General features: G+C 37.1%; 4 protein-coding genes across 4 annotated transcripts; 1 reads left to right on the plus strand and 3 right to left on the minus strand.

Moving 5' to 3' along the window:
- Window positions 1-14,548: 14,548 nt before the first annotated feature.
- Window positions 14,549-17,037, minus strand: LOC140882016 (protein EDS1L-like). Its single transcript, XM_073287729.1, has 3 exons — window positions 16,588-17,037; window positions 15,506-16,267; window positions 14,549-15,335 (listed from the first exon to the last, which is right to left on the minus strand). Exons 1-3 carry the CDS (start codon window positions 16,915-16,917, stop codon window positions 14,631-14,633), a joined length of 1,797 nt encoding a protein of 598 aa, XP_073143830.1. The 5' UTR covers window positions 16,918-17,037; the 3' UTR covers window positions 14,549-14,630.
- Window positions 17,038-23,977: 6,940 nt separating this feature from the next.
- Window positions 23,978-26,869, minus strand: LOC140883140 (formin-like protein 8). Its single transcript, XM_073289490.1, has 2 exons — window positions 25,527-26,869; window positions 23,978-25,431 (listed from the first exon to the last, which is right to left on the minus strand). Exons 1-2 carry the CDS (start codon window positions 26,456-26,458, stop codon window positions 24,138-24,140), a joined length of 2,226 nt encoding a protein of 741 aa, XP_073145591.1. The 5' UTR covers window positions 26,459-26,869; the 3' UTR covers window positions 23,978-24,137.
- A 6,365-nt stretch (window positions 26,870-33,234) lies between these two features.
- LOC140877856 (uncharacterized) lies at window positions 33,235-36,840 on the plus strand. Its single transcript, XM_073281448.1, has 2 exons — window positions 33,235-33,270; window positions 33,451-36,840. The coding sequence occupies exons 1-2, from the start codon at window positions 33,235-33,237 to the stop codon at window positions 36,838-36,840; spliced, it is 3,426 nt and encodes a 1,141-aa protein (XP_073137549.1).
- An 18,329-nt stretch (window positions 36,841-55,169) lies between these two features.
- LOC140881615 (two-component response regulator ARR5-like) lies at window positions 55,170-57,011 on the minus strand. Its single transcript, XM_073287069.1, has 5 exons — window positions 56,834-57,011; window positions 56,617-56,693; window positions 56,200-56,277; window positions 56,040-56,110; window positions 55,170-55,694 (listed from the first exon to the last, which is right to left on the minus strand). The coding sequence occupies exons 1-5, from the start codon at window positions 56,961-56,963 to the stop codon at window positions 55,436-55,438; spliced, it is 615 nt and encodes a 204-aa protein (XP_073143170.1). The 5' UTR covers window positions 56,964-57,011; the 3' UTR covers window positions 55,170-55,435.
- Window positions 57,012-72,089: the final 15,078 nt, after the last annotated feature.

Here is a 72,089-nt window from a genome sequence, read left to right on the forward strand (position 1 = left end):
AAGTGATGGGTTTTACGTCAACCCGATAATTTGGGTTAGGTCCGTGGGGTTGGTTCGCCCCGCCACACAATTGATTGAGTGAAATTTTTTCAACTCAACTAAAAGCGGGCCTAGACGGGCCTGGAATTTTTTTTTTTAGTTTTATTGGATATATATATGTATTTTTTAATGAAAGTTGTGATTTTTATTGTATTAATTATTTTATATAAAATTTACAATGTGAAATTAATAATTAAAATTTTTATTAATATGTTTCTATTAATATTTATGAAATTAAATGAAATTTATAATTAATTATAATGATTTTTATTTATTTTTATTTGTAATGAATCAACCCGTGGCCGGCCCGTCTAACCCGCAACCCACCAAACGATTGAGTAATTGAGTTGAGGATTTTCAGCTCGCCGAGAAGGTGGGCCGGCCCACCTCAACCCGTCAAATAGTGGGTTTTGGTGAGTCGGTCGCCCGTCATGGGTTGACCCGTCTAACAGCCCTAGTTCTACGCGATTTGTTTCTTTGATTCATGTACAATTCGTTTAATCCATGACAAATTGGCCCAAGCCCAAGCACCCACCAATATCCTAGCCCACACACCACTGTTCATTTCTAAATCAGCCTCCGCACTTGCCACCGTCAAAGTCCCTGGATTTCGACTGTGAAGTCAAATTTTGAGTTTCAGTTTCAGTCTAAGTCTATTCCCTAGCCTCAGAAACGTGTAAAACTCGAATCTCGATTATATAGTCAATTATTAATTTATTTGTTGTATTAGAGTAATTTGCATAACTGTATTGTACAAATTTTTTCCGGGCTTTTTAATCACTTTTGTTTGTTGTAAATTCTTACAAGTGTCCTGGGGTCATTGTAAAATTTGTAAATGATTTTATGCCATCAAAATATTTTACATGAATCAAAATAAAACACATATTAGATCTGTTCAAATTTTAGTTAAGTTAAAACGCAAACTTAATTAACCAAAGTAATTATTTCAATAAATAAATAAATAAAACAACTTGAAATTAGTCATAAATCAATCCATTATGCATAGATTACCATCAATCTATCATCATCATTGCACAATATATATATATATATATATGTGTGTGTGTGTGTGTGTGTCTGTATATATTGCCTTGTTCGTTAAATTATATCGTTTAATTCCCCATCATGCATATTAAATCGTAACTTTTAAAAAAAACGTGGGATTTTAACTTTTAACCGTTTGTAGGGCACTTCGCTTTTACATCGAATAGAAAAATTTTCGTGACAAATTCATGAACATCAACAGTACTGGAGGTAAATAATTTATTTCTGCCATCAAATGTTTTTTTTTTTGAGTTGTGGGAGGGGATTGTTTTCTGCCGTCAAATTTAAACTTCAATTGAAGCTTATGTGTGTCTGTGTTTATATATATATATATATATAGTTTCTTTCAAGTGCCCACCTATCATACCCACTATCATGCCCACCAATGATGTGGCACTATTCTATTGGATGTGATAAATATATAGGTCCAATAGAATAGTGGCACATCATTGGTGGGCATGGTGGTGGGCATGATAGGTGGGCACTTGAAAGAAACTCTATCTCTCTATATATATATATATATATATATATATATATATTTGTGAGCGACCACTAAAACCCGAGTTTTTTTTTTCACCATTAAAACCCGCTATCGGATTTTAGTGGTCGCTCACAGATTCTCCGCACCCTAGGGTGCAGAGGATCAAAATTATATATATTACTATTATTATGCAAGAAACTCTTAGTTGGTCTCTTGGTATGCCAAGATATTAAAAAATATTTTTTTTAAAAAAAAACACACACACACACACTAAAACTGTTTCTCTCCACTATCTCTATTTCTTTTCTTTTTTATTTAATTATTTCTATTTAATATATAATACAATCATTTTATTTCCATAACGCACTTCTATTATCCAAATCATTTTACTTAGTTTCCATAATCATGTTGGTTATACTAAGAAATTATTATTTTTTATTTCTTTTCTATCGTTAATTTGTTTCAGATATCAAAATTATTGATTTATGATGACATAATCATAAATACAATCAATATTCTATTATTATTATTTCATGATGGAAAATCTATTCAATTTCCTTCCATCATTGTCACTTCTGAAAAACTATTATTCGAAAGTTTAGAATAGAATCCATTAAAATTTAAGTGGATATTTGGAAACTAGGTTACAAATTAGAATTATAATTGTATTCAGAATTTACAAAATAGGTAAATCATGGTCTTATTTAGTCTAAGTTAAGAAAATATTCTTCTGATAGAAGAAATACCTATAAGGACGAATGGTAGTTCAATTGTTGGGCTTTATCCCAACCACCCTTTTATTTTCCCAGCCCACTACCCAAACTTTATTATCCCCCTTCCCTAATCTGAACGTAAGACTTCCCCTCCGCAGAAGAACAGAACCAGAGTGCGCCTCCCTCATCTCCTTTGTGCGTGAGAGTGAGGCCGAGAGCAAGGGCAAGAGAGTGAGGCGGCCGGCTTAGTGTTGTTGCCCTCTCTCGCCCTCGTTTCTGTGTAATGCTTCTTTGTGAGGCGGTTGCCGGGAGTTTGAGCAGGGGTTGGGTTGAGGCTAGGCGTGAGTTGGGTTGGGAAGAGCCTTTGTGGCCTTTGCCGCGAGACAGGTTGGTTGTCGGAGCAGTCTTCGGAGCCACTGGACGCCGCCGTGAGTGCTGCCACCGCTGCCGTTGGTGATGTCGAAGCCGTCGCTGGAAGCAAGGTGCTGTCCACCATGCTGTCATCACTGGTTTGTTGGAATCGAAACTCTTGCGATGAGTTTCGCTCTGGTAGGCTGGAACCCCTTTATGTTGCCTCACGTTTTATTGCCTTGATTGTTGGTTTTGGTTTCCCTGTTTCGTTGTGAATTTTTGCAGGTGAACAACCGGATAAGCCTTCATTCATCAGTCTGATCTGCCTTCGTACATCGATCTGCATCGATCTGCCTGCAAGCGTATAGCTTCTCGGACACTTCATCTGACTTCTACCCAAGTCACAGTACTCGAGCAATCTATCTGCATGAACTCATCCGAAGACTTATCTGGCCATCAATTCGATCTGATCACAGTACTCGATCTGCACCGTGAACTCATCTGAACTCCGAGCTCATCTGATCTGTACAATTCGATTCGATCTCTTCTCTATTCCCATTCAATCTGATAGAAGCATACTTCAACACTTTTCAATATTTTCAGAAACAAGACTCGAACCAAGTAAATGCTCCACCTCGCTTGGAGCCCAGATAAGTTTTGAAAAAATACCAATCATAACTATTTTTCACACAGAAAAATAGACAAAACATGCTAGCAAATTTCACACAAAAAAATGCACATAATCACAAAGACACAGATCTCACAAAGAGATACAAGCACAAAGCTAACACATTTTCACACAGAAAACATGCACATGATCACAAAGACGCACATGGTCACAAAAACACGGGCGAATCACAAAAAAATGCGAAAAACATGGAAACACGACAGTAACCAAACATGAAAACACAACAGTAACCAATCACACAAAAATCTAGGCTTCTATCAGCAACACATGCATACAAAACCTAGGCTTCTACCAGCAACAAATGCACATACATAAATCCTAGACTTCTACCAGCAACACATGCACACTCCTAGGATTCTACCAACACATAATCTAAACACATAAATCCGCGGCCAGCGGTTACGCTACTAAAGCGATAAAAAGCGGTTCCAGCCAATTTACCCGAGCGAAACTCATCGCAAGAGTTTCGATTCCAACAAACCAGTAATGGCAACACGAAGGCACGGTGGACAGAACACAGCGACGACGTCGAGCAACGGGCAGCGGGCAGCGGGCAGCTATGGCATCCATGCAGCTGCGGTAGCTCTCGGAAGCGGCATCCAGTGGCTGACAGGCGGCGTTCCAGCCGGCGACGGCGATGTACCCAGCTTTGATACCACTGTTGGGAAATAATCGATCGATCCACCTCCGTTGCCCAAGAGGAAAGTCAGTTTAATTCTCTATAAATACAGATGGAAGATGGCCGCAACGAACATAACAGAAAATCAAATTCTTCAGAATATATTGAGAGAAGAAAAGAGAGATTTCGGAGGAGAGAAACAAGCGAAGATTGTGACGGGAAGAATTCAAGTATCAAAAGCTTGAATTGAGTCTGTATCTAGCTTGAGAGTTTTTCCGTTGTCCATCTCTATAATAAGCTCTGTTCTTGAGCTTGGATTGTTTTGTTGGTGATCAATAAAAGCGTGTGTGTTACTCTCCTGTGGACGTAGGCAAATATTTGCCGAACCACGTAAATACTTGCGTTGTTTAATCGCTTTAGCGTGAGTTGGTTGATTGATTTGTGTGCGTTGGGTTCATCTGCTTTCTGGGATTATTGTTCTTATCTGTGTGTTTAGTTTGCCTGGTGAATTCTCGATCTTCAAATTCAGATTGTTTCCTAACAAAAAGTTTTTTAAACTTTGATATTTTTGACAGATGTGTTCTGTTTTCGGTGTCGTGTCGTAGCTTACTTTGTGTTTGCTAAATGTTTGTATCTTGGACTAACTTTGTGTTTTGTTGTGGGGCGATGATGATGGCTATAGGTGACTTTCCTAACTAGTGAACCGATGTTGGGCCAAAAGGTGGAGATTGTTGGGCTTTGGCCCAACCACCCTTTTATTTTCCCAGCCCACTACCCAAATCCCACTACCCAAACTTTATTATCCCCCTTCCCTAATCAAAACGTGAGCCTTCCCCTCCACAGAAGAACAGAACCAGAGTGCGCCTCCCTCGTCTCCTTTGTGCGTGAGAGTGAGGCCGAGAGCAAGGGCGAGAGAGTGAGGCGGCCGGCTTAGTGTTGTTGCCCTCTCTCGCCCTCGTTTCTTTGTAATGCTTCTTTGTGAGGCGGCTGGCGGGAGTTTGAGCAGGGGTTGGGTTGAGGCTAGGCATGAGTTGGGTTGGGAAGAGCCTTTGTGGCATTCGCCATGGATTGCCGGTGGTTTGAAGAGTCGTAGCGTCTGAGCCCCGGAATCCCTCCTTGTGTTAACTCACGTTATTACTGCCTCTTGTTTTGTTCTTGTTTGTTTTCTTTGTTTTTTTTTTCCAGCACAGGTACGATGAATAAACTCGGCGGCGGATCGGTAGACGATTTCCCAACATCAATTAAGCAAAGATCTTGATCAAGATTATGATCCAACAGATGTTAAGTGCCAACCTCGCATCAACTTCAAATCAATATCTCATATCACAAATTTGGAAGAGTGTCCAACAACAGATGGTTTCTATGGTGACTCTTAGTTTTATATCAACCACAATTCAATGGGAATACTGGGATACATTTAAACCGTCGAGAGTATACTACTATCGTGAGTCTTAGATTTTGACGCAATTGGAGTAAAATGAAGAAATACTTCACTAATATTGTTCCTAGATGCCAAATGTGCGGACAAACCAAACTAGAATTCAAAGACTCGGAGAACTTCTTCAACATCTAGAACTCACGAGATGGAAATGATAACATATTTCTGTGAACTTGTAGTACTTTTGCCAAAATAAAGACTAAATCATGAGTGATCGTTGATAGACTCATAAAATTCGTGCATCATCACATGAATTTATTCTAGACAAGTTGGTTATCCTATACATAAACAATATGGTGCGATTACGAGGAATAATGACAAGCATATTATTATAGAGATCTAAGTCAAATTCTTGAAATTGGACCACTTGTGATTAAAGAAAACTTGAACGAAGTTGAAGTATAAAGAAATTCCAATTCGAATTGTGGACACAAAGGAACAAGACCATTCCCTACGTCAAAGTGCAGTGGTTTAATCATTCTGAAAGGGAAGCCACATGGGAACTCGAAGAGAATATGCGGAAACAATATCCTTACCTTTTGAAGAGCAACTCAACTCAAGTTTCGAGGACGAAACTCCCAATAAGGAGGGTGGGATGTGAGAACCAAACCTTCAAGCATGCAATGAAACCATAACCGAAAGAATGAAGGCAAACTTTTCAAATTTCAAACTGATGTGAAGCCAAGAGTTGTAACAGCAAAAATCAATGGAAATAATTGTTGTTAATTCGAATTATTGTCAATGAATGGGGGTTGTTTCAGCTCCCATTTGGTAGCCTATAAAATGAGGATTAAGCTAAGGGAAATCACACAATTCTGGGCACCAAAAACCGAGTGACCAAGCTGTTGTTTTCAATTTTTTTTAGCTCCTGTTTGCTGCCATTTTTTTTGGTTGAGTAGGGGCTGCGCTTGAAACCATCCTATATTCCAGATATCATGACTATTGCCTAGATTATTCCTTACCCAATCTCTAAGCCTAGCAACAATAGTTCGAAGCATCAAGTTCTGTTCAAGAAAACTCGGAACTCGGCATCGTATCGAACAAAGTTTATGTCTACAGTTCGAACAGATTTTTGTACATTTTTGAAGCCTCTGAATCTGCCCAAATTCGAGCATCAATAGCAGCAGTTGAGGCCCTGATTCTGCTCATCGTTGAGTGCAAGAATCTGCGCAGAAAAATCAGACAAGTACGACATCGGTTCGAAGGAGCATTCGGTACAATTTTTCGAAGGAACTTTCTGTTCAATCTTCGAAGAAGTCACTACCCAAGTGTCGAAGCAAGCATCTATAGCAACCATTGGAGTTTTAGCAGCTAATTTTGTCCGAAATCGAGCAAGAAGTGGCTGCCTTGTTCTACCTAACTGAACAGTCTAGCTTTTCCTAAGGACGATCGAATTTTGGTCTTAGTCAAATTCTAGCGCTCAAATCCGAGGATTCCCAACAACCTCTGCTCCTATACGATTTGCTTATAAATCAAATACGATAAGTGGACTTTTATACTTCTATTGCGTAATAAAAGTTTCTACACTTATATTCATTTTTGTGTGAGTTTAAGCTTTATAAAATAAATTACTTATGCTTTTAAAAATTCGATCGGCATGATATATATATTCGTTTCACTTTGATATGTTAATTGTTGGCTATTCGTGATATTATTTGAAGCATGTTAGAGTTATTTGAAAATATTTTAGATGCACTATTAAGAGTCGATTTAGAAATGATTAAGGAATTTCCGATAATTTGATTTTATATGGCCCTGATGCGTTAGGTTATAATAACCGTTCCTTTGGCCTCACCCCTTAGAGGAGTAACATATAGGAAACTGATCAGTAAACCACGAAAAATGAGATAATTAACAGTGCAAAGTTTGATTCGTATTTGTGTCAGATTCAACATGCTTAATTTGTTTCGAGATTATAATATGTAAATGTGTATATTTTGGTGTTTATTATGTCCGATGGGCCCCTACTTGCTGAGTGTTTCTCAAAACATTCACCCTTTTTACTCTACCTCCCCAGATAAGAATGAAGATGAGTTAGATGACGAAGAACAGAATATGTTCTGGGGCTGGTGAGGACGGATCAGTTCAAGTTGAAGAAATATTTTTACTTTAAATTTCAGTTTCGCTTTCGCATTGTCGCACTTATGTTTTTCTCTGTAAAAACAGTTATGGTTTATAAAATAAACTGGTTTATGGCAAGATTTGTACTACGAGACTTGTTGTTTCATTGTTAAACTATTAACAATGCCGATGTCAACTAGGCCCGGTTTCGGGGCGTGACAATCGAGATCTATGAACATTCTATTCTATGGTTTGTGTTCATATATCATACACTTTTGATGATACAACTAAGTGATTTCTCTTCGATAAGTTCACATGTCTTCGAGTAAATTTCTAACTTCTGCTTTTTGTTCTTGGAGTTGGTACTATGTTATGTTCACTTGACTTGGACTTAATTTTTTTACTTAGAACGTATGATAATTTCACCTGATTACCATGTAATATTAAATGTTCAACACAATATAGACAAAATTAGACATATGTCTTTGTTTTTTAATATCTATATTTTAGATGACACAAATTATACATGGTAGGGAATGTATTGCATAGGCATGACGTGCACAAGATGTATGATAATTTTTTTGATTAAATTCGGACTGTGTTAGACCACTAACGGAACCATTAATCGGATGAATGTGATTACTTCTAGTGTTCTGAACATGATGGTGTGCTATTCAAGAACACGGTTTTGGGATGTGTACATCTAGGGTGATAACTGACAACTTGAATCATGTTTGGACTAACTTCTTGAATCTTCTTTGTTATTTTCATCATGGTGGCTCTCCCTAAGCTATGACGGACGAAAGTTTCTGATCTGTGTCATATATGTCATGCCACAAGCATGAGTTGAATCCCTGAATTAATGTAGCAATGGCTTCACATTCATAAGAATGGATTTGGGTAGCAGCTGATTCATATTCATTTCGCTTTGCCAAAACGTTTAATACAAATTTCTAGAGGAATCCATTATGGGCGGTTACAACATGTCGTATCATTGCTATAATTTGAAGCTCATAGCGAGCTTCTCTTTTATCAGTTCTATTTTTGACAGATGTTGGGATGTTTTTATTACTAGAATTATAGCAAATTGGTTTTATTTAGAAGATGCCTTCAAAGTCCTAAGTTTCGAGGAGTCTTGCTCATAGACTACTTAAATGAGCATAGAAGCAGGAGATTTCACCCTGAGATGAAGGTTTAACTATGTTGGATGTTTGTCAACCTTGTAAAGATGTTTCAGATATTAACCCTGTTGAGACTCTGGTTGTTCTTGCTGCTGCTGAGTTTTATGCATGGGACGCAAGAATCAATCAGATCGACTTACTAAAGACTGTCTGGTTGACGGGTAAATATTTCCTTTCGATATGTAATGACTGCATTTACAGCAATTGGCCTTATGCAGTGAACACAATAGGATCTGTTGTTTTATAGTAACTTGATAAGTGCATTTTGTGTGCATTATTTCGTGATAGGTTTATGTTTATTTTGTGTGCTTTCATATTGTTTTATGTATTTTAGTGCATGCTTGTGTATTTCACTCCTCGGGTTAATTTTGTAGGAAAATGAATTGTTGAAGAGTGAATTACGGAGCAGCTTTGTTCAAAAAATCAAATTTAATTTTAGAGAGATCAAATCCGATCTCGACCGTTCAGAATGAAGTTCAAGATGTTTTAAAGCTGCTGTCCATATTTTCGCTCGATCCGATGGCTAGATCTCGAGATATGAATTTTTCAAAATAATCGTTCGCAACAGAAATTTTGTACTGCGCGCGCGCGAGAATCAAGCTCTCCCGCGCGCGAATAAGAGTTTCAGAACTCTGTTTTTTTGTTCTGCGCGCGCGCGGAATAATTTGTTCCAAAAAGTCCTTGTTTTGAAAGAAAATTAATTGGTAGGCGTTTCGGACCATATATATAGAAGATATAACATATTTTTGAGGGTTCAGAAGTTCCAGAACGTGCACAACACAGAGGCGGCTGTTGTAGGCTTGGGAGAGAAGATTTCTTTTCTTTTTTTTGTTCTTTTTTTCTTAATTTTTGTTTAATTTTTGTTTTCAATTATTGAGTAGTTTGTTTTCAACCAAGACGGCGTGATTGGACCGAACAAATTTATGTACAAAACTTGAATGTTTGTTTGGGATTTTTCAGACTTGATTTTATTTTATTTGATTGTCAGATTTATATTTTTCTTGTGAATAGCCTGATCAACTGTTTGCTTGCATGTTAATTGATTCCAAGTCGATAGAGGAGGAATTGATTTTGATCACTATGATAATTAACATATTGTAAAACCAACTAGAAATAAAATTTGGTTTCAGTGTGCGGTTTGGGTGTAAACTAAATTTTCATAAATATTTAATGTATTCAAATTTGATTAGAATTACGAAAGATTAATCCGTCAATATTTGAATAGGTTTGATTGTTCTAGAAATAGACCTTTTAACAAGATATGAGAATTTTCGTAATTTAAGATTAAATCTGAGTCCTGAATCGGCTACATGTTACATGATTTGTTCGGTATCTACGTGTGTCTTGGTTGTCTCATTTTAATTAAATTTTATTTTCAGCTATTTTAATTCTTATTTATTAAGCAATTTATATTTTAAATTCTTATTTTATTTAAATCAAATATCTCTTTATGATTTTTTCTAGATTACGTAAAATAATTAATTCTTGAGAATTGACTGCAGTCCCTGTGGGATCGATACTTGGACTCTCTGTCCACTTTACTATTAATTGACCTGGTACGCTTGTCAGTAGATTTATATCACACCGATTTAGCCGGTCAAGTTTTTGGCGTCGTTGCCGAGGACTGTTTAGTTAATATTAGGATAGATTATTTGCTTGAGACTAGACATTTTTTTCTTGCATTTTTTTATTTTTAACTATTAATTAAATTTTTTTTCTTACTTGTGAGGTACTTGGAGATGGATCATCGACATGTGTTCACAAGGTTTGGCCAACAATACTCTGAGCCATTCTATGCTATTTGGGGGAGATTCAATGAATTGGTGAACAATTTTCGATGTCATCAGTTTTCGAGCTACACCCTAACTCAGATTTTTTATGGTGGTTTGGATGAGATAACAAGACGTTGGGTAGACGGTGGAGCTTTTGCAACTGGCAGTCACTTGTTCAATAGAGATGAAAATAGTGCAATGCACATGTTAAATGATATGACAGATTTCGACTACCATTGGCATTGTGATCCTTCACTGCAGGGTTGGAGTCACCAATATCCTCCAGATATCAACTCTAAAAATTTTGCGAACCAACCACCTGAGCATCAAGAAGAGTGTATAGGGCGTTCTGAGGATCATGTGGCTCAGTTGGAGAACATTGTGTGACAACAGACAGAGATAAATCAATTCTTCGGAAGCCGCATCAAACCTTTGAGTATTTTGGATGAACAGATTGCGCTTCTTAGAGAACCTATTTCTGAAATATTCCAAGAGAATGAAGAAATTGAGCCATATCAAGAAGAACTATCAATTAAGGAATCATCTTGTTAATGATGAGCCAACAGTGAAATTGGAGGAGGAAGGCACATACAAGGCTACATATTTTACCTCGTCAATGGTCGTTCCATGTACACCGTTAGAAGATACTTTCTTGCCATTGATGTCACCTCCAACATATTCCATTCTCTATGAGCTTCAGCCTAGATTCGGAGTCTCCTTACAAAAGAAAAAATTCATGCCGAGTGTTGTTGGACAGACGAGCTTCCCATGCATATATCACGCCAAGCTTGAGAGCGTACACAATCAAGACCCATACATAGAGTCGTATGATTCTTACTATGGGCGGTAGCCGCTCTTTGATGGTTGCTACTGCATAGTCGAGCATTAGACTATAAATTTAGCGCTGACTGAGAGGCAACCCAGTGTTCTTTCCCTTGTTTTTTATTTTTGGTTTTTTTTTATTTATTTAATTTTTACTTCTTTTCCATTCCAGTTTGCCGAGCCTTTTGATATACACAGTCTGCTATTGATGTCCCAGCTGATACTGTCAAGAAGGAAGAGGATGAATCGAAAACCAGGGGAGTGTTATTTTTATTTTCATTGTGTGTTTATTTCGCATTATGTTCATTGTTGTGAAGCATTGAGGGCAATGCTTTGGATAAGTAGGGGGTAGATTAGTTTTGTTTGTTTTGTTGTTTGCATTCATTTGGTCTAGTTTATTGCATATAGTTCGTATTCATGCATATCATTATGTTTTGTGTTTGTGTTATGTGAATAAGTAGAATGATGAATGTTGGCCGATGATGATAGAGTTGTGAAAAAAAAAATTATTTTTGAAAAATAATGTTGCTTTTGATTGAACATGACAAACTGTTGGTTGAATCGTGAATCTTTTTAAGCACGCATGTTAGACTGGTGTAGTGTAATGATCTAATTGATGAAGTTCGTGTTTTCTTGATCATTGCACGGCAATAGGTCTTTGTTGTTCATGATAGTGCTTTGGATTCTTGATAGTTGTTAGACATTTCATGTATGATCTTGGGCGTACCTATAAAATTTTTGAAAAAACTTTTGTTGAAAATTAAGTTAACTCCATCCGGGTTACGAGCAGAGATTGAAATACTAATTTCTTGTTCTTGACTAAGTATGAGGATTCCATGGGGTTAATAATTTTGAAATTTTAAAATAACTATTCCATCCGGGCTTGAAAAATTATTGAAATCCTAATCATTCTTCCATAGCTAAGTTTGCGGGCTAAATGGGATTGTAGCTCCATCCGGGCTATAGACGGAGGGATTGAAATTCGAATCCTATCTTAGTTATAGCTAAGTTTGCGGGTAATTATTGGGGCTTAAGAAAAACCGAGTGCAAAATCCGGCGGTGCGTAATTAATCTCAAGAAAGTGCATGTTTTTGTTTGGGATTGTTGGGATGAAGGAGTGCTAGATTGTGATACTTGCATTGAATTGTCATAGGTCGCTAAGCATTCTTAGGACAGATTCTTTTGAAGTTACATGAAACTGGAATGACATGACACACACTCACGTTTACGTTAAACTGGCAGTGTATTGTGAACAATCAGAAGTTTTTGGTTTTTAGTTCTTGAAGTTGAAACTTATCGGAGGCTATGTTGTTCATGATTCATTCTTACTTATGTCATTGTTTGCATTTTTTTTTTTGCATATCTTGCTCGAGGGCGAGCAATGTTTAAATATGGGGGTATTGATAAGTGCATTTTGTGTGCATTATTTTGTGATAGATTTATGTCTATTTTGTGTGTTTTCATATTGTTTTATGTGTTTTTATGTGTTTTAGTGCATGCTTGTGTATTTCACTCCTCGGGTTAATTTTGTAGGAAAATGAATTGTTGAAGAGTGAATTACGGAGCAACTTTGTTCAAAAAATCAAATTTAATTTTAGAGACATCAAATCCGATCTCCACCGTTCAGAATAAAATTCAAGATGTTTTGAAGCTGCTGTCCAAATTTTTCAAAATCGTCGCTCGCAGCAGAAATTTTGTACTGCGCGCGCGCGAATAAGAGTTTCAGAACTCTGTTTTTTTGTTCTGCGCGCTCGCGCGGAATAGATTTGTTCCGAAAAGTCCTTGTTTTGGAAGAAAATTAATTGGTAGGCGTTTCGGACCATATATATAGAAGATATAATATATTTTTGAGGGTTCGGAAGTTCTAGAACGTGCACAACACAGAGGCGGTTGTTGTAGGCTTCGGAGAGAAGATTTCTTTTCTTTCTTTTGTTCTTTTTTCTTAATTTTTGTTTAATTATTGTTTCCAATTATTGAGTAGTTTGTTTTCAACCAAGACGGCGTGATTGGACCGAACAAATTTATGTACAAAACTTGTTTGGGATTTTTCAGACTTGATTTTATTTTATTGATTGTCAGATTTATATTTGTCTTGTGAATAGCCTGATCAACTGTTTGCTTGCATGTTAATTGATTCCAAGTCGAGAAAGGAGGAATTGATTTTGATCACTCTAATAATTAACATATTGTAAAACCAACTAGAAATAGAATTTTATTTCAGTGTGCGGTTTGAGTGTAAACTGAATTTTCATAAATATTTAATGCATTCAAATTTGATTAGAATTACGAAAGATTAATCCGTCAATATTTGAATAGGTTTGATTGTTCTAGAAATAGACCTTTGAACAAGATAGGAGAATTCCCGTAATTTAAGATTAAATCTGAGTCCTGAATTGGCTACATGTTACATGATTTGTTCGGTACCTACGTGTGTCTTGGTTATCTCATTTTAATTAAATTTTCTTTTCAGCTATTTTAATTCTTATTTATTAAGCAATTTATATTTTAAATTTTTATTTTATTTAAATCAAATTTCTCTTTATGATTTTGTCTAGATTACGTAAAATAATTAATTCTTGAGAATTGACTGCAGTTCCTGTGGATCGATAATTGGAATCTCTGTCTACTTTACTATTACTTGACCTGGTACGCTTGCCAGTATATTTATATCACACCGATTTAGCCGGTCATAACTCAACTTAGCTATTTATACAATCCTATCTGTTGTTAAAGCTTCTGCTTATTGCTGAGTTATCATTTACATCATGGTTCTGGATTAAAAAAATAATAATAAATCAGAATATAGTGTTCCTGCATAAAATGATGTGTTCTCTGATTTAGGGAGTGTTTGCAATCACTAAAAAAAAGTGATTGTTAGTTTTTGGCTTAAAAAAATCATTTTTGTGTGTTTCTTAAACCTAGATTATGTGTTATCTTATGCTTAACTTAATTGAAATCCAAAAGCTAGTCATGTGGTGATTATGATTCTCCAAAAGTGATTCTAATAAGAAGATCATTGTTAAAAATTTAAAAGCACTCTAATCACTTATTTATCAAACACTACCCAACTTTGATTTTTAGATTTTCACATTTATTTTCAAACACTACCAATTTTTTATTTTTCTTAACTTTTTTATAATCTATAAATTAATCACTTCTACAAAAGCACAATCTATTGCAAACACTCCCTTAGATGTGTGGACTGACTTTTTGTACATTGGTGCGGTGCCTTGTATTGAATATTTTTTTAGAATTCCAACCTCAATCGCTTATCAAGAGTATTAAGTGAAGCATTGCCTGATGTCAAGGAATAGAGAGGATTTGCCCCATTACATCTGGTGAAACTGGTGCTCAAAACTGACTTTTCATTGCGTCGAGGTACTAAAGAAAATCATGTAGTACAAATATACGTTCCGAATCATCAATTAAACAATATGTATCCTGCAATGCATGATCTTGATCTGTGCTCTAAAGGGAGTGTTTTCCACCACTTTGTGAAAGTTGATCCATCCAAGAAAATATCTTTTCCGAGCAATTTATTTCGAACCCAAGTCGCTACATTTTCCTCTAACTTCAAAACTTTATCCTTCACATCAGCAAAAGGCTTGACTCTCAGCTCCTCAACCTCCGCCCAAAAAGTTGTCTCTGAGCTCGATTCAGTGGTCATCCTCTCTGCATGTGTTCGCCATTTCTGCGTGAATCTGTACCGTTTCGGCCTAGCCTTTACCATATAAGGACCTGTATCTTCATTCTTTGAGTGCCTGTAGTAATTTGCAACGTCTAGGGGCTCCACCAGTCTTCTGAACACAGTTCCTAGTTCTATCCACTCTTTACGACCCTCGAATCCATCAGGGAGTTCATACCTCTTAATCATTTCCATTATCTCATCCCATATTCCAGCTAGCTCTAGCCTCTTGATGTTGGCGTTGAAATCATTTGTGTCTCTCTGAATTTTGAAGGCATCATAATAACCAACCTTGCGAATTTCACAGTTGGTTTGGTATTCTTGTACTCTTTTTAGTGCTTCCCTGATGATGTCTTTGTGGGAATCTATCTTTTCCTGGTTTTCCAGTTTCTGCTTCTCCAACTCACCGGCTGCCCGAAGACACAGTCGAGCTCTAGTGTTCTGACAGCAAGTCATAGCACCAATCAGTAGCTGGATTACTTAAGTGACAGAAGAACCTAATCAGGCTAAACATATAACTGAAAATGATTAGACTAATTGATATGTGTGCTCCTAGATTGAAATGAACTCACTCTTAATGTGTCTGTGTGTTTGCAGTAATGAGCACGTACCAGACCGAGATCATTTAGGGCGGCTGCATCACTAGACAAAGGGAGATCTCTCAAGTTTTCTAAATAGGTAACATCTTGCATGTTCAAGCTCTCTTGCAATTCACTATCGTATCTCAGATGATCTTGAAGCATTCGGTGGACAAAATCTGAATTTATTGATTCAGAATTCAACTGCAGGCAGAAGAAGAACAGTTGCAGGACAGCATCTGGATTGTCAAGAACCACTAGCTTTCCATTCCCAGCGCAGAATACATAGATTCCGAACGGGCTATAAGGGCTCAGTTCTATGATACTGGATATGGTTTCTAGTAACAAATTTGTGCATCCCTTGAGATTACTGGCAGCGTGACTTGCAACAGATAAGGCATTTCTAATGACAGAAAACAAGAAACTTGATGCACCATCGGATTTTCCGATTGATTCGTGCTGAAAACATTGGGATTTTGGGTTCATGAAGTCTAGTATGTGTTTGAGGCCTTGTTCAATGGATGAAAGAGGGGAAAGGATTATTCGAGGGACAATGTCATATTTCATCACAAAATGTATGAAATATCGAGCCCAATTCTCTCTTCTGAGAGCATGTGAAAAGATATGGTTACTGACAAGAGGGGATCCAAACGTTACACAGAAAGGAGAGATTCTGTAATGATTTGGTCTAATATATTTCTCAAAGAACCAAATGGCAGCAAAGATGGCCACTGCACCTCCGGAGGAGTGCCCCGTAAAGATTACTCGTTTTCTCTCTGATATCGATTTATCCACCTGAGATTTCGATCAAGATCAATCATTTCCATTTCCAACTTGCTAAGGCAAGAAGATATAACTTTCTTACAGAAAAAAACTTGTAATGCAAAGTATCTGAATATATACCACACTTTTGAGGTATGCATAGCATTAAAGTAATGTATTTCATATTCAATTTATATGTAAAGCGTTAAACTGGTGTATTTCTTATGAAATTGATTCGATTGTTTCTATGGTTGAAACATGAATATCCAAGAATTAAAAACTTGATTTCCCATAATTATTGTAGTGGAATCATGAAAATCGAAAAACTGAATAGGAATCAATATTGAAAACACCTCAACTTCCAGTGATGAATTGGTCAAGAGTTGTTGAAATCTCCTGCTGAATGCTTCATTCACCAAGGCAACTTCATCGTTGCCAACACTCTTCATAGATGGAAATTTCGAAACATCGATCTTTATCTCACCAAACTGCTTTCTGCTGTACCAGTGATCCACACACCATGATCCCGGAAAGGCGAAAAAAGCGTCGGTCGAGCCACGAGCTTTTTCATGAAGGTATGGCTTCCCAGGGAACGCATCATGAGCTTTCATGGCCAAGTTAGCGGCTTTCTGAATAAGCTCTTCGCTTAGTCCTATGTTGTCTCCAAGCTTCCCCCCAACCATCTTTTTTGCCGTGGTTCTGTTCTTAAATCTGCTACTGGTTATTTATTTATTGCTTGCTTTGTGGTGTAATTCTTGTTTTCAGGGGGGAGAATGAATTGATCAAGATTTGGCTGAATCTGGTTTATACATGATTAGAGTCGTGTGGAATAATGTGAGGTGCTTATGCTTCATTGACTTGGGAGTCTTACTTGACTTGGCTGGGAGACTTGGAAAGAATTAGGAAATTTGTGGAATTTTCAAAGTATTATTGACCCAACCAATTATTTTGCTTTGTAAACTTTTTGGTATGTTTCTAATAACTTTTTAAAAACATACAGTCTACTAATTTATTTTTGTTGTGAAAAAGTAAAAATTTACGGTAAAAAGTAAAAACTCAAAAACTCAAAATTTATCAAATTCTACACTTTATAAAATTTTTCTCTCTTCACAATTGTGTTTTTCTACACAAATGGAGAGACCTATTTATAGATCTCAATTGGAGATTAGTCAAAAATTAATACATCATTAATTACATCATCACACACTAATTTTCAATATTTTACAACTCAATTTTCAACTTTCAACCTTCAACATTCAACAATAAATAATAATATATATTTATATATATTTTCAACACTCCCCCTTGTGATGATGATCATGATAGAATGACTATCTCCATTACGTGTTGTATACTGCCTCGTTAAAAACCTTACTAGGAAAAACCCATTGGGACAAAAACCATAGTAAGGAAAAAAGAGTGCAGCCACGTAAACTCCCCCTGATGTCAACATGAATGATTCTTCACATATTTCGTAGATTGCGCATCCCAATATTATAAATGTGTTTTCTGAATATCGCCGTGGGAAGTGCCTTTGTGAAGAGATCGGATGAGTTCTCACTTGATTGAATGTAACAGATATCAATATCTTTATTATTCTCCAGCTCTTGAGTGTATGCAAAGAATTTAGGAGGAATATGTTTAGTTCTGTCACTTTTGATGTATCCTTCTTTCATTTGGGCAACACATGCGGCATTATCTTCATACAGTGTGATTGGATTCTTGTCCACTGATAATCCGCAAGAAGTTTGGATATGCCGAGTCATTGATTTAAGCCAGACACATTCACGGCTTGCTTCATGTAGTGCAATAATCTCGGCATGATTTGATGAAGTTGTAACAAGTGTTTGTTTCTGTGATCGCCAAGAGATTGCAGTGCCTCCACGAGTAAATACATATCCGGTTTGGGAACGTGCCTTATGTGGATCAGATAAGTATCCAGCATCAGCATAACCAATTATTCTCTGATTTGTATCTTTTGGATACAAAAGTCCCAAATCCGTCGTTCCTCGTAAATAACGGACTATTGTTTAATTCCGTTCCAGTGCCTCTTTGTTGGACATGAACTGAATCTTGCCAATAAATTTACTGCAAAAGATATGTCTGGTCTAGTGCAATTTGCAAGATACATAAGGGCACCAATGGCACTTAGATATGGTACTTCAGGACCAAGAACAACTTCATCATCTTCACATGGACGAAATGGATCCTTTTCTATATTCAATGATCTGACAACCATTGGAGTACTTAAAGGATTTGATTGATCCATATTGAAACGTTTAAGGACCTTCTCTGTATAATTAGACTGGTGAACAAAAATTCCACATTCTTTTTGTTCAATTTGTAAACCAAGACAATACTTGGTTTTTCCAAGGTCTTTCATTTCAAATTCTTCCTTCAAGTATAACATCACTTCTTGAATTTCTTTATTCGTTCCAATGATGTTTAAATCATCAACATATACAGCAATAATCACGCATCCCGATGTTGTTTTCTTGATGAAAACACAAGGGCATATTGGATCATTTACATATCCCTTATTCATCAAGTGTTCACTTAGCCGATTATACCACATTCGGCCGGATTGCTTTAATCCATACAATGATCTTTGTAATTTCACAGAATAAAATTCTCTGGGTTCTGAACTTTGTGCTTCTAGCATCTTAAATCCTTCAGGGATTTTCATGTATATATCACTATCAAGTGATCCGTATAAATAAGCTGTAACAACATCCATTAGACGCATGTCCAAGTTTTCAGACACTGCTAAACTGATCAAATACCGAAACGTAATTGCATCCATAACAGGAGAATATGTTTCTTCATAATCAATTCCAGGTCTTTGAGAAAAACCTTGTGCAACAAGTCGAGCTTTATATCTCACTATTTCATTTTTCTCATTTCTCTTTCGAATAAAAACCCATTTGTACCCAACAGGTTTAACACCTTTAGGTGTAAGGACTATAGGTCCAAAAACACTACGTTTATTTAGCGAATTTAATTCAACCTGGATGGCATCTTTCCATTTTGACCAATCCTTTCGAGTTTTGCATTCACCAAAAGATTTTGGTTCATTATCTTCATTTACGATGTCACATGCCACATTGTACGAAAATATCTCATCAATATCTTGTACATTCTTTCGGTTCCATATTTTTCCAGTATTAATATAATTGATAGAGATTTCATGATTCTCGTCAGTTTGTGGTTCTGACAAAATATTTTCATCATCGTGTGTTTCTTCTGGAACACCATTTTCTATTTTCTGATCATCATTTTTCTCTATGTATTTTCTTTTCCGAGGATTTTTATCCTTTGAACCGATTGGCCTTCCACGCTTCAGGCGTTTTATGACATCATGAATGTCTTCATTTTGTTTCTTTGGAATTTCAACTCGAGCAGGGGCATTTACAGCAGGTATATATGATTTTGTTACCCCTTTTGTGTCTGCAAATGCATCTGGCATTTGATTTGCTATTCTTTGCAAATGCACAATTTGCTGTACATCTTTATCACATTGTTTAGTTCTAGGATCCAAATGTAATAATGATGGTACATACCATGTGATTTCTTTTTCGATGTGTTTCTTTTCTCCCCCTAACATTGGGAAGTTATTTTCATCAAAATGACAATCAGCAAACCGTGCTGTAAACACATCGCCTGTCTGAGCCTCAAGATATCTAATGATTGATGGACTATCATAGCCGATATAAATACCATTCTTTCTTTGAGGTCCCATTTTTGTTCTTTGAGGTGGTGCAATAGGCACATACACCATACATCCAAAAATTCTCAAATGAGAAATATCTGGTTCTTTGCCAAATACAAGCTGCAATGGGGAGTGTTTATGATATGCACTTGGCCTGATGCGAATCAATGCAGCAGCATGTAAAATTGCATGTCCCCATATAGAAATAGGGAGTTTCGTTCTCATAATCATTGGTCTAGCAATCAACTGCAGACGTTTAATCAATGATTCAGCTAATCCATTTTGTGTATGAACATGAGCTACAGGATGTTCAACAGTAATTCCCATCGACATACAATAGTCGTTAAAAGTCTGGGAAGTAAATTCTCCAGCATTATCAAGTCTTATTTTCTTGATCGTATATTCGGGAAATTGATTCCGCAATTTTATTATTTGAGTCATCAATTTTGCAAATGCCACATTCCGAGTGGACAATAAACATACATGTGACCATCTGCTAGAGGCATCGATCAATACCATAAAGTATCGAAATGGTCCACATGGTGGATGAATTGGCCCACAAATATCACCTTGAATACGTTCAAGAAATATGGGTGATTCCTTTTGGATTTTAGCTGGTGATGGTCTTATAATAAGTTTCCCCAGAGAACATGCTTTACACTGAAACTTATTATTCTGAAAGATCTTCTGGTCTTTCAGTGGATGACCACTTGTATTTTCTATAATCCTTCGCATCATTATTGAACCAGGATGTCCCAATCGATCATGCCAATTTGTTAGTATTGAAGAATTTCCAATAACCATATTTGATTCGATTGGACTTATATGTGTATAATGCAATCCAGTAGGGAGCATTGATAATTTCTCAACTACATATTTCTTTCCTGATTTATATGTAGTAAGACACATATATTTCTCATTTCCTTCGGTTATTGTTTCCGTATCATAACCATGAGAATATATATCATTAAAACTCAACAAATTTCTTTGTGATCGTGGTGAATATAAAGCACTATTTATCAAAAATTTTGTACCATTAGGTAACAAAAATTGTGCTTTGCCACATCCTTCAATCAAGTCTACAGGACCTGATATTGTATTCACCATTGTTTTTGTTGGTTTTAATTCCAAGAAATATTTTTCATTTCTGAGGATAGTGTGCGTTGTACCACTATCTGGTATGCAAACTTCCAGTGCATTATTTTCATCTTTGATCATAGCATTTTCCATAATGATCTTCAAAAACAATATGCAATAAAATGAATTAAGAAAGATACATGCAAATTATAATATGTTACAATTTAATTTCAGAATAAAACAATACATGCAAAATATAATATGTTTTACAATATAAAAATTACATTGTTACATTCTTTTCCCACCAGTACATTTAATCAATATCTTCGAAATCATTCAAAAAGTAGGCAGCATCTAAATTCATTGAACCACTTGCATGGTCAATGTTTTCAGTAAAATTGGTCTCTTTTTCTTTCCCCTTTATTGAATCTTTATAGAGCTTACACAGATGCTCAGGGGCTCGACAAGTTCTTGACCAATGTCCTGGAGTGCCACATCTATAACAAACACTCTCAGTTCTTTTTGGATGATTTTCATTTTCACCCGTATTATCATGCTGCCTCTTTTGTGGGTGGTTCGTGACGTTCCTTTGAGATGAGTTATTGAAATAACTATCTCTTTTATTTTCAAATCCACGGCCTCGACCACGACCGCGATCATTTCTACGCCCACGTCCACGCCCACGTCCTCGTCCACGACCTCGACCAAAATCTTGTCTATATCTTTGATTTTGGTTTTCATTTTTACTTACGACATTTGCTTCAGGAAATGCCGTTGAACCAGTAGGTCTGGACTGATGATTTCTCATGAGCAATTCATTATTCTTTTCCGCCACGAGTAAACATGCGATGAGTTCTGAGTATCTTGAAAATCCACGCACTCTATATTGCTGTTGTAGAGTTATATTTGATGCGTGGAATGTGGAAAATGTCTTTTCAAGCATTTCCATCTCAGTAATATTATGCCCACAAAATTTCAGCTGTGAGACAATTCGATACATCGCAGAATTATAATCACTCACCTTTTTAAAATCTTGGAATCTTAAAGTATTCCATTCATCTCGTGCGGTCGGAAGTATAACTTCCCGTATATGCTCAAAACGTTCTTTTAACCCTTTCCACAAAATCATTGGGTCTTTTTCGGTCAAATATTCACATTTCAACCCCTCATCAAGATGTCTGCGTAAAAATATCATCGCTTTTGCTTTATCTTGTGAGGATGATATGTTATTTTCTTTGATAGTTTCGTTAAGACCCAATGACTCGAGATGCATTTCTACATCGAGGGTCCATGGCATATAATTCTTTCCGGTTTATATCAAGTGCAATGAATTCGAGTTTCGCCAAGTTCGACATGGTGGTACTAGAAAATAACAATGCATTTTATTAGTTAATTTCCATAAATATGACAATACAAAATAATGGAAGAACGTAAATTACAAGTGCGTATACAAATAGAGAAAAAATATGTGTTGTAAAATCGCTGGTGAGTAAAAGACTCGTGAGCATGATGATCATAGTCGTTATGAAAAATATCCTTATAAATGTCATCATCTCCATCTTCGAAAAAACCGAGGATAAAATATTTTGAGAGAAAGAATGAATTTGGTGTGATTGAAAATGAGTTTGAGTGAACATATTTATAGGGCAAAAACTAGCCGTTTTGTTCCCGTTTGTGACCGTTGGGGGTAAAGAAAAAATTGAGTATGTGTTGAATAAAAATTCGTGATAATCATGTAATGCATATAATGATAATCATAATTAAATAATTATGTATATCATATCACATTATTATAAGGTCAGTGTCGTAGACAGCCTTTTATATAATGTTGTGAAATTATACCAATATAGTTAGTATAAAGTCAGGTATAGTATATCATATCACATTATTATAAGATCGGTGTCGTAGACAACCTTTTATATAATAACATGAGATTATACAAATATGGTTAGTATATAAATACACAATAATATATATCATATCACGTTATTATAAGGTCAGTGTCATAGACAACCTTTTATATAATAACATGAAATTATATATTAATATAGTTAATATATATACATAATAAATATATATCACGTTATTGTTTAAAAACCTTAGAGGCTTTTATACTTGTCGTATCCCTTACCGGGAGTGTGGGATGTCGTCTTAACATCCTCCCAAGATTTATAACAAGTTTTGAAAAAAAAACTTATTTTTTTTTTTCATAACATGATATTATATATTAATATATACACAATAAAAATATATAAATAGTAAAATAAAAATTCTTACTTGTTGAATATTTTTGACTTCTTCTTGTATTTTGGAGCGTCGGAAAATATAGAGAACCTTCGAGCGATCGTGCTGATAACGTGTTGTGAAAAAGTAAAAATTTACGGTAAAAAGTAAAAACTCAAAAACTCAAAATTTATCAAATTCTACACTTTATAAAATTTTTCTCTCTTCACAATTGTGTTTTTCTACACAAATGGAGAGACCTATTTATAGATCTCAATTGGAGATTAGTCAAAAATTAATACATCATTAATTACATCATCACACACTAATTTTCAATATTTTACAACTCAATTTTCAACTTTCAACCTTCAACATTCAACAATAAATAATAATATATATTTATATATATTTTCAACAATTTTTTACTTATCATGAATTGTCTTTTTTTAATTATTGAAATATATATTATGTTATAATTTTTAGAACACCTTGGCTCCAAAACAAAGCAAGTAACGCAGCTGACTGCTGACATTGGAGCATAGAATCTGTAAAAGCTTATCTAAGAATGCCATCCAACCAAACCATGATTTTGTGACCAAATCGCTTTTCTTTTTTTGTATTTTTTTTTATCGAGAGTGTTCATGTGACAAAACAAGGATGAAAACGCACATTACTGCATGTACGTGTATCAACGGCCAGCCAATGGCAACAGTGAAGATGTGTTGAGTAAAGAATCAAAGGGCTGAAAGTATCTATATGCCACATTCCCTGTAATTACACTAAAGAATCAAAATGAAGTACAAAATCTTCAGAAATTCATCGATCTATTAACATGGTGTCGGGACTATTCTGAATATATCTAACTGGTCTTCTGAAATGATCCCTCAACCAGCATCAGAAATCGTCCTCTGAATCGCTTGAACTGGTTTCATGCCTTTGTGACATCAAATATGCTTGCAAGCTTTGAAATCTCATAGGAGACCTTGGTGTAGGTGATGATGGAGGCGATGAACGCGCGGTGATCACCTTCTTTGTTTGCAGTTTCTTCGTGATTTCAGCACAAACTTGATCGACCATAACCAAGAAATCCTTCACAATGACAAATAGTTGAAGGGGATTTGTTCCTTTGTCTTTAGAAGCTCCGGCTTGAAAATAAACAGTTGTTTTCAAGACGACCTCCATTATTCTTGTTTCTTCCTCCCTCACCACTTTAAGTTCCTCCTCACAATCCTCTAAAAACCCTTTCATTTCGTTTAAGAATCCTCCTGATTCATCCCTGCAGTGTGCCAGAAGTTGTTTGTTTTCTTCAACTTTGGCTGTAAGAATTGAACGCATGTTGATGAAGCTTTCGTAGTCTATTGCGGCTGCTTTCTTGACATTAACAAACGCAGCACTCAAGTTTCCTACTATTGATAATCCTGCCAATAGATTCTCCCCATCTCTGTCTTCTCTTGAATTCTTGGAATCTGATTCATGATCGAAGCTGTCTCCTTTACTTTTCCTACTGATCAGATGTCGTTTACCTTCAGAACGCATGACTTGTTCAACTACAAAGTGCAACAGAGTAGTCTTTCCATCTGAGCTTTTCACATCGGATAATCTTCGAAGGGCACTTAGATTGAATCCCTGAGCATTTCCTCTAGCAGTTCCTGCATTCATTCGGTTGCCAGCCTTGAGAATGGCTTCAAGGAGTTTGAAGAAAATCCCACCAGTTCTCAACTCCTTACATCCTAACTCAAGAGTCTGCAGAGACTCCTTGAGATGCAATATGTCAGAGTCATAGGATGACCTGAAAAGCATCGCATTGAAACGAAGAAATGCAGATGGAACAGGCTTCAATATGTGATATAGGAAGGACTCGGCATCAGCTAGTTTTGTGGGGTTTCCATCAAATTGAATGATTTTGGTTATTTCATCTCTTGTGGGGCAAATCTTGGTTAGTTTTTCAAGGGTATCAGGGTTCAGTCCTCGGCCATCCAAGAGAGAATCTAGGATTTCTTGTCGAGATATTGCTAGAGACTTGAGAACAATTGCTGTATTCTGGGATTTTCTTGGATCCAGGAGGAATATTTGAGAGGATACAACGGTGTTAGAACGGGCTTGACTCGTAGGTCTGTTACTTCTATCATCTGATTTCTGGCTGGTGGTTGTGTAACCAAAGAGTGATTCTATGAGGTCATCATCAAACCTGATAAAATTTAACAGAATCATTGAAATTTCAATAAATATTCCTCATGATGTAACAAATAATAAAGCAGAAGAATGAATCAAGAAACACTTAACCTGAAAGATCCATCATTGATTTCATTCCAGACCATTGAATGATCCACATTAGCAGTAACCTTGTCCCAGTGTAATGGTTTCAGTTTCATTTGAACCCCTCCATTTTCTTGCTCTATGGATGAAGTTTCAACTCTCACATGACTGCTCCCCATTTCTTTTGTAGGCACTGGTGGTTTATGTTGTCCAATTTGGCCCTTTCTGTTTGCTGGTGGAGGTGGCGCCACAGGTTTCAACTTTGGTGGACCTGGTGGTACTGGTGGTGGCTTAAGGTATCTCTTCTTAGGTAAAAGTGGCGGAGCTGGTGGCGCCAGCTGTGGTGGTGGTGGTGGAGGTGGTGGCGGAGGCGGAAGTGGGGCATGTGACTCTGTTGGTGGTGGAGGGATTGGCCCCATTCTTGCTGGTGGAGGAGGCAGCGGCGACTGTGTTATGCTTTCATATTTTGAAACAGGGCCTGGTGCATCCAAATCAGATGTTACAGGTAAACCATTCGAACTCACTCGAATAGTACTAGTCACTGTAAAATTATATCCACTTCTTGTTTCTTGAAGCAACGGGACTTCTTGAATTGGCTCACATGTATTATTAGCCTTATCCCCTCTACTCTCCATTCTTTCAAGTTCCTCGTCTAAAGGATTACACCAAACCTTCGAAAAACAACCCGAAAAATGCCCCTCTTCGAATCTCCGTAAATACAGCACATCCAATCCCTCTTCATCAACAATAACTCCTTTCAATGCTCTACCATGCTGCCTAAATTCTATGCACGGCACAGCAGTCGTGGCCTCTCTTCGAAAACTAGAACACCCCATTTTATTTTTCTCGGTTCGTCGAGTTTTCATGAATCTATACACGAAATAGGCTAGTATACCAGCTAGGATTAGACTAATTGTCGCTGTGATCACTACAGCTTGAACGACTGTCTTTGTAGCCATATCTATCTAAAAGACTAAACTTCAGCTCTTTACAATAAATTTCTTGATATGGTTGAAAAATCGAGTGGGGGATTGGAGAAGACGACAGAGACTCATTGACCAAAAGCATTCGATGAACACTTACATTACATGGTCTGAGAATTCCCAAGAAAGTCGAGATTTAAGGTTCAGAACTGAAAGATTCTTGGCTTTTCATGCCAGATGCATCAAGAAAAACGAAACTTCGATACCATTAGACCTCGGTATTGAATGATATCTAGCTTCTCCTGCAGAACTTCAATAAGAAAACCAAACAATGGAAGTGACTGATGATCAAGACTGGATGATTCTTATGTTTTTTTTCTTGCGGGATTCAATGATGGAAATCAAGTGGGAAATAGGCAAAGACAACAAGCTTTCAACTTTAAGCAATCGAAAATAAATATAATATGTGAGATTTTATTGTTGTTTGTTGTTTGATATAATCAAAGTTATAAAGAATTGTTGACAGTTTCAAAGCAGCAGCTGACGGTAGATGGTTAGAGTCAATTTCATAAGCTGGAAATGACCTCTATGTCCCCGTCACATAATTTTCATGTGTTGAGTGTAAATTGAATTTTTATTGTTGGAATATGGCTCGAATTAAATATATTCAAGTTCAAGTTCGATTCAAAGTTCGAAATTTTGAAAATTTTGGCTAAGTTCGAGTTTGGCTCAAAATGTTCGTAATTATTCGCGAGTTATTCAAAATATCACTCGAACGTTATTAAAGACCGACAGTGAAAATACAAAAATTCGAAATATATATATAATATAATATGTATTAAAGCATAATATATATTTAATTTATTTATAATAAAGTATCTATACTATTATATAAAAGATGAGACTATTAGAATAACCACCTTGAGAACACCAAAATCTCATAATTTCATGATTATTCTTTTCTATTAACTACCCACAATTTCATTCATTTTATTCTTTGTTTTTTTAAAAAAATACATATAAAAAATCTTTATTTTATACACGCAAAGCGTGTGCATTTTTTTCCTAATATTAATAAAACATTAAAGCTTGTAAACAATTCACGAATCATAAATAAATAATTTTACTCGAGTTCGACTTATATTCAATTACTTGGTCGAACTAGCTTGAAAAGGTTGTAAATTAGCTCGTTTACGGCACTGTTTGTAATCAAGAAAGTCGAGGGGCTTCCCGTAATTTTAACCCATTATTTTGAAAAATTGACATATATGTCATTTAATTAACTAGTAGTTGAAGTCAGAAGGGTGGCTTGGTTTGAATTAGTAGTCGCCCTTAGTTTGTCTGATTGGTATTATTTGTAACGATGACACATGTGCCAATTTTGTATAATATACCAAAGACTATATGTTACGTAATTTTCAAGTAAAACTTGCATAATTTGTAATTATACCATATATATACATACAAATTGACGTAACTTAAATTTAGATGTTCTAGGTGTACTATGCGTAGAGCAGTCAATTTGAATTAGACTTGCCAGGTTGGCACGGTCCGCCACATAATTTAAGTGGGTTGTGTTGAAATTTTTTCAACCCAACAAAAGGTGGGTCTAGATGGGCCAATCCGCCAAGGCCCACAACCCGCGTGGGTTGGCCCGCGGGCTTGGAGAATTAATATTTTATTTTTATTTTTATTGTGATATATGTATTTTTTTAATAAAAGTTGTGAATTTGTTTTGTATTAATTACTTTATATATAATTTACACACATGAAATCAATAATTAAAATTTTTATTAATATGTTTCTATTAATATTTATTTATGAAATGATGTTTATAATTAATTATAATATTTTTTATTTATTTTTATTTATCGTGAGTCAATCCGTGGGCCGGTTCGCCTAACCCGCAACCCACCTTTGGTTGGGTTGGGTTGAAGATTTCCAGCCAACCAGAATGGTGGGTCGGCCCGCCATCAACCCGCCAAAAGGTAGGTTTTTGATGGGCCGGCCCGCCCCACCACGAGTTGTCCCGTTTGACAGCTCTAACTATGCGTACAAACGAAGGAAATAAAATTGGGAGTTTATTTATATTTTGATATATCGCATTTCTCCACCCCGGAGAGTTTGGCATACTCGTGCTATGATATCTAGCTTTACGCAATTCAGGTTTGAGATGACGTCTCATTAATTGTAATAAATCTTTTCCCAAAATCATAACTCAAAAAAAGGGGAGAAATCCAAACATTATCTTGATTTGCTCATCTATATCATTTTTTTATGATATTTTTTTCGAGAAATGAGATTTTACTCTTAGAGCATGAGTGCATCTAAGGATCTATATGTATGTATGAAGATAAATACATCCATCTTTAAATTCAATTACTATAAGGGTAGCTAAAGCACTTGGTTCCCATTTGTGACGGTTTTAATATGTCATTGTCGTGATATTAATTATTTTTCTGATTTAATAATGAATCTTGTCGGTTTTTTATTTCAGCTTTCAGTCACTTTTATGTTAAATTATGATTTAGTATATGTTAGCTGAATGTTCATTATCTCGGACAAGATAACAACACTTTTCTATTTGAAAATGTAAAATTTTTGGGGAAGAAAAAGCAAACATAGTAATAGACTTTTGTATTTTTATTTTTTATTTTTGAAATGGATGAGATTATGGTTCCATGGCTTCTTTTTGTTTTTATTAATAAATATAAATAGTTTTTTTGTGAGATGGTCTCATAAATTGGATCGAAAATCTGTCTCATAAAATTGATCCTGTGAGATGGTCGCACGCGATTTTTGTGAATAATCATATCAATTTGGAAATTTTACATATTTACATGTATTCTTTTTCGACGAATATGTATATATATATACCACCAAATTTTCCCAAATACTAAAATTGGTAAAAAGAAAAACAGTCCTAAACACATGGCAAATGGCAATATGTTTTTTTTTTTTTTTAAAAAAAAGACATTTTTATTGAGCTGCTAGAGGGACCAAATATGATAGTTGTGACATACTAAAAATGCATTTGAGGGCTCCATGAAAACAACTAGCTGCAAAATATTAATACGAATAACAGCGTTCATATTTTAGAGGTTGAGTTTATGTTATATTTTGATCGTATAATAAGTGTTTTTGTTTGGAAAATGATCAAAACATGACGTTCGAGATTATTGCACGTTTACCTTTCAATGATTTATAATTGCTCCCTTTGTCCCAATCAGTTAGATTGTATATTTTTTATCTGTCTCAAATATATATATATATATATAGTCTAGTTTTCACATATAATGTTATATTTCCTACTATTTTATCAATTTACTCCTATTAAATTAATATTATTAACAATTATTTTACTTTATTAAAATCTTCATTACGTAAGGATAAAATGGGTAAAATGAGAAAGTGTGTTCTAAAATTTATTTTTTCTAACAGTTTCTTAATATGTGTGAAATCGTATGTGTCTATATCAGTAATACGGATAAAATATAATTCTTGGTAAACGATCATCGATCCGGCGAGATTAATTAATTTTGTAAAGCTAGCTGGTACCATTTTTCCTTTTCATAAGCCAATCATTTTCAGTGATTCATGATCACATAAGTGCAACAACTGTCCAATTTAATGTTGACTTACTATTGTAAGGACCACGAACAAAGTTCTCGGGAAAAATTAAAATAGTTGGCCCCGTTTGGTTGGGTGTGGATCAAAAGCTCAAACACGCTTTCAATTTGGTTCATATTCCCATACATTCTCTCCCATTAAAGTGAGAAGAATTTAAGTGAATTAATATATTGGTTGAAATTATTTGGCTAGCGTTAGTGTTTTACGTTTCTCGAGGTATAATGATAGGTTTTAATTTACTCACAAATAACTTATAGTCTTATAATTATTTAAAATTTATTGCAGCATTAATATAAGGGTGAAGATTTAATGCCTTTCGATAATAATAGTAATAACAATAATACAAAGATAAGCATTCGTGCATTCATGTATCATTTAAGTTTTTTTCAAACTGAAATTTGACAACGAAAAACGAACAGAGATAATCCTAAAAGCGTCGATATATAAAAATAGGATGGGTCGATGCTACCTTAAAAAGTTGTATTTCCAAAGTGATCTGGACGGATCAGATCACATCAGCAGATCAAATAATCTGCTGTGCAATCTAGTCCGTCCAAATTATGTTGGGGTAACTATCCTCAGGATAGCATGAACTGATCCATAAAAATGAAGGAAAAACGAAAACCGCGGATTGTTATAATTTGTTATTTATATTTTGGTTTTGGGATCGATGTTTCTTATAATATATCACCTTGAATCTCTCTGTTTGGCTGGATGATTACGGATCTTATCCTGGACTTCGTGGTATATATAATTGGGATATTCTTGGAGATATTTCTTGTTTTGTTGGACTCATATCTATGAAGTTGTCAACATATATTCACAAAGTTTCGGAAAATTTGAGAAATGCGTGATCTGCAGAGCTCGTGTGATAATATCTTCTTATATCTCATCATTTTGGCTACGTATATTTTACTATCGATTCGGCAACTCAAATATTTGGGTAAGCCGAACTATGGTGACAAGCAAGTCCGTACTTGAGGTGATGGACACGTAAACGAGTCCATATTTTAAAAGAGATTAAAAAAAAGTTATATGTATAATATCATGATATTTTTTTATTCAATTAGCTTCAAATAAATGCAAACTTCATTATTTATCTTAAGCAAAACTTCCCTGAGAAGGTGTCAAGGGTCAATTTTTGTGATATGAGTCTTTTATTTAAGTCACTTATAAAAAAAATAATAGTTTTTTATGTCAAAAATATTATTTTTATTGTAAACATGGCATTACGGTTACTTTTTCAAAAAAGAGTTCAATTTTTTGTAATCTGTAATTATATATATATATATATATATATATATATATATATATATATATATATATATATATATACTAGCGCATTTGCACACTCGTTGTGTGTGACGAAAAATTTGATTTTTTTATTAAAATTAATTTTTGAAAAAATCCAATAAATTTATAGGAACAAAAAAATGAATGTTTCTTGGGTTAAATATTAGTCATAAGTCTATGAGGAGTAGTTAAAAGATCATGAATTATATATTTATATTAGTTATTTCCCACCATTTTTTTTTCAAATAATTTAAAATTCAAATTAAGGTCATACCAAGAAACCAAGGTTGTTTCTCTAAGGCCCTCACACTTAATAAATACTAGCAACTTGTTGCACGCATTGCGTGCTAAATAATTTGTTTTTATAATAAAATTACATTTTAATTAATTTTGTCAGCTAAAATTATTGTATTATATATTAAATACAAAAATTGAGGTGAAAAGAAAATAAATAATTAAATTAAATTAATAAATAAATCATAATGGAGGGAAAAAAATTGAGATAGTGGAGAGAACAAATTTTTTTTTTTCAATTTATTGGCATACCAAGAGACCATAAAGCCTTCTTACTTATTATATAGGTATAGATGTATAGATATAAAAAAAAATTATTGTTTATCTTCTCCTTCAATTTGATATCGTAGTAACTTGTTATCTAAAAGTAATTGAATTGAAACATTATATTTTTACTTGAAACTGTCAAAATCTGGTATTGAAAATTCTAATGTAAATCTTTTGTTTACAAATTTCAAATTTTCAATATGTTTATATCGTATGCTAGATTATGCCCCAATAAACGACTATTTTTCTAACTTGTAGTAGTTTATTTTCGAAATAAAAATATTTATGGACCAAGACGTGATTTACGAGCTGCGAATTCGTTCAGCAACTATCAATTTATTTTATTTTTAATTAAATGAATGCTAAAAGTATAGTAATGAAATATACATACCTACATGGCTACATACTTACTTGCAAACCCTTTCACAATTTCACGATTCATTGTGTGAAAGAAATCTTCTATTTTGGTTACACGAAAAAATATTATTATCAAAAGTATTATTATTTTTACATAAAACTCTTGTGAGATAGTCTCATATGTCAATTTTTTTATATGGGTTCTATTTGGATCACTCATAAAAAGATATTATTTTTTATATCAAAAATATTACTTATTATTTTACATATTGGTAGGGTTGATGGATAAAGATTCGTAAAACCGTCTCACAAAAAACTTACTATAGTTTTTGATGCCACGGGAAATTATTTTGACCCGAACCCGTTCATTATGGGTTGGCCCAATTTTGGGATTATTATTATATATCAGGTCCAGCCCAATTTTTTACCTGTTAGGGCATGTCAAGACCTGGGCTGCTTATTACTGAGCTGACTCGAGCTGGGGCCCAATAGGGCTTGGTATGTTTTATAGGTCAAGTGGAACTTGAATACATTGGAGATAAGCTTGACCATTGCACAGATATGAATGAGATAGGGATAAACTCAAGGGCGGACCAATGAGTGAAGAGTCCTACTCCATGACATGTTATAATTCGACTAGGTAACTTACTCTATTTTTCCTATAAATACAGGTACTGTTATAGTATTCATTATTCATTACTCACTTTTACTTTCACGCACTCATATCTCTCAATTTTCGCATTAATCATACCATCTGCCTTCAAGACACTGACTTAGGCATCAGAGAGGTCACGCCGAAAACACTTTCGGTGCCCCTTGACCTAGCTGTTGCTTGTGCAGAACTTGGTGTACCCGACCCGACCTGCTTCATTGGAGATTTGGAGGATCCATTCTACCAGACCGAACCCGAGGTAAAATTTCGACATCATCAATTGGCGCCGTCTGTGGGAATTTGAAGAAAAAGAGTTTCGATGGCTAATCAGAATGGAGATCACCCAAATTTAGAGGTACTAGTAGCTCAGGCTGTTCAGAGGGCTTTTGCAGAAAGAGCAGGGGCCAATCCACTGCACATTGATCGTAATGCCCACCTCGATGAAATCAGAAAGTTGAAGGAGGAGATGGAGCAGTTAAGGAAAAAATAGTCCGGGTACTTAGCTACCACAACAAGAAACATTCCTTTTACTCAGGAGATATTGGACGCCGACCTCCCCAATCAGCTCAAATTGCCTCATGTTGGGGAGTATGATGGCAAAGGGGATCCTGAAGACCATTTGGCACGCTTTGAGAATGCAGCTCTGTTGCATAAATATTCTGATCAGATTAAGTGCCGGTCTTTCCTTACTACTCTCATAGGACCAGCCCAGCAATGGTTCAATATGCTACGTCCTGGGGAGATCAAGGAATTCAAGGATTTCAGCAAATCCTTTTTGCATCACTTTGCTAGCAGCAAAAAGTATCCTACCACTACTTTCAGCCTCTTTGCAATCAAGCAACGAGAACATGAAAATTTGAGAGCATGCATCCGCAGGTTTAGTGCCTTGGCTCTCGAGGTACCCATGGCTACTCCAGACCTGCTCATCAGTGCCTTCATGCAAGGGCTGGATACAAAAGATTTTCTTAAATCTCTAATAAAGAGGCCGCCAGAAACATATGAAGAATTACTTGCCCGAGCTGAAAAATATGTCAACATGGAAGAGATACAGGTTTCGCGGGCAGCTGTGAAGAGGGAACGGCCGAAAAGTCCAAAGAACAATAGGGTTCCAAACAATAATTCAGGGATGGGACAGCCATTCCGACCTGCATTGTTGGGAGAATTCACCTCTTTCACTCCTTTACGCATGATTAAAGTCCGAGCCCTACAAATTTGTGACGATCGAAAACTCACACAAAGGCCTCCATGGACGAAAAATAGACCCCAAAACAGGCAATCAGATAAATATTGTCACTTTCATAATGAGTACGGGCATACTACAGAAGACTGCCGACAATTAGATCAGGATATTGAGAGGATAATACAACAACATTCTGAAATAAAAAATATATTGATCCGACAAGAGGGGTACCGTCCGAACAGGAAACAACGAGGAAGATCGAGACAGAGAGCCAGGACTGCTCCTCCTCATGAGGATTTCAATCGCCCAAATCAGGACCAGCCCAGGGATGACCGAGCTCATCAAAGACCAGCTCCGCTTGCTCGGGGAATTATCAATATGATTTCAGGAGGCCCTACTGATGGAGATTCCAATCGAGCTAGGAAAACTAGCAGCCGAAAATTAATAAATATGGAGATTGACAATCAAACTGTCAACACTGGCCCGACCCTCTCTTTTGGGCCGAAAGATTTAAAATGGGTTGCTAATAACCATAATGATGCACTGGTAATAAGGGCCATGGTCGCGAATTACGATGTGGCCCGGATATTTGTGGATTCAGGCAGTTCTGTCAATGTTCTATTCCAAGAAGCTATCAATGAAATGGACCTGGGACAGTACAAAATAGAGCCCGTCGTCACATCACTCTTTGGTTTCACGGGTCATGCAATCCGGCCTGTTGGGTTAGTACATCTACCCCTAACTCTTGGGAAAGGCAACGGTCACAAGACCAGGATTGTGAGCTTTATTATAGTAGATGCTCCGTCTGCCTATAACGCCATACTGGGTAGACCTGCCATGACCACTTTCATGGCCGTTGCATCAGCTCTGCATCAGAAAATTAATTTCCCAGTAGGTAATGAGGTCGGTGAGGTGCAAGGTGATCAAGTTATTGCACGAAAGTGTTATGTGGAGGAAGTCAGAATAGAGCAAAAAGTAGCCAGGACTGATAATATTGACAGACCTGGATTTGCTGGCATGGAAAAAGTCAACTTGATAGAAGACACATGTGTCACTGCTGAAGAAGAAATTGAAGAAATAATGATCTCCCCTCCTTCGGGGATGGTAAAAATTGTCCGTACCCTTGAAGCAGAGTTGAAGCAACTACTAATGGAATGCTTGCAAAAAAATAAAGACGTCTTCGCGTGGTCAGTTTCAGACTTGGTAGGGGTCCATCAGGAAGTAGCAGAGCACAAGCTCAATGTAATAAAGGGCTATCGCCCTATTATTCAAAATAAAAGGCACTTCGGTCCTGAAAAAGATTCAGTAATAAAGGAGCAGGTGGACGAGCTACTCAGGGCTGGGCATATTGAAGAAATCCACTTCCCGACCTGGTTGTCTAACATAGTCTTAGTCCCGAAATCTACGGAAAAATGGCGTATGTGTGTAGATTTTCGAGATTTGAATAAAGCATGCCCTAAAGATTGCTACCCCCTACCTAGAATAGACCAGCTTGTCGATTCCACTGCAGGGCATGAATTACTTAGCTTTTTGGATGCTTACCAAGGATATCACCAAATTCCCTTGGCAAAAGAGGACAAAGACAAGGTCAGTTTTGTCACATCAGCAGGAACCTATTCCTATGTGGTCATGCCGTTTGGACTCAAAAACGCCGGGGCTACATACCAAAGGTTGATGGATAGAGTATTCGAGCAGCAAATTGGAAAAAATATCGAGGTCTATGTAGATGATATCCTGGTCAAGACCCGAACTGTGGACCAGTTCATTACCAACCTAACTCAAACTTTTCAGACTTTAAAGCACTATCGGCTTAAGCTAAACCCCAGCAAGTGTACTTTCGGAGTCCGAGCTGGAAAGTTTCTGGGTTACATGGTTACAAGAAGGGGAATCAAAGCTAATCCCGAAAAGGTCCAAGCCATCATTACTATGAGCTCCCCCAAGAATATACAGGAAGTACAAAGATTAACAGGAAGAATTACAGCACTGGCCCGGTTTATAAGCAGATCAGCAGATAAAAGCCTCCCTTTCTTTAAGGCACTACGAAAAACGAAAAATTTTGAATGGAATGATGAAAGTGAGAAAGCTTTCCAGGACTTGAAAGCTTACTTAAAGCAGTTGCCTGTGCTAAATAAGCCTATCCAAGGGGAAGAATTGTTCTTATATCTGGCGGTGACCAACCGAGCAGCCAGTTCAGTCCTAGTCAGGAAGGTCGGAATAAATCATCAGCCTGTGTACTTTGTGAGTTATGCCTTGAAGGGAGCTGAACTCAACTATTTAACGCAAGAAAAACTAGCCTTAGCTTTAGTTATCACTGCGAGAAAATTGCGTCCTTATTTTTTGTCACACCCCATCACGGTGCTCACCAACAACGTTCTGGGAAAAATTGCAGCTAATCCAGATGCATCAGGGAGACTTATCAGATGGATTACAGAATTGAGTGAGTATGACATCAAATTCGAGCCCCGGACAGCCATAAAAGCTCAAGCCCTAGCTGATTTCTTAGCGGAGACAGTACAACTAGAACAAGAAGAATTATGGAAGATTTTCGTAGATGGGTCATCATGTCAGTCCGGGTGCGGAGCTGGAATTGTGATCATCTCACCTCGGGGGGAAGAAACTAATATTTCAATCAGGTTAGACTTCAAGGCCTCAAACAATGAAGCGGAATATGAGGCATTATTGCTTGGGCTCAAAGCAGCACGAAACTTGGGCATCTCCCGAGCTAATCTGTATTCCGATTCCTAATTAGCAATCCAACAGAGCAACGGGAGATTTGAATGTAAAGATGAGAAGATGTTGAGATATATCAAAGCATTAGACAAAGCCAAAGAAGGGTTCACCGAGTTGAACTTAGAGCTCATCCCCCGGGCTGAAAATATTAAGGCAGACCACTTGGCCCGCTTAGCCAGTGCTCTGAGTAACCGATCTGATCCCATTGTCGCAGGTCGAGAACTTGTTTCGCAACTAGAAACTCTGGATGAAATTATAGCTCAGGTACAGGAAGGATACTGGCGATATGATATGCACAAATATCTAATCAAGAAAGAATTACCGAGTGATAATAAGAAAGAAAAGGAAGTTAAGAGAAGGGCTCTCCGCTTTGTCGTGATAGATCAAATTCTGTTTAAACGATCTTTCTCTCAGCCTTTGTTAAAATGTTTGGGTCCTGATGAGGCCAATTATGTCTTACGAGAAATTCATGAAGGGTCTTGTGGCAGTCACCTGGGCAGTCTGGCCCTAGCTCGAAAAGCACTTTTGGCAGGATTCTTCTGGCCAACCATGCGGAAAGACTCAGCAGATCTGGTTAATTCTTGTTATAATTGCCAGAGACATGCTAACCTACAATGGAGACCTGCAGAATACATGAAGGCAGTGGTGGTGGCTTGTCCTTTTGATCAATGGGGGAATGGATATTGTGGGGCCATTCCCTGTTAGCACAGGACAAAGAAAATTTTTGTTGGTCGCAATCGATTATTTTTCCAAATGGGTTGAAGCCGAGCCCTTAGCCAAATTTACAGAAAATGAAGTGCTCAATTTTCTATAGAAAAATATAGTGTGCCGCTTCGGAATCCCTCGCAGGTTGGCATCAGATAATGGGAGACAGTTCTGTGGATCCAAAGTTCGGGCATGGTGCCAGGAAATGAAGATCGAACAAGGTTTCACCTCTGTAGCATACCCGCAAGGGAATGGACAAGTCAAAGTTACCAACAGAACGATAGCCCAAGCCCTTAAGACACAATTGGATGCAGCCAAGGGCAAGTGGGCAGACGAGCTCCGTTCAGTATTGTGGTCTTACCGAACTACAACTCGATCCGGTACGGGTGAAACCCCTTTCAGCATGGTGTATGGGACTGAAGCTGTTCTCCCAGCAGAGATTGGACAAGAGAGTGCCAGGATCATGGCATACGGCCCAAACAATCAAGAACTGCGAGCAATGGATTTGGACTTACTTGAGGAGCACAGGTCCCGGTCTGCAATTAGGCTCACAGCCTATCGCAAACGAATGACCCAGGCCTACAACAAAAGAGTATACCCTAAGGTTTTCCAGGAGGGAGATCTGGTTATGCGAAAGATACAACATCCAGGGAAAAGAGGAAAGCTAGAGGCCAAGTATGAAGGCCCATTCAAAGTGATAGGAAAAGCTGGAATAGTTGCATATTACTTGGAAGATGCCCAAGGCAAGAGGGGTAAAAGGCCATGGAAGGCTCAACACTTGAAAAAATACTATCCCTAGTAGCTCAGCTCGGGTCTCATCATGCTATAGCTCCCTAAGCTGGATAACCAGTTAGTCATTTTTTTTGCGCTATTTATTTCTCAATGTTTTGCAGAAGTCAGTCCTGGTTTGTTTACTTTATGGTCAGTCCTGTTTAGCGTCAATTTTTGGAACAATTTAAATGCAAAAGTCAATTTTGTTTTATGGAACTTACCCTACAAAGTCCACCTCAGTGGCCCACATCAGTGGAATTCAAAGCCCAGGCAGGTCTGACATTCAAAGTCCACCTCAGTGGCCCACATCAGTGGAATTCAAAGCCCAGGCAGTTCTGGCACTCAAAGTCCACCTCAGTGGCCCATATCAGTGGAATTCAAAGCCCAGGCAGGTCTGGCACTTAAAGTCCACCTCAGTGGCCCACATCAGTGGAATTCAAAGCCCAGGAAGGTCTGGTATTCAAAGTCCACCTCAGTGGCCCACATCAGTGGAATTCAAAGCTCAGGCAGGTCTGGCACTCAAAGTCCACCTCAGTGGCCCACATCAGTGGAATTCAAAGCCCAGGCAGGTCTGGCATTCAAAGTCCACCTCAGTGGCCCACATCAGTGGAATTCAAAGCCCAGGCAGGTCTGGCACTCAAAGTCCACCTCAGTGGCCCACATCAGTGGAATTCAAAGCCCAGGCAGGTCTGGCACACAAAGTCCACCTCAGTGGCCCATATCAGTAGAATTCAAAGCCCAGGCAGGTCTGGCACACAAATTCCACCTCAGTGGCCCACATCAGTGGAATTCAAAGCCCAGGCAGGTCTGGCACACAAAGTCCACCTCAGTGGCCCACATCAGTGGAATTCAAAGCCCAGGCAGATCTGGCACACAAAGTCCACCTCAGTGGCCCACATCAGTGGAATTCAAAACCCAGACAGGTCTGGTAATTAAAATTAGTAATGAGCAGTACTAACACCCACATTTTGGTGGGTAATTAAAAATCCAAGTATGATTCAATCTCGAGGATCAAAGTAGAGCTTAAAGAGCTTATAAAAGGTACTAATTTGCATTCAACCAGTCCAGGCACCCTTAAAGGTCGGAATTCAATTCTCACTCATCCAGTCCGGGTACATGTAGCTCGGGTTTTAGGGATACACTTGATTAATTATGACTTGATTTTCATTCAGCCAGTCCGAGCATGTAGAGGTCGGGCTTTAATGGTATAATGAATTCGATTTTCATTCATCCAATCCGGGTACTTATAGCTCGGGTTTTAATGATACACGATAAATTGTAGCTTGATTTTCTTACAATCAGCCCGGGCACATTAAGTGCGGGCCTTCAAGTATCAGAATTCGGCTCGGTTTGGCCAGTATTGATATATTGAGATCGGGCCTTTAATGAATTGCACAATAAATTCTTGATTAAATTTTCAGCCAGTCCGAGTGCATATAGGATGAGTCCTTAAAATTTTTTAAGGTCATGGTTTTGTCATCCAGCCAGTCCGGGTATATTTAGTACGGGCTTTCAGTAATTTACACGGTAAAGTTTAACTCAACTTGAATTCAACCAGTTCGGGTATATGTGTAGGTCGGGCCCTTAAATGATTTATACTTGATAAATTTTGTGGCTGGATTTTCATGCACATTTATAACAGTAAAACCATGTTAGAATAGGAGAATTCTTAAATAAACCTGAACTGGGCAAAAACATTCATACGTGAAAGAGTAAACAATGTATCAGCCCTACCTGGGCAACAACCGAAATCAATGACCTCGCAGGGTCTACCATTTAGATCATGTTTTTAAACAATATTTATACAAATAATCAAGGGGCGGAGGCATCCTGTGACTTTGAGCTCTGGTCGGGATCTCCTGGTTTCTCTTGCTCGGTCTCTTCTGAGTCTTTGTCGGGCATGTCGTCAAGAGCTTTGGTACAGTCCAGAAAAAGGGCGGGGTGCTCGGTCTCCGAATACCCATTAGCCCTGAACTGGGCAAGGCACCCTTTAAAGTCTTCATCAAAAAAGGTAGCCGCCTTCTCAGCTACCGCGTTGGCAAAATCCACGGAGTTCAGGAACTCCTGTTTCCCGACCTCCTTCGCAGCCTCAAGCTCCTTGGTCAGGGCCCGTACTCGGTTCTCTAGTTCAATCTTATCCACCTCCAGATCGGCAGTCTTTTTATGGGCAGCCTCAAGAGCATCTCGCCCGGACTCAATCTCCACCCTCATCTCGGTCACCTCCTCGTCATACTCCTTCTTCATCTCACGAGATTTCCGTGTGAGTTCAGAAATCCGAGCTACGAAGGCTTCCTGATTCAGGGCATGCTCCTCTCGGGTTTTGAAAGCTCGGCTAGTGATCTCCCCTCCCCAAGCTAAAGCCTGTGATAATAAATGCCAGCTTTGTAAGTGCCAGATCAGTATACAAGGTAAGATTGAAAAATCGCAACATACCTGCAAGGATTCCAAAGCAAAATTTTGTTCAGCTTCCAGGTGTGGCACCGCTTGTAGGATTTTCAAGTCAGAACGGGAAATTAAGTTCTGCATTATGCCCAGGCACCCTTGGGGGTCGGGCTTCAAGAAAAATGACATCTCTGGGACCCCGAGCTGATCGGGCATTCCTTGAGGCTCAGCGTCAGGTAGGGACCCAAACTCTATTGCGGGTTCCTTGCCACGGGCTCGGGACGAGGAAACAATGGACGGCTGCTCAAGCTCGGGAAGATTAGTGCTGGGATTTTCCTTGGTTTTGGAAGCTTTCTTTTTTGGCTGTTCAGTGGGAGGAGGTTCGGGATGAGTGCTGGCCTCACTATCCTCTGTTTTCTTCCTCTTCAAGTTCTTCAGTGCAGCTCTGAAGTTGGCAGGCATAGCAGCAGATCTAATCCTGTCATCTAAACAAATAAAAAAAAATACAGTAAATAAAAGGCATAAGGGGAATCAGTCTAAGATAAGGATAGCACGGGTACAGGGGTACTACCTACATCCCCTTGGATCTCTACTTCCTTCCCACTGAAGCCATAATGACAGAGCAGATCCTCCTCAATCAGGCTCTCAATATCAAAATTTTGCGCGAACATGGTGTTGATAAAATTGGTGAAGTTATGAGTAGGCAGGGCTGGGGGTTCAGGACTGGTGAAGTTCATAGCCCAGTTGGACCGGCATTCCCATGGCTGGTTGGGGTTGACAAAAAAGTATCTGTTTGTCCAGCCTTTGTGTGAGCTAGGCTTACCCTTCAAAAAGGGGTATTCGGGTCGCATGGAAATATAGAAGCGGCCCGGAGCGGTTTTCTTAATTTTCAAAAAGTAAATGAAATTTCCTATGTCTAAGGTAATTCGGAAGAAATAAAAAAGGACACCTAATGATAGAATTGAACTAAAAGAGTTCGGGGATAATTGACTCGGGCACACACAAAAGTATTGACATAAATAGGATACGCAATTCGGGACTGGAAATCTTAAACCCATCTTGATCTGATCTAGGCTGAAGCTCAAGAAGTTAGGGGGGGTCTGTGAGCCCGATCTTTACGGCCCGGGATTATAAGATCATAGGTATCGGGCATTCCCGATTTCTCCCTAATGAGGGGACCCAAGTCTGGACTTAGATGGGAGGACAGGACTTCATACCATTGTTTCCCTTTGGCAGATAATCGGGCCTCATCCGACCTGAGTTTGTGCAGTCGCTTTAATTTTTCTATACGAGTCTCCGACAGATCCAGCTCTGAGCTTGGATTATTGGAATCGGAGGGCTCGGGGTTGTTAGAGGGAGAATTGGATGCTTCAAAAAAGGCTACTATTTCCCGAACAGAAGTTTCATCTCGGGAGGACATATTAATCAACCTAGTGTAAGGACGGTAAGACTTACAGGTGAAAGAGTTGTAGCTCGGGATTGACACAAACAAGACAGACGCAGCAGTCCGGGTCGGGCGAGCTCTTGAAATTTTTGCAGCGTAACAGTACAAGAGTGAAAGGTAAAAAACAAAATTTTTACCGCCCAGTATATATAGAGGTGGTGAATCGATCTGGACCGTTGATTTTTAACTTGATCTACGGCTCGGGACGGGACAAGCCATGTTTTTTTTGGCTTCGGGAAATGAACCGTCAGAGGACATCTGAGCCGTTCATTAAAAACACATTATGCGGATCCTGATCTAGACCGTCCAAAAGAAACACATTGCATGAATTAAATTCTGAACTGGTCGAATGACACATGCATAGTTCGGGGTTCGGACTGAATTCTTAGTCTAAATTCATTCTTCTTTTAGACCAGTTAGGGAGGTACTATTGATGCCCCAGAAATTATTTTGACCCGAACCCGTTCATTATGGGTTGGCCCAATTTTGGGATTATTATTATATATCAGGTCTAGCCCAGTTTTCTACCTGTTAGGGCATGTCAAGACCTGGGCTGCTTATTACTGAGCTGACTCGAGTTGGGGCCCAATAGGGCTTGGTATGTTTTATAGGTCAATTGAAACTTGAATACATTGGAGATAAGCTTGACCATTGCACAGATATGAATGAGATAGGGATAAACTCAAGGGCGGACCAATGAGTGAAGAGTCCTACTCCATGACATGTTATAATTCGACTAGGTAACTTACTCTATTTTTCCTATAAATACAAGTACTGTTATGGTATTCATTATTCATTATTCACTTTTACTTTCATGCACTCATATCTCTCAATTTTCGCATTAATCATATCATCTGCCTTCAAGACACTGACTTAGGCATCGGAGGGGTCACGCCGAAAACACTTTCGGTGCCCCTTGACCTAGCTGTTGCTTGTGCAGAACTTGGTGTACCCGACCCGACCTGCTTCATTGGAGATTTGGAGGATCCATTCTACCAGACCGAACCCGAGGTAAAATTCCGACATCATCAGTTTTTATTATAAAAATAGACATAGTCAACCCATTTCACGGATAAATATCCATAAAATCATCTCACAAACAACCTAGTTGATAGGTAAATATTTAGTGACAACAAATAAAAAAAATACTGAGAAAGAAGCCATTTGTAATTTGATAGACATGAAATGTAAGGATCCGACCTAGATCACCTATTAGTTAACACTTTAAGCATAAAAAATAACTTAAGTAAAATGATAAAGCAACGAAAATAACTTAAAGTGAGTTTACAACCCCCAAATCGGCATATACAACCGGTGACTAAAAACCTAAAGCGATAACAAGTTATACAACCATATCGAAATATCAGTATCCAAACACTACTAGAACAAACCATGAAAGCAGAACAAAATCCCACTGCAACCACTGATCCTGCTCTCAACCTTTTTCTTGAACAACCGACCTCGTCAAATCTAAGTAATGTCCCATTGAATGGGATGTCCAAGAAAATAACAACATGGACATGAGCGAACTACTCTCAGATCGTAAAGCACGAGTATACAAACCTAATATGATGCATGTAAATGACGGAGTACTGGTTAACTCTCAAGTTCTGCTCAATCTAGACGTCAATAAGTGTGTGATACCATCTGAGGTCGACTCCGCTGGGCACATCTCCACACTTTTTGAGGATCACTGTAGCGTCAGTCTCCGTCATCATGGCGTCTCCCGATGTCCGACAATATAACAAAAATGTAAGACTGAACGATCCTACTCAAATGGCTATCTCGAAGGAGATTCGTTCAACATGAATATGCACATTCAACATAATATATAAAGCAGTAAAACATGGATCATGGTATATAAATTGCAACATATAAGTTTGCATACTCGCTAGCAAGCTCAGTCAGTACTTACGTACCTATCTAAGGCAGTCCTAGAAATAGTAGTCTAGGATCCAAGTCTAAAAGTCAATAATTATCATATCACTACAACTGGTGTAAAAATCTTACTAAGCTAATTGATACTCCCTATTCTACTAATGATCTCGGACAATACCTGTGTCCGTCATCAGCTCTTTGTTGTCGAAGGCCCCAACTCCTAAGCACCGCTCCGCTGCTCCTCTGTAAGCTTCTCGCTATTGTCCGACCCTCTATAATAAGGATAAAAATGCCTAAGTATACTCTAATATTGAGATGAGAGATTTGTGAATTGGCAAATGAAAATGTGGCTCAAATGCCATATTTATAAGCAACGATCGGAAGCTTTGATCTCTGCATGCATGTCACGTTCTGAATTTGGTCACTTCGAATGCTCCGATCTCCACTTAGGATCTTCCGATCTCATGCATGCATTGTCGTGTCTAAAGCCTCTTGACACTTAAGTGGCTGCTTGAGTTCGGACCTTTCGAACCCTAATTCGGTTCTTCTGAACTCCCAAGTGTCACTGTGTGGTTGACGCCTCACTAATTGCATGACCTAACTCTGATCGAACGTTTCGATCATGGTTCGGATATTCCGAAATTCTACCCTTAGCTTTTTAACTTGAACAGTGCTTCCGAACTAGTTCGGATCTTCCGAACTCCTCAGTGGTTCCGAAGTCATGTTTTCCCATTTATGTTCGGATTAAACATTTTGCTAATTAAGATTATGATTCTTTAATCATGCTTTGCAATTATAATCTCGTGAAACAGGGTGCATGTTACTATATTCTTCCACCTTAAGAGATTTTGTCCTCAAAATCAAGCCTGAGGAAAACTGATAATCAACACAACGAAATGTTCTTTTATTACAACTAAACATTTTACAAGATGCAAATACTGAATCCAAAAGAAAATACAATACTCAAAACATCTTGGGATGCTCTGAATGCATACGACTCTCGAACTCTCAAATCACTTCCTCGGTGCCTCTACGCTGTCACTGCACCATAACATGTGGTATGCGTTTGTTTCGTAGCACTTTATATTTCTTGTCGATGATCCTGAGTGGTCTCTCCACGTATGACAGATCCTGCTTTAGCAAAACCTCAATCGGGTACAAAACATGCGACTCGTCAATTATATACTATGGCAACAGAGATACGTGAAACACATTGTGAATGCTGGAAATATAGGGCGATAATGCCAAACGGTAAGCTACATCCCCAACTTTCTCAAGAATCTCAAAGGGTTCGATGAACCTCGGGATAACTTACCCTTCAGCCCAAACCTCATCACCTTCCGGAAAGGTGAAACTTTCAGAAAAACATGCTCTCTAGGCTGAAATTATAGAGGTCTGTGTTGTGTGTTGGCATTATTGGCATGTCGATCTTGAGCAGCTCTGACTCTCTGCCTGATCAACTATGCTTTATCGGCAATCTGTTGGATTAAATCTGGTCCTTCAACCTGGAGCCCAAACCTCGTCCCAAAATAGAGGTGTACGACAATGACGTCCGTAAAAAGCCTCGAAAGGTGTCATGCCAATATTGTGATGGTAGCTGTTATTATACGCAGACTCCACTAAGGGTAAATGGTCTTGCCATGCTGGCTCAAAATCCATCACAGAAGCTCTGAGCATGTCCTAAAGAGTGCGAATCATCCTCTTTGACTGACCGTCGGTCTTCGGATGGTAAGCAGTACTCAGACTCAAAGAAGTACCCAATGCACGCTGGAAGCTACCCAAAAACCTGAAAGTAAACCTCGGATCTCTATCACTGAAAATGCTCAACGTCATCCCATGGAGTCTAACAATATCCTGAATGTACAACCGCGCCATACGATCTAAAGTAAAGTCTTGGTTATACGGAAAGAAGTGTGCAAACTTAGACAATATGTCTACTAAAACCCAGATCGCATAACTGTTCCTGGAAGACAACGAAAAGTGTGTGAAAATGTCCATCGTCATGTGCTCTCATTTCCACTCATAAATCTCTAAACTCTGAAGCAATCCTTCAGGTCGTCTGTACTCTAGCTTGACATGCTGACACACAAGGCACCGCGATACAAACTGATTGTAGTGACCCGTATCCAAAACTAACGATTAATGCATAATTAATCATGTAATCATGTTTAGATTAAGTAAAACATGATTAAGGAAATTCCAAATGGATTAATGGAGTCCAAAAATGGATTCAGGACACTCGGAAATGGTGGGTAAGGTTCGAAGGGTTCGGACGCTCCGAACCTGAGTTCGGAGGATCCGAACATGGACGGAGCCAGGCTTCGGAGGCTCTGAAGGCTTCGGACGATCCGAAGAGTAGCCCAGCCAGCTGTCCTGAAATATTATGTCATCGGTGACGTCATAGGGGTGACTTCGGACGATCCGAAGAGGCAGTTTGGACCATCCGAACAGTGTTTGGGACAGGTGCATGGTTGCATGCGATTGGATTGACACGTGGCGGAGATCAGACGATCCGATGAGACGATCGGACGGCCCGAAGCAGTTCGGATGCTCCGAAGGCGTGAACGGATGACCCGAACCCTCGCTTATATATAGAGAGCCGAGGAGCTCATTTGAGACTCGCACCAACTTCCTCTCCTTCTCCCATGTGGCTCTATTTTAGGGCTTTGGGTACTCTTATTTTAGATTTGGAGTAGGGAAAATATTCTAGTATAATCAGACAGTGTCTGGCATAGTAGCGGAGCAGTGCTCGTGTAGTGGAGCCGTGCTCGAGGCTGTGGAGCTGCAGCAGGGGTGTGCCCCTAGTTGCAGGATAGTCTCCATCAGAGGGCTGACGACGGACGCATGTACAGCTATGGTCTCCTTAAAATATTTAAGAGTATTCAATAGCTTAGTTAAGGCTTTTAGAGCTTAATTAATGATGCATGGATATTTGCATTGTAGAGTTGATGATAGGCTGGGAACCTAGAGTGGGACTGCTAGGACTGCCTGTAGTAAGATACGTAAGTACTGACTGAGATAGCCAGCATGATATATATTGTATGTGTTGCATGAGTATGTGCTACTTGTTTTACCATATTTTACGGCTTTAGCACATGCATGTTTTTACGATTGACTGCATCTGGTATGATGTGAGTCATTGACCGTTTCTATCAGTGAGGCGTTACTTCCTGCGGATTCGTGTCTGGGGACACTCAGCCCCTGGTTTTGCTATCACTAGGAGCGACCACGACGGTGGAGTAGACGCTATAGTTGATAGGTGAATATAGGAGCGGCACCACGGACTTGCTACCCGATATTGCCCTGTATATTCATGGCGCCTCTGAGTACTGTTTTACTCTCATTTTAAATAAACTTATGTGTTGCATATATTTTATATATCATTGCTTTTGTATTGAGCTTAGAGCACACGTCCAGTCTTTTCTGTGTATCTGGATACCCCATTCGACGGGGCAGGTGTAGGTGCAGGATTGAGCACCAGGAGCTTGGAGTAGCCAATGACCAGTGAAGACAGCAGGATTAGCTGTAGGTTTTGCCCTTTAGGCTCATTCATTCGATTGGGTTGTATAATCGAATTTGTTTAACCGGTTGTATTCTGTCGGTCTGCTTTTATTTAAGTCTTTCACAGCGATTTATTATAATGCATGCTTAATTATGCTCTTAACTCTGATTAGGTAGTGGATCCGGGTTGGGTCGCTACACTGATAGACATTGCGCTTCAAACCCTTCCACAAAAATCTTGTACACAGATCTTTATACATCTTCATGATGTCTGGGTGCACAGAAAATCTACTACGGTGAGCTTCATACAAGATCTCGTCTCACAAAGAAGAATCGTCAAGGACTACCACTCGATCAGATAGACACAAAAAATTGGCACGCCTCGAAAATGGGCCTAGTTGATATTGGCGTTATTTAATATTTTCACATTAAAAAACAAGCCTCGGATTTCAAAATTTTCAGAAACCAGTCTATTCACTCATAAAACTGAAATACATTGTCTTTCATGAACTTGAAATTTAATTGTCTTTACAATCCTTAACTGAAAAGAACTAGACGCGGCGACTTAATACAACAAATAAAAACAGAAACTAAACATCATCAGTCTATTGTCTTCTTCACCAACTCCAGAACTGGTTTTGCTCATCAGCCTACTTCATTTCAGTCTACCTCATTTCAGTTTACTGAAATAATTTTCTGAGGTTCTTACAAAAATATCTGTCTGACAGTGAAAACCAGAAGTATTGTCGTCCTAAGCTAACCGTGCTAACTTCTGAGACTTCGGAACTAAATATTGGGCTTTCCTGATCCTCGAATACAATGCTGGTTCCACAAGCACGGAAAATACTCGAATCCAATGTTGTTCCTTCTTATGACGAAAAGTAAATCCCAAGGAATAACACTACTTTACCACTCTAGAAACTGCACTAGTACAAAAACAACTCACATACACTTTACGACTAAGTGCATACACGACTGGGTTCGATGAACTTGGATGGTAATTGATTTCACAGTCGTAATCTTTCAGCAGATCCATCCATCGGTGATGTCTCATATTCAAATCTACCTGAGTGAATAGGTACTTCAAAATCTTGTGATCTGAATAGATTTCGAACCTCTAACCGTACAAGTAATGTCGCTAAATCTTCATAGCGAAGACAATGGATGCCAGTTCTAAGTTATGTATGGGGTAATTATCCTCGTGAGTCATCGTCTTTCTGGAGGCATAGGAGATTACGTGCTCATTCTGAGTCAAAATACAACTTAATCCCTGAAAATATGCATCTGTGCAGACTATATAGTCACCAGATCCAGACAAAAATGCTAAAACAGGGGCCGTCGTCAACCGTCTTCGCAACTCACGGAAACTTTATTCACACTATGTAGACCAAATGAAGGGAGAATCTTTCTTCGTCAATTGGGTCAATGGTCTGGCTATCTGCGAGAAGTTTTCAATAAAACGACGGTAGTAACCTGCCAAACCCAAGAAAATGCGGATCTTCGAAGCCTTCGTAGGTCGTAACCAATTCAATATTTCCTCTGTCTTGCTGGGATCAACTAAAATTTCATCACTAGAGATCACGTGACCGAAAAAGACAACTCGGTCAATCCTAGACTCACACTTACTGAGTTTGGCATACAACTGCTTTTCTCTCAAAATCTACATAACTGTCTGTAGATGGTAGACATGCTCATCAATACTGTGTGAGTAGATCAAGATGTCGTCGATGAACACCACCACAAACTTATCCAATTATTCATGGAAGACCATGTTCATCAAATCAATGAAGACAGCGGGCACGTTCGTCAGACCAAAAGGAATCGCTAAAAAGTCATAGTGACCATACCTCGTACGAAAAGCTGTCTTCGAGATATCCTCATCTCAGACCCTCAACTGATGATACCTAGACCTCATATCAATCTTGCAGTAAACGGTGCCCTGAAGCTGGTCAAACAAGTCATCTATGTGCGGTAGAGGATACATGTTCTTAATTGTCACCTGGTTCAACTTCTATATAATCCATGCAAAGACGCATCAAACCATCATTTTTCTTGACGAACAAAACTGGGGCTCCCCAAGGTGAAACACTCTATCGGATGTAGTTGTTGCGATATTTGTGCCCGCAAGTGCACGATGTCAAGTTTTAATATAGTGATAAATAGAGTGTCGATCCCACGAGGAGTAAAGTGAAAATATTTAGTACTTGTAATTAAAATAGTCTTAATTTTATTTACAAATTAATAATCAGAAGATTTGCAGAAAAATAAAAATAAGAAATGGAGTTTTATAGCACCCACACAACTTTCAGCGAAATATCAATCAAAGGAAAAAATGGTCTAGAGGTTTAGATTTCACCTGGTTTCAACAACAATCACTCCTAATTAATTTATTTTCATGAATTTTTTTCAATTAATAGCCAACACTTAGATTATTTTATTTCCCTCTCCCGAGTGCCAAATAGAGTGTATCAACTACAGTTCAATTCCAATATCCCTATTAAAAATCTAATTGCAGTGATCTAGGTGTAAAACAATGTTCTTCTTAAGGCTCTATTAATGTTATATACTCTCCTGAGTTATATAAACAATTAAAAGTGTTATTTCTATCTGTCCTATTTAAAATCCTCTCTCCCGAGTGCCAGATTTCAAATAAATATAACAAATTAATTATTGATCAAGTAATTGAAAAGACATTCAAAACTAGAAAAACAATTAATCTAAGGGAATTCAATTCAATAAAATTAAAAAACCTGTAAAAGTGTCTACACCAGGTTACATCGTCCCTCTAGACTAATGAAATTTAGTTCATAATCAAATCCTGATAAACAAAAATCATGTTTATGAAACTAGACATAATTCAAAATTTAATAAATATTAAAGAAGGAAAACAAAGCCGAATTCGCGATGCCGTGTCCGGAAGACGCAATCTTCAGACTCTGTTCCAGCTTTTCTTCACGTTGCCCAGATTTCTTCTTCAAATTTCTCACGCTCAAGCTCTTTCGAATTTTTTTCTATGTTGTCTGGCGACTGCTCTCTTCAAATCTGACTTCAATTCCCTTTTATATGTTGCTTGAAAAGCCCATAATCAAACCCAAAAGATCACGTCTCCAAAGTTTCCAAAACTCTGCTTTTTTCAATATATGCCTAGCAGCGCAGATGCTCCTCGGATAAGTGCAGATGTGCTTGTTCTCAATTCTTTTTCGCATAGGCTTAAGCGCGGATGCTCTTCTTTTATAGAGCAGATGCGCTATTGATTTCTTCATGTTTCTGGAATTTTGCGCAGCTTCTTGACTTTATAGCGCATATGCGCTTCGGGTTTCTTCAAGTTCTTGCTTTTGGCGCGGCTTCTCTTCCTCCCAAGTGCATAAGCGCTTCAAATGCGCAGATGCGCTTCAATTCTCGTCCAGGTTGCGCAGATGCACTTGTTTCTCGCGCAGCCGCGCTACTGCATTTTTCCAGCTGAGCGACAATTTTCAAAAATTCATATCTCACAATCTAACCGTCGGATTGAACTGAAATTTTTACAGAAGCTTCAAATCATCTTAAAATGTATTAGGAACGGTGTAGATTGGATTTTGAAGTCTCAAACATTCCCAGTAATTTTCTGTAGTTTGTTGTCCCGTAATTCGGTTTTCCACTTCTTCTCTCTACTTTTCTCTCCATCCTTGCATCTCACAAAAACAACAACAAATATGCATAATATCCACTCGATACATCACAAAATTCAATTCAAATCATATATAAATTAAGTGCATAAATTGCACTTATCAGTAGCTCTTGTCTAGCAGATCCTACAACTGCTGCTTCAAATCCCTCATCTCTAACGATGACAGAAAATAAGGTGCTCGAGATATCGATGATGTATCTAGCATCAACTCAATACAAAACTATACCTCAAGGACAAGAGGTAACCCTAGAATCTCATCGAGAAATACATTCGTAAAATCTCGGACCATTGGTATATCCTGAATATTCAAAATCTCTCAGGATGCATCCACGACATAGATAATGCGGCCTTTCCCGCCAGACTATAAAGCACGATGGGCTTTCAAAGCAAATAAAATTGGCATTGGGGGTCGCGCTCCCTCACCGTAGAAAAACCAAGTGTCATCATCCTCAGGACAACTGGAAAAATCTCTGGTATCAATCCATTTTTGTTTGATAGTTAGTCAAAAGGATAATCCCGATGATGCAGTCGAAATCATCCATCGCTAAAACCATCAAATTAGCACACAACTGATGACCCTCAAAATCCAAGGTAAAACCTAACACTAGACGCTTAGCTAAAACTTCCTGTCCCATCGGGGTCGATACAGCTAAGAAGACGTCTAAGAAAATGTAGGGCAACTTATACCTCTTGACTAATTGTGCAGAAATGAACGAATGGGATGCATCAATGTCAATCAATACAAAAGAAGGTATACCACATGAGCTAAAAGTACCTGCAATCATGCGCTCATTCTTGGCCTTGGCTTGCTCCTGGTTGAGTGCAAAGACTTGCCTCTGAACTCGTGGGCGTAAATTAGACGAACCATGCGATGCAGTCTGAGGGCGCTACTGAATATTAGCCCATGAACCAGAACCACTACCTGACCCTCTTCGGCTGGGACAATCCTTCTTCAAATGGCCCATCTCACTGCATAAGAAACAAGCTCCAGATACTCGATGACACTAATCAGATGGGTGTTTCTTCCCACAGTGCTCGCAATGACCTTCTTTCTTCTTCTTCTTCCCAAATCAAAAAACACCACCAGAGCCAGAGGAAGAAGACGTAGAGGCCTGCTTCTTGAACAACTGAGCATGTGGTCCAAGAGGCAGGACGAAAAAATCAAACAACTTTGTGGGGTTCACACTGATCTCCTCCTATCGGAAACGGTTCAGTAAACCCACATAGGAAGTGGGGTCATCACAGACAGTGACCCGATCGAAGATTTCGTGATTCAGAACCTCGAAAAAATGGTCGTACGCCTCAGAACTGGCGTCAATATGCTAGCAGAATAGTAGCAAATCGATAAACTTCTTCTGATATTCATCGACGATCATGGATCTCTGCTTTAGATTAAACAACTCGATCGACTTAGCCTGGCGGAGGACTGGAGGAAAGTAAAACTTCATGAATGCCTTACGAAAATCATCCCACAAAACTTTACCCCTGCTCTTGTAGTAACTGGGATCACGTGGATCTTCACCACTTGCAGGCACGACCCTACAACAAAAAAGGTAGCGCCCTCCATCTTCTCCTCCTCCGAGCAGTCAAAAGCGCGGAAACAGCTCTCCATGCACTCAAGACAATCCTCAGCTGCCTCCGGAGTCTTGCCCCCACCAAAGGATTAGGTCTCATCTGCAGGAACCTGTGCATATCAAAACTGCATCGACCCTCGTGGTGATGGCGGTGGCCACGGGGTCATCTAATGTCATCATCGTCTCCCCAACGACCCACACTACCGTGGCTCTCGTCGTTTCTATGGGCCATCAAAAAGAAATAGTGCACATCAAAACCTAAAATGCCATACTATGTCCCAAAATATCAAGCATGCTCTGATACCATAAATATAGGGATCTTACCTGTATCACCCTCTAGTTAACACTTTAAGCATTCAATTAAAATAACTTAAGTAAAATGATAAAGCAACGAAAATAACTTAAAGAGAGTTTACAACCCCAAACCAACAGAATACAACCGTTGACTAAAAACACAAAGCGATAGAAAGTTATACAATCATATCGAAATATCAGTATCCAAATTGGAACAAACCCTGAAAGCAAAACAAAATCCCACTGCAACCACTTATCCTGATCTCAACCTTGTCTTGAACCACTGACCTCGTCCAATCTGAGTCATGCCCCATCGAAAGGGACGTCCAAAAAAGTAACAACATGGACTGGGCGAACTACGCTCAGAACGTAAAGCACGAGTATACAAACCTAATATGATGCATGCAAATGACGGGGTACTGGTCAACTCTTGAGACCTACTCAATCTAGGTGTCAATGAGTGTGTAGTTCATCTGGGCTCAACTCCACTGGGTACATCTCCACACTCGTCGATGATCACTGTAGCGTCAGTCTCCATCATCACGGTGTCTCCCGATGTTTGACAATATAACAAGAATGTAGGGCTGAGCAACCCTAGTCAAATGACTATCTCGAATGATATTCGACCCAACATGGATATACACATGCAACATAATATATAAAGCAGTAAAACATGGATCATGGCACATAAAATGTAACATATAAGCATGTATACTCGCTGAAAATCTCAATATGTACTTACATACCAAGGCAGTCTTAGCAATACCAGTCTAAGGTCCAAACCTACAAGTCAATAATTATCATATCACTACAACTGGCCTTAAATCTTAACTAAGATAATAGATACTCCCTATTAATATTAGGGATCTCGGACTATATATGCGTCCGTTGTCAGTCTTTTGCTATCGAAGTCCCCAACTCCTGAGCACCGCTCCGCTGCTCCTTCGAATGCGCCTCGCTGCTGCCGGGCCCTTGATAATAAGGCTGGAAACGCCTAAGAATACTCTAAGATTGAGTTGAGAGATTTGTGAATTCGCAAATGAAAATGTGGCTCGAATGCCCCATTTATAGGCGGTGATCGAAAGCTCCGATATTTGCATGCATGTCACGTTCCAAACTTGGCCACTTCGAAAGCTCCGATCTCCACTTCGGATCTTCTGATTCCATGCATGCATCGATGTGTCTAAAGACTCTTGACATCTAAGTGGCTGGTTGGCCTAACTCTGATCGGACGTTTCGATCATGGTTCAGATCTTCAAAACTACGCACTCAGCTTTCAAACTTGAACACTGTCTTCAAAGTAGTTCGGATCTTCCGATCTCTGTTCAGATCTTCCGAACTGTCTTGTTTTCAAACTAAACTAAATCACTCTTCGGTGTTTTCGATCTGGAGTTCAGATTTTCCGAACTCCTTGATGGTTCCGAAGTCATGTTTTTCCATTTATGGTCCAATTAAACACTTGATCAATTAAGATTATAATTCTTTAATCATTTTTTGTCATTATAATCTTGTGAAACGATGCGGGTTACTACATAAAAACATAAATAATGAAAATAATAATGTTAAAAAACTTGATTCCATTATCAATTTTAATAATATATTTTAAAAAATATTATTTTGGGTTTTTCAGAGCTTTTCATTCTAAACAAATTGAATGAAAAAAAAATAGTATCAATATTATTGAAAATTATCAACAACAATATGAATCAACCAAATTTCCTATCATTGGTTAGGATTCGAAGAATTCATATAAAATTAATCAAAATATTAAAAAATTAATAGTTGAAAATAACACGGATAAAGATTATGTTAATATCTTTAGACAAACTTTCTTTTAATGAAAAAAAAAAGTATAAATTTTAAGTTCAGACTCTCGAAATCTCAGATAGGACACTTGTGTCAAGCTCACCAGATCAGGATCCCGGCCTACGGTTCCATGCCGTGGGCTTGGGCCGTGGTCCGTGCTCTGAGTAGATATTTTTTTATGTTGATATACACAAGTGGTAGTGCATTGAAACATCATTTTTTGTTGCGTCTCTCTCATCTGTGTGTATCGAACTCACACCTTCAAACTAGAAAGCTATATTTTACACAATTGATTCACCCACATAGCATGAAGATACAATATACAAAGCATCGATTGCTACATCAATCAATTGAAGATCATATTATACCCCAAAAAAATATATGATATCCCATCAACACAATCACCCGTCTACTTCTTCTCTAGTGTTTGCACAAGCACAAAACCTTTGATGGGGTGTAATAAAATGTTGAATCATCGATGTAAAAACATGTACAAGTTCTAAGCTACTACCTATTTCCTTCACATGTGTAGTCGCCACGAGACAAAACAAAAAATGGCTGCCGAGAATTGGAACTTTGGCAAATGGATCAATCTGTTGTGCTCTGCACTTTCGGGTGCTTTGGAAGTGGTCGTGGTGATATGGACTTGGATGGCAGCTGAAGATCACCACGACCAATAAAAGAAGGTGAACATGTCGCAGAACACGAGTCCTCTCGTGTTTTCCTCTTCCGGGAACCTTTCCTTTGGCTGTCATCGTCCCCCCTCAGTATAAAATCTGTCAATCTCTTAACATCAGATAGCTTCACTGGCTTCACCAGAAATTCTTCCGCTCCTTCCTCTAAACACCTGTTTTATGGGTCGGGTGAATAAGAGTCAGACAAGTGTGGTAATAATCGGATAATGTTCGCTGGCTTAATGAGTGAATGCATCATTAAAACGAATTCCAAAGCAGTGAAGAACATGGGTTTAAAATTCAAAAATTGCCTCAAATAGAGCAGTGTTTAGCAAACGTTAATGCTGCAGACTCTTAATAAGCAAATTATCAACTGGAAATATCATGATTCCGGTTTTCGACTATCATAATCACTGCTCATACATATGCTCCATAGTCAAAGTCTCTAATCAAAATTCCCACACACACTAGCAGCTAGTGAGCAATGCAATGCAATGCAATGAGACACAAGATTTTACCTATCGATGCGGGTCATTATGTTCTCAGAAGACATTATCACCACCGGTATTTCCCGTAATTTGGAGGAACCCTGATCAAATAAGGAAAGCAATAAAGGGTTACAACTTCTCAGCCTCCAAAAAGATATGCAGATCTTCTTAAATTTACAAGACAACCAACCTTGATTCTCTTGAGAAGTTCGTATCCTGTCATCTCAGGCATGGAGTAGTCTGTCATAATAAGATTCACCTTCAATTCCTGCATTCAGATTTTGTATTTGTATCATTCACCCCACAAACAAGACTAGTAATGTAAGCAATGATTCTCATCATCAGACCCCCTCCAACTGAATCTAAACAAATTCACACCTGATTTGTTACAAAGTTTATATTAACCAAACAAAACAAGTAGCCTGAAAACTCTCTGCACCAACGGATATCGAACCCTTTAATCCCTTTTTATGGAAGGAACCCAAACTTCTACAGCACAAAATAAATTGTTTTCCTTTCGATTTTTCATCCGTCTAAACACTAAGATGATCACATTTCAGATAACAGCTGGCAACAATAACAGGAAGAAAAGAGATGAAGTTCTTACATCAAATTCAACAGAGCTTCGGTCTCCATCCAACCCCAAATACTGCAGAGCCCTCCTCCCACTTTCCACAGCAGTCACTGCAAATCGCAAAAATCAGATAAATCTCGACAAACCCACCAACATAAACATTTCAACAAACACATAAAAGACAAATCGAAACAAAAATCCCTTGATCCAGCAAGCAGCCCGAAGGTTAAAAAAAATAAAAATCCCACACCTTTACAGCAAGAAATCTTTAGCAAGCGCTCGATAACCTTCCTATCCACGAGGCTATCATCTACAGCAAGAACATGCAATTCTTGAGCATCAATCGGAGAACAATCCCCACCCAAATCTCTCATCGCCATTTTTTTTTTTTTTGTATCGGGTCAGCTCTAAAATAAAAAAGAGAGCTCAATTCCAAATCTTGTCCCATTTGGGTGGGCATGAAGGGATATATAGGGTCGGTTGGGGGATCTGGGTTATTGTGTAAGATCACAGAGAGAGAAAAGGAAATCTAGTTTAGGGAAGAGGAAAGGCTAAAAGCAGGACACAGAGATCTTTTCAAATCTAATCCCCATTGTATCCGACTTGTCGCTTTACCTGATTTTGCCATTATATTTCTTGATTATTCGATTCCAATATTTAATGTAAGAGACAATGATGTCCTATTGCAAGCTAGCATGTGCTTTTTCAAACAAAATTTTACTCAATATATTTCATTATTGTTACAAATTGGGCTGTATGGGGACATAGTGGATCGAGTTGCGATTCCTACGTTTTTCCGGTGACTTCCGTTCATAAATATTTGATTTGTATTTTGAATTATTGAAATGTTTGAATTTTTTTTGTAATACAACAGGATTTCGAACTCGGATATCTCCATAATAGTATAATATTGTTTACTTTGAGACTAAAAGTTTCGTAGTTTTATTTTTTAACTTCATAAAAAATGTCTCATGCCAATGAAGATATTATTTCATATATTAACACATGATTTTTCTCTTAATCTTCTAATATGGGACTTTGGTTGCATTTTCAAAATTTTTTTAGCTAAAATTGTGTAAAAATTATTTTGTTCAATAGTTTATCAATCGTTTGTGAGTTTTAATTATTATTAATAATAATAATATAATTATATATTTAATGTATATGAATTATCGAACTTTAATGTTCAAGAAATGGTTCAAATAGCTCGTGAATATGTTTCAACATTTAGAGTCGAACTCGAACTCGGGCATCATTTCAAACCAAAATCGAACAAAAAAAATATATGATGGTTTACGACTCAAAAATCTACTGAGCTCAAACTCAATTATAAGGTCACTCCAATTATTTTTTGGGTTCAATCTTATTTAATTATTATTTAGATCTATTTAATGAGACCCAAAAATCTATAAAAGCTCACAAGAGGTTCAAGCCCACAAAACTTTCAAATATCTATAAATAGCTTAAATTACACCATTCTTAAGGTACACCTTATTTTAAACAAAATAACGTTCTGCTCTCGATACTCCAGACTCTGCAAAAGAAATCTTTCGAGTACGAATATTTTCTGGCAACATCAATCTAAAATTTTTGAGTTTCAGATCGAGTTAGAATTCGAATATACTTAATTTGAGTCGAATTTGAACCTTGAACTTTCACAAATATTCGATTCGTTTACACCTCTAGTCACAAGCAGTACCGTGAAAATTTATAAATTAGAGTAAAATGGATATTACAGGTAAGGCCTACTCGTTACCTCCCAACCATATTGGAAGTTGATAGATCGCCAAAAAAAAATTATAATTTATTGGAAATTTATGAATGCTGTTAAATTGAATAAATAAGAAGAAATTAATGTGATGGTGAGTCTAAGAGTCACCTTGCACTTATGAGCATTAGGATGCACACAAAAACTACAAGCGAATCTCGTAAGAATCCTGGTTATGAAAAAGACAATTTTTTTGAAGTACTATCACATTCCAAATGTCTCCAAACGCTTCCGAGGCTATCTAGTAACATTTAATAAGGAAGATGAGAAGGAGAACAAGATCAAATATAACCACATTTTGGGGAGGTAGATAGTTGATAATATGGATCCACTAATAATATTAATTAGCTATGTTTGGTTCGTGTGATAGGATTATTTGTGTAAAAATTAATTATGGGATAAGTATATTTTTTCAATATAATTATGAAATATATTTTAAAATTTTTAATTTGAATTTGTTTTTTTGATTTTTTGTGTGTAGGATTAAAAGTTGGACTATGCAGCTTTTACCAAAATTGCCCCTACCCACTGTACATAAGATTTGAGAATATCATAATTTATCTTTTCACTTCTTCGACCTGTGTTTCCAAGAGGTACATTCTACTTTTGTTATTTGGCCAAAACCTGTAACAAAAATGAAATTCAATAATTTTCCAAGTCGGAAAAATGTGATTGCAATAAAAATATATATGCATATGTACCTATATCGCATATTCCAGACCCGAGAAGCTCCAATATCGTCCATGGCAATTGTAACTCCATCCCTGGTTTCAAGCTCCGAGAAACAGAATGACTAAAGAGAACATTGATTTACCTGGTTCATGACGATTTCTCACATGTTTCCTTCCATTGTGGACTTTCAATTTGCAAGAACATTTTTCGCACTACTGTGGAAATGTGCACGACGCCCAGCGTGGGAGATAAGATATGGGTGGTAAAGTTGGGCAAAGGGTATTGATACCGGGGGAGGAAATCACCTCAGCTCATAGATGAGCCTAAGGTAAAGATCAATTCTTAACTAGCCAGAATCGTTTGGGGGGTCAGGTCGGGAGCTCGGCCAAGCTCTCTCATCATAATGACCAGCTCGGGTCGGGAGCTCGGGAGCTCGGACAAGCTCTCCCATCATAGTGACCAGCTCGGGTCGGGAGCTCGGCCAAGCTCTCCCATCATAATGACCAGTTCAGGTCGGGAGTTCAGCTTGGGAGCTCAGGAGTTCAGCTCGGTCCCGAGGCCAGTATGGGGTTAGCTTAGTAGAGGAGTTCATACAGTAACTTCAATGGGCTAACTAAGATGTTAGGACCAGTCATTTGTAGTGAGCTCAGGAATTCGGTAATAGCTCATCCGTCACCTTCTCTATTAGTTCTTAGAGGACGACAACTAAGTGATTTTCATAAGGGCAGTACAGTTCAGATTAAGCATCTTATTATTTCCTTAGCCAGGCTATATTGGGGCGAAATCTCAGCCGAAACATCCGGGATTATGATCCCGGGATTCTCGGGTGTTGGATAAGGAAAGTAAGCGCAAGATTCGGAGCCCTCTCCTATAAATACCAGGTTTACTTTCATTATTTAACCCCAATTCTTCACTCGTATTCACACACCACTCTCTATATTTTCGTTATCCTAGCATCTGACTTGAACGTCGGAGGGGATACGCCGGAACATCTTCCGGCCCCCCCTTTACACTCTTGTTAGTGGTTTCAGGTCAGCAGCAGTTCATCTCTTATTTGGAGGAGTTTCTTCAGCTCATTCAAGGAGATCACTTAATTGAAGTATATCAAGTATAATGAAAAATAGAGTTCCTTCTCTCTTTATTGTAGATACATGGATAGTTAATACCATGGTGACGAGGAGGATTCTTTACAACCCTTTTCCAGATTGAACAGTACATATCAGGCTCTAGGATTTTAAATTTCGCACTAAAAACGAGTCAAACAAGTGACTCTTGTCCTTATCCTACCCTAATCCCTCGTACCAAACGTGGCCATATAAATAAATTCTATTGTATCGTCCAAAATTTAATTTGGAAAACAATACAAAATATTGTTGTGGATTTCATCACATGGTATGCTACTAATGCACCAGTTATTGAATCGTAAGTCCCGTATGTTTTCATGTGAAACCTACTGATCCATGGGTTGTACTTCATCGGATGTGTTATATGCGACGGAGCATAGTCTCACCCATAGGGTGGAGCTTCTCACGCACGGTGTTTTAGGCATAAATATATAAAGGTTGTGTTTATTTAGTGTGATGATTTTACATATGGTTAAATCATACTAGGATTATTAAAATGACTTTAAAAGATGTGGAATAATAATGGATAAACAGTTACATGTTTAATTTGAGTTATTAATTTTGAAATTGAATTAATGATTGAGGGACGAATTACATTTTTACCCTCCATCTATGATAAATAATCTTATGTTTACTTTTGTATTCATAAAATTTAGATTGGATTATTATTGAATATTTTAAATTATTATTGATTCACATGTGCAATGTTCTAAAAAGCGTTGGGCGATAGACGGGCAATCACCCACCGCCTAGCGCCTAGACGCTCATGCGACCGCCTAGGCGGGGTCTAGGCGGTTTTTTTAGGTTAAATATTTTATTATTCTAGTCTGATTCATGTTAATATCTCTCCAATAATTCGTCTCCATCGAATTCATCTGTCTAAGTGATGTTTTTTTAGTCTAAATATCTAATTATTCTTGTTTAAATTAACATTTTTTCAATAATTTCTCTTTATCGAATTCAAACTTGAAATAAATGACATATTTCTCGTCTTCATCCGCAAAAAATTGATGGGAAAATATGTCAAATAATATTTTTAAAAAAAGTAAAATAAAAAATTTATATATATGTTGGCGGACGCCTAGACGGATTTTGAGGCGTCTAGGCGGCGATTAGGCGGTCTAGACGGTCAATTAATGTAATAACTTCCAGAAGCTTCAACTATCTAAAAATAGGGGCGGTGGGCAACCGTCTAGCGCTAGGCGTCACCTTTAGAACAGTGCACATGTGAGACATTTTTATTTAACAAAATTATTGGCCGGTATAAAAATATGTATTTAATTTTCATAGTTACATAAAATTGAATATGAGAAATTGAGATGGAAAAAAGAAGGAATCGGGAGGAAAACGGAAGGAAGGAGATAAACGAAGAAATCAAGTGAGGGTAGATTAGGCTTTATGTGGATTTTTTTTTTCACAAGTACAAATCAGGATATGTTATACCTTGATAAATGAAAGATGAAATATCACGTGAAATGAGGGTTGAATGACAATTTTTATATTTGTGAAGAATTAAATTTCTATAAATAAACAAGGGATAATATTAGATTAATAAACGCATCATATGTTTATCAAGTCAAATAACACAACCAAAGAAAATAACATAGCATAGTGTGATGCATGATGTTTTTGCCCTCACCGCCAAATTAAACGTTGGATAATAATGGCCTTGAGACACGAATAAGCACGTTAGAGTGAGAAAGAGTATATATCAACGAATCCAAACACACGTGAGTCCATAAAAAAAATCCCTCTTTTATAAATTGTTTAATATTTTTCAAGTTTTACATGTCCACTATTCAAAGATTTAGAATTTGAATCGATATTTTAAAGAAAATAATTTGAACCGATATAAAATTGTTATTTTTTTTAATAATGTAAACTTGTTAATGTTAGAAAATAACTTGAAATATAAACATAAATCTAAATCTAAATCTAAATATATGATTCTTCTTATCAAATCAACACAGCAAACAACAATGTACTAAAGCGCACTTGAATTCATAACTCATGTTTTCAAAATCGGATCGAACTAGATCGGCTAGTTCGACCGAAAACCGGTTACAGGTCTGGTTTTTAATGTCTCAAAAAAAATTTTAACGGTCAAACCGATCAGAACAAGTCAAGAACTGGTCGAAACGGTCAAAAACCAGAAAACTGGTTCTACCGGTCCGAATGTTTTTTATTTTTTTTCTGAAAAATTAATTTTTTTAAAACTTTAAATTTACTATTTTGTTATATGTATGTATACATGATTATTTCGAATTTGTAATTCATTACAAATATTATTTTGTAATATTAATTTTTTTTAAATTAATAAATTTATTATTTTAAAAAATGTATAACTATAATTGATATTTTAAATATATTTATATATTTATTTAGTTTTTAAATAATGGTAAATATGTTTTTTTTGTTTATATACGTCTTTTTGGTTTTTAAAATTTAAAATATATTATTTATTATATTATATATAAAAACAGTTTTCGATTTGAGTGTCCAATTAAAACGGTTCCATCGATTGAATCATTTTTTTAAAATAGATCTGTTCGATCATCGGTCTAATTATAAAAACATCGTTCATAACAATATATTATATAAAAACATATATCAGAACATCTCATTAGCCAACTTTAAGAAAAGAACCTCGAATCGATCCATCACTTTTTATGTTTAAATTATTATTTTTTACCACAAAATTATATTTTTTTGTTATCACGTTTTTATGTCCAAATTATTATTTTTTACGGCAAAATAATTTTTTGTTAATCATATGTTACGAATAAATATTTAATGAAATATATATGTGTGTGAAAAGGCCAATTCCTTTTTTCTCCGTTGACAAATTGCATTTTGGTTGACTTAAGGGGGTCAAGTGATGTTTTCTAAGAATTGACAGACCAAGAATATTTTAATTATAATATATATAATATAAAGCCCCTAGCTAGACCCGGTAATAAAAGCTGCGTTCGAGGTGGCGTCAAAATCGAAAGAGGAAACATCGCTACAGAGTTTAACTCCTAAACACACACATGACACGTATATGCATATATATATATATATATATATATTGTAAAGTTTTTATTTTAGATATTTAAATCGGAAAATTGCATTCAACAAATTTGTGGACGACGCTAGCGGCACACACGATATATTAACGATTGTGTTATATATTATTTTACAAAAATTCTTATTAAACGGTCTCACGGATCAATTTCGTGATCGAAATGGATTATTTATTTGGGTAACTCATAAAAAAGTATTATTTTTATGTCAAAAATATTATTTTTTATTATAAATGTGGGTTGAGTTGACTCGCATCACGAATAAAGATCCGTGAGACCGTGTCACAAACTCACAATAGATCTATATTATTTAGATAAAACGATTTTGTTTTGTTTGTATTATGATGTGGAAACTCGTATACATGCACACTCAATAAATCTTCGAACTAATATAATAACCTAAAAATAACGTTAGTTGGATAAATCGCACTAAGCAAGCTCTGTGCGAGAAAGCCATCCGAAAATATGTTGTAACTCATGTAAGAGTTATCGAAATTCTCATTATTTATCTAGAACTTACTTATCTTTACTATTTTATAAAAGAAGATCATGCTATAATAACTCCTATGGAGGACACCAAAATTTATTTTTCGAATTGTCCCCCAAGGCTTTGAATGGATAGGATTCAATATGGACAAAATAGTAATTTATGCTTCTCCCACCTTTTTTTCTCTCAAATCACTCCACACGTTCAATTGTTCTATTTTCACATATTTCAAAAATTAAATCTCTCAACTTATTTCAATCTTCTCAACTGCTCACATGACCCCTTTTATCATCTCTCTTCTCGTCGGTTTCTTTTTCGTTAATTTCTTTTACACATGCAACGCGTATGTCATATCTGCTAATTCTAATAATTCATACGTCCCTTGAGAGCGGTAAATGATTTTTTGTGCTAACATGGATGGAGTTTCGTGTAGATTATTTGCAATTCTTGCATAGTTTTTAACATATAATCACGTGTCACTACAAGTACGCAAATTTTTTATTCGTACTAGTAAAAAATGCACACACAAAGAAAAGAAATATTTTTTTAAAACAAATCATTGAGTTAGTGAGAAGTTTTAGTGAAATATTGGGTAGAAAAGAGTAATTTTGGAATAAATAAATTTGGTGTCCTCAAGGTAATTACTACAATAGACACATCTTTTATATAATAGTATGGGTTTTTTTATTTTTAATTTAAAAAAATATATATATTGCACAAATAATGCAGGGCAAGGGGTTTTGCAATATTACTGCAAAACGCCCCTGCCAATAGCGGACGCTGCATTTAAAATGCAGCGTCCGCTATTAAAGCAAGCGGACGCTGCCAAAGAAGCGTCCGCTTGCTGCAGGGGCGGACGCTGCTTTGGCAGCGTCCGCTCTCTGCAGGTGTGGACGCTGCTTTTTGCAGCGTCCGCTTCTACAGAAAGCGGACGCTGCTTTGGCAGCATCCCCTTTGTTATTTTGCATCACGGGTGTTTTGACCCGTGATGCAAAATTATTGTGCTTGTTATAAATATCATGCCACACCTCTCATTATTATGTGCACCGAAATCTGATACTTTTATTTTGCAAGAAAACAGCCGAAGCTTTCTTTTCATTTCTTTTACTTAAATTACTTCTTTTTTTTATTTAATAGAATAAGAACCCAAGAAGCACCGAAGCTTTTTCCTTTTATTTTTTGAGCAAGCACGAAGCTTTTGAAATCTTCTCCGCCTTGTTTTCTGAATTAGGTAAATTTGTAATGTTATCGTTTTAATTTTTTTTATATTTTGCATGCAAAATAATTTCTCTTAGAAATGGTGTTATTATTCATATGAATTTTTGTTTATATTGTTTTTGCAGGTAAATTTGATATTAAACCTGAAATAACATAAAGGTACGTATTAATATTATTAAAACAAATATTAAGTTTTGTGAATATTTTAAATAATACTATTATTATTCATGTTTCCTAAAGTTAAATGTTGATTATAGTTTGTTGGTTATGTTAATATATTATATTTTTATATTATATAATATTTTGATGAATCCTTCGTGTTCTATAATTTTACTCTTTATTTGATTGCCTTTGTTTTTAGTAAGTTTGTCAATAGTATTAATTCATAAATTAAGTTACTACGTAAATAAAAATTCAAGATAGATAGTAATATTATGTTTAACTTAACTAATTATTGGTTTTTCAATCTTAATTAATATATTATTTTATTTATTTACGATTATTTGAAACAAGATATGTTACTTTTAGCTAATTCTAACGTTGAAATATGTTATTTAATTTCTAATTATTTTTCATTATACTTTTACATATATAAATATATATATATATATAATTAATCATAATATGTTATAATGATATATTGGTAATAAATTGATAATTGGAAATAATATACCATCGATCAAAATTATAGTTGAAATATTTTTAAAATAATATTTCTTTAAAATATATAACAATATATATATATATAATATAATTTAATATTTTTATTTATTGTTTATTTACATAAAATTCATAGTGTTAAAATAAAAAAATTATCTTATAAATATAACGTTGATAATCACTTCATATTTTTATTAAATATTATAAAAAATAATATTCATACAACATTATTTTTATATATTAAATTGTAATATAACTTGTATTTTTTAAGCTTTAAATTATTTAATTTTTTGGTAAATATAAAATGTTTGATATCCGAATATTTAATATTTTGTGTTCATATTAAAATGTGATATAAAAGATTTATAATATCACATTTTTAGACTACTTAAACATATATTTTTTTGTTATTCTTTATTTTATTTAGATATGATAAAAAAAATATGATAGTTTTTTAAAATATTTAATTTTAGTTGTATCAATACACAAAAATATTGCATTTTGAGTATTTTTTTAAGTAAATAAAAAATTTAAAATATAAGGAAAGTTAGTTTAAGGATAAATTTGTTATTATTATTAACGTATTTACAAAGATTATTGACATAATTTTTAGTAATATTTTGTTATTATTATTATTATTAATTTTATTTTTATTGTTATTATTTTTATTTGAAAAAAATAAAATAATTAATGTAAATTAATATTTTATTTTATTTCCAAATAACATGAATTCGATCGTGATATGTATTATTTTGTAGTGTATTTATTATAAGTATAATTGATTGTTATGATTATTTAACTTATTGATTAATGATTGTCATTTTTTTTTTCAGAATGGCAAGAGTACAAGATTCGAGCGTGTTGTTTTTGCAGTCATCACATATATCATCAGTAGTTTCTTCGGAAAATATTGATGAAATTATTCGAGCCAAACGATCGGACAATTTGATATGGAAATTATATACGGAGAATGGGTTACATAGCCGTGTTAAAGCATTTTTACATCATATGGGATTTTTGGGTGTTTTGCAGTGTGGATTTCGTGTTTATGATCATCATTTGATCACTGCTCTGGTTGAACGATGGCGACGTGAAACACACACATTTCATTTTATATGTGGTGAGGCGACTATCATGTTGCAGGATATTTCAGTTATTTGGGGTTTACCAATTCATGGTGATGTTATATCTGGTACAGATGCGTCACATACAGTGGGAGTTTGGCAAGACATATGTTTTCGTTATTTGGGATATACGCCATTAGCGACGCATTTCAAATGCACATCTTACAGACTTGATGTTGTTTGCCCGCCTCCCAACATAAATCTTTCAAATGCACATCTTTGAATCTCGCATTAAAATTTGAGCACACATGTCTCAAACAAAAACGATGCACACCATGCGGAGGTTTAAAATAGTGGAGATCCTCAGCTGCTCGAACAATACCCTTATGCCTATCAGAAATTAGGCATACTCCACTTTTACCACAAACAACATACTGACCAACATTTTCCAAGAACCATTTCCAGGAATCCGACGTTTCTTCATCCACGATTGCAAATGCCAGCAGTAACACCTGATTGTTTGCATCCAGAGTGACTGCGATCAACATTTTGTGCTTATATTTTGTATACAAATGTGTGCCGTCAACGCTGATCATTTTCCGACAGTGGCGAAATCCATCTATAGAAGGCCTGAATGCCCAAAAAACATAGTTCAATGTTTTTATTGATTCGTTGTTCGATCTAAGATGCTTCCATTCGACAACTGTTCCGGGATTATATTTGCACAAAGCACGCATATATTTTGGAAGCAGTTGCACAGAACTCTCCCAAGTCCTATAAACAATTTCCACTGCGCGTTTCAGACTTCACCACGCCTTCTTATACGAGATTTGGTATCCGTATTTATCCTTCATGCTCTCCATGATATATTTAATCTCGTACGAAGGATCACAACGTACAATACCCAACAACGTCTGTGCGACCATATCGCTATTCAGGTTATGATGGTCTATACCCACGTTGGTAGATATACACGTGTGAGGACCGCCATATCTAGTTATTTTCCAGTAACCCGTTTTCTCTTTGAACGAAGCTCAAAGACCCCAACGACATTGGGCGGTAGAAGAATCATTTCTACACCGTACCTTCCACAGAATGCGTGTGCTATCAACTACACGATACTCACGCCTAGAAACTCTGACTGAAAAATCTTTCACAGAAGCAATGAGATCATTCTTATCTTTAAATAACATGTTCACACCAAGTTCTCCTCTTTCCGGATTGTAATAACTTGCTCGTGCCCCGACAGGGACACCGATGGAATCCGGAGTCTCTTCTCCAAAGTATTTATTGAAAAACGAGGGCATCTCAGAATCAGTGGAGATAAATGGTACGACTTGCCTCTGTAATGTTTGACGAGGTGGTGGACGAGATGACGTCCCTTCATCGATATTTGCATGTGTGTTCACGTGTTCATCATCATTCAAATCATCAGCGTCGTTGTCATCTTCTCCAGACTCCCCATATGACATCTCTGGTTCAGTATCACTAGCACTTCTAGGAACATCTCCATCATCATTTCTAGGAACATCATTGTGTTGAGCGAAATTCTGGTTTTTTGAATACAAATTTGTTGCACCCATGTTTTGATCCCAACTCAGACCCGTATTTGTCCAGCATGGAGGAACATGTTCAAAAGGACCAGTGATATGTTGATCCCACGAACCACCCTCACGATTCAACTGCATATTTCTCAATCCTTCTGTAACATGTGGAATATATGATTCTTCATCCCGATCAATTTGATTTGCTTCAACATACAAATGCAATACATTTATATTGGGGCATTGCATTACAAAATCCAGAGCGTCAGCATCAACAAGGTCGACTGGAATTTCATGCCATATTGATTTATCCAGGAATGAGTATTTCGTAGACAGCTTCAGATTAAAATTCATCGGATCAATGACCAACATTTTATGCACATATTCAACCAACTCGAACAAAGAAATTGATCTCAATACTCGAATCGGTCTAATATACGGGATACTATATTCAACCGACCCATTCTCAACAATAACGTGACCACCAAAATATAAAAGAACATCAATGTTATCCATACTGGAGATGAAGTTTCAAGAAAAGTATTACAAAGACAGAAGGAGGAATGAGAAAAAAAAGAAAGGAAAGAATATTTTTTTAGAAATTGTGAAGAATTTCTTCAAGCAAAAGAGAGTGATAGACATTGATTTTCTTCAAAATATTTGTTATTATATAGATAGAAAGTTGAACGATTATATTTCAAATTTTTAAAAGCTTTAAACACATTATTCAATGTGGTCAAAAGTTATGTGGGAATCTTGTCAGGATCATGTTACTGAATTAGTTGTCTGATAAAGTTGGGAATCTTGCTGGAAAGATCACGATTTTTTTATCGGGAGGTTGTGTGTATTATTGTGGTGATTTTATATGTACTTCATAATTTTGTATATTATTATTGTGATGATATTTACGTGCTTGATAATTTATTTGTATATTATTATTGTGATGATTTTTACGTGCTTGATAATTTATTTGTATATTATTATTGTGATGATTTTTTATTTGTATATTATTATTGTGATGATTTTTACGTGCTTGATAATTTAATTAGTGTCTCGAATCACGTCCGTATTAGTAGGTAGCGGATGATAAATCAGCGTCCGCTTTCTGCAGTAGCGGATGATAAATCAGCGTCCGATTTCTGCAGAAGCGGATGATAAATCACATCCTGTCACATCCTCCGCTTTGGCAGCATCCCCTTTTTGATGTTTTTTAATTTTTATATATTTGCCATTATATAATATTAATATATATGTATGCATGACAGAACTGGTAGACCAGCATTTGATTGTCGCTTTTCATAAAAGCAGACATTGATTAATAATTACATTATTAATATAATTACAGTACAGAATTGGTGGACAACAATTTAATGGTCGCCCCTTGATGGAAAAGTGGACAGCAATAAATAATGGTCGCCCGTGATGGAAAAGTGGACGCTGCTTTTTGCAGGAAGCGGACGCTGCAAAAAGCAGCGTCCACACCTGCAGAGAGCGGACGCTGCCAAAAGCAGCGTCCGCCCCTGCAGCAAGCGGATGCTTCTTTGGCAGCGTCCGCTTGCTTTAATAGCGGACGCTGCATTTTAAATGCAGCGTCCGCTATTGGCAGGGGCGTTTTGCAGTAATATTGCAAAACCCCCTGCCCTGCATTATTTGTGCAATATATATATTTTTTTAAATTAAAAATAAAAAAAACCCATAATAGTATAGATAAATGGTTTTGTGAATTGTCACGTGGGCAAATTATTTTAAACTCCCCACTACCAAACTTCTCTTTAACTTAACTCCCTACCCACCCTTTTCTTTATTTTCACTCCCTAGTGGTCCCCATTTTTGAATTAAAAATTAATTAAAACTTATCCTTTGTACGTGGCTTTGTTATACCTATCGAACCAGTCCCGGCCATGCAAGACTATAAGTTACGCAAGGTTTCCAGCCGATATACTCCGGATTAAGGGTCCAACATGCTTCCGTAAGATAAATTGAATTTAAATACCTCTTTGACCATAATGTCGTCGGGTCATACCTGCCGAGTTTTACGAAGTGCTCCTCACACCCCACCCACGCAGTCGCAACAGATGGTTTCTGCACAAGCTCCTTCAACGACACCCAGCACAGCCTTAATTCGTTTTCTACCTTAAGGCGTATGGTATATAAATTTAATTATAAAATATGAGCATGAAAGAACGAGAGATTTAGGAAATTTATTCAGACATAATATTATTGCATAAATCAACTCCTTTGAAGAGGAGAAGACAACTTGTTTAGCTACTCATAGTAGCCTTGTTCTTGAAATACATAAAAGAAAACTTAGTACAATAGAAAGAGAAATATTACAACAATTTATTTGTAAGAAAACTGAAGGAAATGATCGATATCTTCAGCTTCCTCAAATGCCTGTATTTATAGCTGTAGTTCCACTCGTTTCACCGAGAAACTTCAGGGAATCTCACAGCTGTCTTGTATTTCTTTATGCCATTATTGATGACATCTTTTACTAGTGGAGGAGGCAGCTGTCTTGTATTTTTTATGCCATTATTGATGACATCTTTTACTAGTGGAGAAATCACATGCCACTTTCTTTTGGCTTTATTCTCCTCACATGCCTGTTTTATTGTTGTCGGGGCATCTTTTGCTTTTGAAGTAGGCCCCTGTGAAAACGCATCTTTGGTGGTCCTTGTCCACCTTTGCTTGTCTCGGAAAAATCCTTCTGATCCGTTCGGGGTCTAAAGGTTTTTCCAAATTCTGGCTCCTTTTGATTTGGGCATTTTGGGCAGATATTCTCTGACCATTGTCCAATATGAACCATGTTACAAAATTTTCGGCGAGTTTCTTTACTCCCTGGCAGCTTGTTGTTCCAAAAAAGATTTCTCTTCTTTTCGAAGAGTTCTTCCGCAAATGCTATAGTTTTCCCTGTCATTGTGTTTAATAGAAACGATCCATTCACAGAATTTTGATAAAATTTGAATGAGAACTTGACTTTGTTCATCTCAGTAAGACAGACCCAAATACCCCATGCCCTTCTGGTTGAGATCTCATTTTCCCCGAAAGTGGACACCAAGGGTATTTCTTCAGTTTTAGGATCCTTGATAAATTTATGACTATTTATATCAGGTCTCCTCAGCTTGATGAAATGAAAGGGTTCGTGTGATCCCTTCACTGTTGGTTCTGGAGCTGTACTGAAAAAGTATAACTTAAGCACATCTCCTCTGGACAAATGATCATTATTTGCCCATGTTTCTTGGACTGCTTCATGGATCCATTTTGGTAACTGTGATATCTCCGGGAAGCTTGGTGACGTTGTATAAACTGAGGCCAAAGCCCTAAATTCATACCAAAGTTTTACATTTTTAGGATTGACATTGTTTTTTAGCCAAACCCTTGGATATATTCCTGCAGCATCACCCTGCAAGTGTTCGGGTTGATTTCACTCCTTGTATTCAATTTCTCCTACCTCTGTTGATAAACCTGGAATGGAGAAATAATAGATGGATTAGTATCAATCTTAGATTTTCCCTTGTCAGTGTTGGGCCTAAAATTGATCTCTTCCTCTTTTACCCCAGAGACGGAGGGTTGACTTGATGAGTTATCTTCATCAATTGTTGTTTCATCCAGATCATCAAAGGCTGATGATAGATTAGCACTTGTTTCTTGAGTTTTAGATTCCTCAACATCTTGTTTCACAACCGGTGGTTGTATTTCTTGTTCTTGTGAAACCAATGGTTTTAAGCATATCTTGTTTATAAGAAACCAATGGTTTCTCTATAGCCTTTACAATTGGCTCTTGAATAGCAGCCCATAGTTGAGTTTGAGCTTGCATACATCCTGTAATTCGATTAGATACTTTGATCCGATCAGCTTGTTGTAACCTGCCGGCCATTTCAGCATTAATGGCTAACTGGTTGAA

This window comes from Henckelia pumila, chromosome 2, assembly GCF_033568475.1.
Source record: "Henckelia pumila isolate YLH828 chromosome 2, ASM3356847v2, whole genome shotgun sequence".
Lineage (NCBI taxonomy): Eukaryota > Viridiplantae > Streptophyta > Magnoliopsida > Lamiales > Gesneriaceae > Henckelia > Henckelia pumila.

Bases quoted from the DNA above. Each gene is read 5' to 3' on its own strand.
- LOC140881615 (XM_073287069.1), bottom strand. From the start codon at position 56,963: ATGGCGATGAGAGATTTGGGTGGGGATTGTTCTCCGATTGATGCTCAA. The intron at 56,278-56,616 runs GTAAGAACTTCA...ATCTGAATGCAG, and splicing joins GAAGCTCTGTTGAATTTGAT to GAATTGAAGGTGAATCTTAT. The intron at 55,695-56,039 runs GTAAAATCTTGT...CCCATAAAACAG, and splicing joins ATAATGACCCGCATCGATAG to GTGTTTAGAGGAAGGAGCGG.
- LOC140882016 (XM_073287729.1), bottom strand. From the start codon at position 16,917: ATGGTTGGGGGGAAGCTTGGAGACAACATAGGACTAAGCGAAGAGCTT. The intron at 16,268-16,587 runs GTGTTTTCAATA...TCGAAATCTCAG, and splicing joins ATTCATCACTGGAAGTTGAG to GTGGATAAATCGATATCAGA. The intron at 15,336-15,505 runs GTACGTGCTCAT...ACTTGCTGTCAG, and splicing joins CCCTAAATGATCTCGGTCTG to AACACTAGAGCTCGACTGTG.
- LOC140883140 (XM_073289490.1), bottom strand. From the start codon at position 26,458: ATGGCTACAAAGACAGTCGTTCAAGCTGTAGTGATCACAGCGACAATT. The intron at 25,432-25,526 runs GTTAAGTGTTTC...AAATTTTATCAG, and splicing joins ATCAATGATGGATCTTTCAG to GTTTGATGATGACCTCATAG.
- LOC140877856 (XM_073281448.1), top strand. From the start codon at position 33,235: ATGGCTAATCAGAATGGAGATCACCCAAATTTAGAG. The intron at 33,271-33,450 runs GTACTAGTAGCT...CCTTTTACTCAG, and splicing joins GAGATCACCCAAATTTAGAG to GAGATATTGGACGCCGACCT.